The sequence below is a fragment of the Labrus mixtus genome, chromosome 2, assembly GCF_963584025.1.
Source record: "Labrus mixtus chromosome 2, fLabMix1.1, whole genome shotgun sequence".
NCBI classification, from domain to species: domain Eukaryota; kingdom Metazoa; phylum Chordata; class Actinopteri; order Labriformes; family Labridae; genus Labrus; species Labrus mixtus.
The window spans coordinates 31,087,901-31,159,989 of record NC_083613.1 but is presented as its reverse complement, the minus strand read 5'-3'; the positions used below and the strand labels follow the sequence as shown (position 1 = coordinate 31,159,989).

The 72,089-nt window shown below is 42.0% G+C and overlaps 2 protein-coding genes across 3 annotated transcripts; both read left to right on the top strand.

Annotated features, from left to right (window-relative positions):
- Window positions 1–50,217: 50,217 nt before the first annotated feature.
- On the top strand, window positions 50,218–59,522 carry si:dkeyp-118a3.2 (retinitis pigmentosa 1-like 1 protein). 2 transcript variants are annotated; one of them, XM_061061419.1, is made up of 6 exons: window positions 50,218–50,479; window positions 50,863–52,044; window positions 52,835–53,149; window positions 54,679–54,796; window positions 55,512–55,622; window positions 58,975–59,116. In XM_061061419.1, the coding sequence occupies exons 1-6, from the start codon at window positions 50,398–50,400 to the stop codon at window positions 58,982–58,984; spliced, it is 1,818 nt and encodes a 605-aa protein (XP_060917402.1). In that variant the 5' UTR covers window positions 50,218–50,397; the 3' UTR covers window positions 58,985–59,116. The 2 variants fall into 2 exon arrangements, with proteins under 2 accessions (XP_060917402.1, XP_060917393.1); XM_061061410.1 differs by having other exon boundaries at window positions 50,223–50,479; window positions 58,970–59,522.
- Window positions 59,523–60,963: 1,441 nt separating this feature from the next.
- tyrp1b (tyrosinase-related protein 1b) lies at window positions 60,964–67,798 on the top strand. Its single transcript, XM_061061398.1, has 9 exons — window positions 60,964–61,078; window positions 61,946–62,304; window positions 62,525–62,633; window positions 64,038–64,251; window positions 64,996–65,200; window positions 66,524–66,691; window positions 66,970–67,149; window positions 67,228–67,374; window positions 67,480–67,798. Exons 1-9 carry the CDS (start codon window positions 61,065–61,067, stop codon window positions 67,683–67,685), a joined length of 1,602 nt encoding a protein of 533 aa, XP_060917381.1. The 5' UTR covers window positions 60,964–61,064; the 3' UTR covers window positions 67,686–67,798.
- The last annotated feature ends 4,291 nt before the right edge of the window (window positions 67,799–72,089 follow it).

Genomic DNA, 72,089 nt, shown 5'->3' with positions numbered 1-72,089 from the left:
CAGGACATTATATTTAACTGAATATGTAAATGGTGATATTCTTATTTTTATGCAACATCAGAAATAACTGCGGCTCACACTAAAGCATGAAGCCTCTATAACTAGTTTGCACTTAACATTTGTCCTGCTTATGTAGACATGCTTTTTGAATGACTCAAGGAAAATAAAAACATCTATAGACAAACAATTTTCTGCTGTAATTTTAATGACAAGAAAAACTTGAAATTGAAACTGAATGAGTTACCAGAAATAGTAACATCAGCTGTTTTCTCAATTCGACAACCTGGCCCTGAAATCTTTCTGATACATATTCACATGTGGTCTTCACAGCGTTAACTTTTACCAACCCTGCCATTAACAGCATTAATAAATGATTGGATAAGAACATACTGGTAAGCAGTTTGATTACATGAACAATGATCACGACTGCCCGATCACTTGTGGTGAATTTTCCTAAATATTACCTGCACGTGTCTTCACCCTGACAGACAAACAAGGGAGCTGTCATAAAAGAGTCGGGGTAAAATATTCTACTGTTTGCTTTCACATATGATGCTCACCCCAAAAATGTGGTGAAATTTTCAGTTTTGTGCATGTGTGAATCCCCCATGAATCACAGCAATGCCACTGATTTCCCATATATGACATACTGGTATTTTGGCGATTTTTTTTATTCTTAGCCACAGGGGTAATTGTCTTCTGCTTCTTGTTCTTTTTTTTTTTTCTACCCATCCCAGACCAGTACCATTAAACATAGCCAAATCTCCGGACCTGTCATGTTGTCAAAACAGAGTGTATGTTCGCAACATATCGGGATAGGTGTGCAGATGAGGCTCTCCAAGCCCTGCCAAATTAGAGAAACGCAACATAAAACCGTCTGCTTCTGTATAAACAGCGAGTGGCTCAAACCCAGGAAGACTTTGCAGAGAGAAATGAATCATTCCCTCTCAGCAGAGGCAAACCAGCATGGAAGAAAAATAGGAAAGGGGTAGAAGAAAAGCAGAGGAGAGGGAGCGGATGAGCACACTGGAGCCTGTCCCTGTGGCTCTAGATGTTATGCATTAATTCTCTAAAGGGGCCTTGGGGTCCCAGTTTCCCATGTTAATTGATATCCCCATTAAAGAGATAAGTTGGCTCGGGGAGAAAGAGAGGGCAAGGGAGCAGAGAAGTTATGGCGAGGTAGAGACGGAGAGAGAAGGGAAAAGGAGGAGGAAGATGACAGGATGAGACGAGGAAAGGAGGAAAAGGGGCACAGAGAAGAACTCACAAATCAAACATCTCAAGATGACCTTAAATATTTTAGAGTTGTTTTTATATAGAAAATTGTCTCAGTGAAATATCCTATCATGTGTGGGAATGTCTTTTTCAGAGGATAGAGAGAGGAGACTAAAGTGAGAAAGAGAGAGTGTGCTTATTGGCTGACAGAGCTGCTCTCACCTAGTTTGGGGATGAGTCACAGTTCGCAGAGCCGTTAATTACGCCGACTGCTGAATCAAAACTCGGGAGAAAGAGAGCAGCTGTCTGCGCATTTACATATCACACAGCCTACATGGAGGGGAGAGGGAGGGAGGCACGAAAGATGGAGAGAGCAGAGAGAGATAGAGAGAGAGAGAGAGAGAGAGAGTTACAGAATGACAGGAGGGAGAGAGAAGGGAGAATTGCGACGATGGAAAGACACCTGAAGGGGGACGAAAAGAGGATCCAAAGAGAAACCGGCAAAGGGAAGGTATAGAATCAGGGCGCTAGGTGAAGAAGTGTGAGGTGCAAAGGCAGGGTGTCAGAACTGAAGTGATTAAAGGAAAACGCTGTGAAGTTTTCTGAAGCACCAGTCGTGGGATTCTGTCTATATTTTTTCTGCCTTGAATCTCTTGGTTTTGCATGATTAAGTCCCAGAATACAAGTTTTTTTTTTTTTTTACACTTTTCAAGACCCGGAAAAGTGTTTCCCTGACCTTATAAAAACAGGGGGAAAGGAAGCTTCTAGCATGTAGCTTCAAGCAAGTCACGTAGAATCTATTAGATTTTTTTTCATTAACAATAACTGGATATGTTTTCTTTATCTCCTTTCTTTCCCACTACATTCCTAAAAGTCTCAGCCTTAAGGCCAGCACGGGCCAGAATAAGCCTCGCTTTGATTTCAAAGTCACAAACAAGGCGAGCAATTAGCATACAGCTGCCAACAGGCCAGCCTGCAGCTGCACTTAAAGCCTTTACTTTCCTTCCAAAAATAAAGCAACAAAACAAAACAAGAAGCACCACACCAGACCGAGTGGCTGCTTTGAATCGGTGTACCATTTGAATACCAAACATACATATACATGTTTGAATGGTATCAGTTGTAACAGTGTGATTTGACTTACTACCACATGCTAATAATAAATAGTTGACATCACAAAGGGCAGTAACCCCTCCCCTTCACTTCCGCATTGTCTTCATTTTTCATTTGGAGGATATGTGATGGAGTTACTGAAGGAGCTATGTTTTGGTCTTAGAGACTGGTGCTTAAGAGCGATATCTACGGGATCGAAAGTCCTACATTATACCTTTTAAAGGTAACGTTTTATGCAAACGACTCTTCACCATGTTTCTCTAACAATGATGTGTCTTTAGTCTGTTAACAAACCCCCCAATGATGAGAAAAGTCCATCCTCTCCGTCTTTTGCCTGCTCAACCTTTCAGAAAATGTGTGCTCAAACAGGCCGTTTTGGAGATGATCCCTTTGTGGCATCACAAAGGGCAGTAGCCCCTCCCCCAGGTGGGTGACACTCCCACAGCTAGGTGTTTGTTCTGCCCTCTGAGTCTGTCTTCTCACCGTAAACAATAGGACATGGAGCGAGAAAACACGAGCCACCCGAGTCCTTCCAGAGAGGGGGCGTGGTCAGACACAGCTCATTTACATATTTAAAGGTACAGACACAGAAACAGCATGTTCTGAGCAGGGCTGAAATAGAGGGGTTTATAGGCATGATCAAATACAGGATCATAGTGGATTTAGAACAAGAAACTTCACAGACATGTTTTCGAGACCTCTGAGACTTATTTAAACTTTTTGAAAAGGAGTTTAATATGCAACCTTTACACAGATAATATTCATAAAATTGTACCACTGAAGCATTAAGAGATATTTATGTTGTTTGCAGTTTTCATTGGTCTACTCTTCTATGTTTACATGTTTTATATTGTTATGAATTTTTGATTTTTGACAGCTACATGTGTTGTTGTTTTATATCGTAAAAATCTGAACACACATTTTGTTTTAAGAGGCAAAAAAGCTTCATATAAAATAAGAGATTGAAAGAGGATGATAAAGGATGTGATGTTTAAATAAATCCTATTTTAAAGGAGAGCTGTGAGTGAGTGGTGACGGTTGATATTCGCCGTTCGGAACAAATTGAATCGACTTGACTTCCAACACCAAATATATTTACAGGCAGTCTCTGGGAACACTTATGATGAGCTCTCATCAAACAGACTAGGTCACCTCTCTTTGGCCGGGGTGTTTACTGGTCGTGAGGCGCAGGCTGATGAGATGCTAGTGTCAATCACAAAGACTCCGTTCATGACAAGCAGGTGGCTGCGGTGGTGGTGGTGCTGCTGCTGGGGTTTGTGTGTGTGTGTGTGTGTGTGTGTGTGTGTGTGTGGGGCCTCTAGTGAACGGCCTCACTCATTCTCAGTCCTCGCAGAAACTTCACTGGGCTGAGACAGAGAGAAAGAAAAGGACATGCATGTGGCCTTCAAGTCATATTTTTCATTCTGTCACCACTTGTTTAGTCTCACATATTTCCAAAAAACTTGCAACAAGATAAAAGCGAAGATTGAAATTCTAAAAACTCTGAAAAAACAACACCTCTGACTCTTATGTGTGTATAAAAATGATAATAAAGAAACACGGTGAAATAGTCCAAACCATGAAATGATGTGTTTCAGATCTGTCAGTCAGTCAGTCATCGCTACATGTGTTTGTATCTATTAAGAAACAAATGGACAGTGGTGTTGACAGCGTTTTGAATGTGTCGTCCGGCATTTGCATATTCAAATGATCAGTTGTCAAGTCATCGCTCAAACTGTTAACAAAACAGAAACATGATTCTTAAAGTCCTCAAACTCACAGATGCTCCTCCACTGTCCCTGAGGGAGAGAAAGACAAACATGTCTGAAAGCTGTGGAGCTCCAAAGCATTCAGGATGTGAAAAGATTCAAGAAAAATAAATATTATATGCAGTCTTGTGAAAAGAAAAAAAAAAGGTATCCTGCAGGTGTTTTCCTCAGTGCTGACATTTCACAGTTCAAGAGTAAATGTATTTTAATATATTTAACCATCTATAGTATTTACACAGTCCTGGTCAACTTTCATTTCATAATGACGTTAACCAAAAAGGAACCATCTCCCACACCATGTCACCCTCCCACACAACAGATCAGGCCTTAGAAAAAAAAAGAAGTTTGAATCACACATTTCTGTCAAGTTGTAAGTGGATTTTTGGATTTTATTGCATGAAAATTAGTCCGTCTTTTTTAAAAACTTTTGTGGAGTGTAACATCAGTAAAGCTCGATTAAAAAAGGGGGTACAGGGAGCCTAGCGTTTTGTTTGGGTGCCCCATGTACGCTGGCTGGGAAATGCAAAGCAAAATTACAAAGTGTGAAACACTTTTACAAAATTTGAGAAAAAATTTACATTTTGAAAAACATTTTCTAAAACAAAACTACAAAAACCGAAACACTTTTAACATGGACAAAACACGTTTACATTTTATCAAACACATTTACAAGATGTGAAACATTTTAATCAGCCCCCAAACAAATTTACAAACTACAGAATCTTGGCGGAAAGGGATTGTACCAAATGCCGGAAGTGACGCGGAAGTGATTGAGTGAGGGGTAATTTTGTCTGTTTTGGCGGGAAAACTGAGCAAAAGCAAAACTGACTAATCAGGCTCAAATGAGTTCCACAAAACGGGCAAAACCTCTTTCTGTCACCACAAACTCCCAGCACTCCGTATCACTGTCCTCCAAGTCTTTCCACAAGATAAGCACAGAGAAAGAGCTACGGCTTTGTCCACAAGGGGGCACCAAAAATCAACTCAAACCTAAAGTGTCTCACAGGAGCTTTTAGCGTTTAACTAGGACCTGATCTCTTTGAACTTACGCTTTCTGAAGGGCATTTTTTAAACCCTACGATGGCGATCGCCATATTAGGAGATGTTGAGCAGAGGCGTCCCACAAGGCTCCTGACAAACAGCTTCAACACGCCACCTGCTGTCAGATCAGTCACAACCCTAATTATGCAAAACTCTTAACCTATATGAAATCAAAACAGGTGAGTCTAAAAAATGTTTACCCCTAATGCGTGTACTAATGAAACATACATAAATATACATAATAATCTTGTCTACCATTTGCACATTTGTTTTTAATGTGTGTGTGTCTGTGACCTCTGGGGCTTTTGGAGCTAGCTTCAAGTGGACACTTGAGGAACTGCAGTTTTTTTTTGCTCTTCCACATTGACTTCATTTTTCAACCCCGGCAGTGAAGGAATCATTGATTCTCATGTCACTGTTAAACTGTTGCCAAACCTTTTAACCAACCGACGGTAACACACTACAATATATGTCATCTTGTATCTACGCTGTCTCTTGAGTACATTTTGAGAGCATGCCACCTCTCAGGACGAAGAGGAAGGGTGGGATAAATCCAGTAACGAAATTAGTGAAGAAAGACACACAGTAGAGATCTGAACGTTGTACAGAAAGTAGATGCAAAGTTATGAAAAGGATTAATGGTATATAGTTGACAACTGAAGATGTAAGGATGATTAACACAATTCTGAAAGCCTTCCGTTTTGCATTGTTCATCCGAGTGCTCGCCTGGTTCCCTTCTCCTGGTCCTGGTCGCATGAGGGCGCGAAGTGACTGCACACAAAAAAAGATCTGCACCGGAAACCAGGTGAAAGTCATGGCACAGGACACAGAGTTATAAGCTTGAAGTGGTACCAACAGAAGGATTGCGCAACACACAAGCACTGTCAGCCAAGAAATGAGCGCTCCAGCTAGTCTGCATCTCGAGAGCTTGTACTTTAGGAATGTCACTGGATGTACGACTGCCAAATAGCGCTCAAAACACACACAGCTCATGAACAGAGGGCGCCCTGAAAATACGAGTCCCGAAGTGAATTTAATGGTGTTCCAGAGGTATTTGATAACGTCGGATCCTGGCGCATTAAGTGCGATTACTGCCATGACATTTGCTACACAGAAGGAAACCTCACAGATGGCCTGGTTAAGAGAAAATATTTCTGCAGCCATTTCTCCAGAACCTGCCAATATAATCCACATGACACACATGTTGGCAGGGAGGCCGAGGATGATATTGATTATGAGAGGAGCCTTGGCATGTTCACAGTGGATCAGATAAGAAACAATAGCCGGCATACTGTGATTTCCATCCATCTTGCCGTCTAGCTGCCCTACAAAAAGAGGAGCATACTTAGAGAATATGGCAGGGAGGCAGAAGATCCTGTAAAAATGAAATCCCCATGGTGTCTCACAAAGCTGAGATGATAAAGTATCACATCTCTGGTAAGCAAAGCATTCGACAAATATCATTTTTTTTAAAAGTTGGGACATTGCGTTAAATGTAAAAAAACAAAAAAAAAACAGAATGTGATGATAAGCAAAACATTGAAACCCCATGTTTGATTTAAAATTGCACAAAAGCAACATATGAAATGTCATTGTTTTTGGCAATTATATGCCCAAAAGAGACGCTTTCAGCCAGAGGTGCAAATTACCAAATTACTAAATTTGAAGTTGCGTTGCTGTAATTCAGTCATTTTTTTGTGTAGTTGTACTGTAAAATCTGTTATTTCACTTTTACTTAAGTAGGTTTTTAAGTATTGTACTTCACTACATTTTAAAATACATCCGTCAATGAGTAAAAAAAAAAGGTAAGCATTAATAAAAAACAAAAGAGCCAAGCCCTCGGGTCACAGGACCCCCTCTCCCTCTTTTTCTAGATGAAGGTCTTGTGCGCAAACACCTGACTCCATCTGACCCAGGATATCGACTAGGGCCCAAGTATGCCGAACCCTCCCACCTGACTTTACTCTTCAATTTCTTGGCACCTTATCATCCATCATTCATAAGTGCAGATATGATGTGCTACTTTATACTAATTTATAACAATTATTTTTTCCTATAGATATCGTTTTAGCACTGGATTTTTGAAGAAACTTGAATTCAAACTATTCCTTCATACCTTCCCTTTTAATATGAAGATTTTACAGAATAATAGTATCCATCATCTGAGGACCATCTTCATTGAAAACCCCCAACAAGATGTTTAAGGCTTCAAATTTAAGATGTATTACCTGTTAAGTTGCTTTTTAGTTGCTGTAACTTTACAGAATATCTTCAATTGAAAAATTCTAGAGTACGAGTCAATTGTTGTTCTAAAAAATAGTTTCAAAAGTATTACATTATTAAAGGTAAAAAATGATTCACATGACTGATTCAATGTTGGAGTATGACATGATAGAAACAAGAACTTACCAGGGCGATAAATGGATTCTTGTTAAAACCACCCAGATGATGTTTGGGAAGGGAAACTGGGAAGTCTCTCGTCTAAACTGAGTTCTTTAATTTGCAGTGTGCTGCTTTGGTAGCAGCGCGACCCTAATGTTTTCTGAAAAGACGCTCCATCTGTTCCAGTGGGCTCATCAGCTACATGGAACTCGAGTGCTGATGTAAACCCTTTTATGCAAATGATATGCAAACGCAAAGTTCAGGAACTTCAGTCAGGATTTGATTGCTTGTCATGGAAGTTGTAGTTTTGCATGAACACCGAGGATGATATACTGCGATTTGTAACACCGTGTCCTAACAACACGCGAGCGTTATGTGTCGCGTTGCGCATCATCGCACACTCGCTGTCCACACTGCATACGTTAAATATTGAATTCTCTGCTCTGTAAATTTGATTACCCCTCCCTTGCTAAGAGAACAACATCTAGTGCTTTTGTACTGAAGGTGGACAAACGGATGTGTGGTGCTTTGCATCAACGAGCAGCTGACTCAAATCACAACACAGAGGCTCGTCGATAAACGGCTTGCCGTGAGCCGAAAAAAAAAAGTGTATTTTCGGGTGTTGAGGCAAACATTTCAATCACGGATGAGGATGCTATGAATGCACCTCTATCTCCACTTTGTAAGATGAGCTGCCAAGCTCTGTTGAGTGAGAAAAGTCGCGCTGCGTCGCTCACGGGCAGTTAGTGCACTCCAATAGGAAACAATAGAATTAGGCTGATTTTGTCACTCACTCGCGTCGCGTGCTGTTAGGACAGGCAGTGCGGTTTGACGCTCAATCATCCGTTTTACTGCGCCTTCGTAAAAGGCAGTTTACCCATCCTCTGGAGGAACAAGAAAGCCTGGACGTACCCAGAGAAGGTCGTGCAGATATAGCAGAATTTATAGATGCTAAACATAATTATGTTTGGAATTAAATCCTTGAGAAGAATGGCAACGATCAGAGGTAAATACATGATGACAACAGATACCGTATTGAGCATTATTATCCGAAAAGCCTTCAGTTTCACGTTGCTAACGCCGTCCCTCTGCCGGACCTTGTCTCCTGGCCCGGGCTGTTTTAGGACCCGAAGAGTCGCAACACAACAGTAAAGCTTCACCAGAGAACACACAGCTACCTGCACAACAATAGAGTACAGATCCACGGAAGTAGGGACAAATAATCTGCTACAGCAATACATGAGTGTGATCAGCCAGATTATCCCAGTGGAGGCTAGTTTGTACTTGAATGGCTTGAACCTCAGGTAAGCTACAGGTTTGACTACTGCCAGATAGCGCTCCACACAAATCAATGCCAGAAGACTTGGACGGCCTGTGACTACGAAACCCAGGAAAAAAATCTGGACATTTTTCAGATAAGTGTGGTGCAAGAACAACATGGGCAGTCTAAGGAGGTCATGGAGGCAGATTAAACTCTCAAAAACAGCCTGGTTGAGAGTCAAGAACTCCGACGTGATCAAGTGTCTGGAAACGATCAGCTGCAGGATGTAGATATTGACGGGAATTCGAATGGTCTGGCAGAACTGTAGCGCTGTACCAACAACGTCGACGAGCAGCAAGGAAGTGTTTCCAAAGGCAGTGTTATTCATCCTAGAGGTCTATGGAAAGATCACAACAACATTAACAAGCGTCATTTTGGTGATGAGAGCAGAAACAGAATGTTCATTATTTAGTCTCTTACAGGAAGTTGCCATGGCGCCATCGCAACTAAAGCACAAATTCAACCAATCCTCACAAATTATGTGTGGCCTTTTATGCAATCACCCCAAGTTAACACAAATTTGACCAAACATTTGATTATTTGTTATACATATCAGTCAGTACAAATAAATATCTCAGAGCTCTGGATGAAGACCAAAGATATGAAGTCAAGACCACACTAACCAAGACCAAGACATACCCGAGACCAGAGTGCTCAGAGATTAGACCAAGACATGTAGGGATCGAGACCGAGTCAAGACCGAGTCAAGACCAAGACCAAGGCAGGGCGAGACAGAGACAAGACCAAGACCAGAAAAATAATCATCTTGTGTGCAATGGGCGTCGTTCACTTGCGGCCGTAACCTGGGGGAATAAAAATCTAATTTAGAAAGAGGCGTTTTCCTTCTAATCACAGTAATGATGTAGAAAAATAGCCTTTCTGCTAATGGTGGTCGTATTTCCTGGTCTTGATTTAAAAGCTGATGTCCGCCCAGTCCAGAGAGACCGGTCTGGAGACCAAGACTGATTTTGAGTTGTACAACACTAAGAACAGGTTTGTCTTTGTGATTGACATTTATCACCATTCAGTGCATGCTAACCTGCCAATCAAGTATATTGTATTAAAACTGTTGTCGTCTATAGCTGTTTTGGTAAGGCTTCTTACAACCCTAAAACAGTTGCAACTTTATTTTGAAATTCTCTTTCTCCCGCAATGTCATTGGAAAGACAAAGCTTCAAAACATTGCACCTTTTTTTTTTTTTTTTAAAGAGCTGCCGCTACCACAATCACACAAGATTTGGCATATTCTAATTTGTTCTCCTGCTTTATATTCAATTGTGTCATGTTATAAGACATGTAGTTAAAGTTTGATATCTTGCTAAAACTGTAATGGGGCATTTGTATGTCATGGAGAAACAGTTTTGTAGTCAGATGCCTCTCATCCATTTAAATATAAATGTATATACATTACATATTTAAGACACTTTTTTATTCATTGAGTTTGATCAACTTTGAGATAAATCTATAATTATTCACAAGAGTCCGTGTCAAAGTGGATTTTTAGTAGTTATATCGTATTATTTAGAATCAGGAGAAACTTACAATATACAGAGTAAAAAAAAGAACATATAAAAATCCCTAAAGATACTAAAACAGAAAAATTGCAACTATTAAAGATATTATAATTAGTTACAAAAGACATTGCCAGACCTGTTTGTTGCCAATAATTTCTCAGTCCTCTCAGTTTGATTTTTTTCTTCTGTTGTCTTTTCTCAAATGAGACAGACACTTTAGCCTCTCCAGAACATCTGAAACCTGGATGCTCACGGATAAACCAATGCAAATACTTTCACGGTCCATCACAACATGACTGATCACACTTTGACCTGACAAAGCTCAGGAAGCAGCAGTGGTTTAGGTCTGGGGTTTGTACGTTTTAGAGAGAGATTTCACAATCTCAATGATGATCACTGGCTTTTGAAAAGAAATAGAATGCCACATTTAAGGACAATCAGCACCAGTTTTGATATCATTCTAAATTTCATCAACTGGTCCTACATCTTTTTCTGTATTTTTCCTGACCTTAAAATTTATTTCTCTTCCCTGTCAGGCCTGTCCAGAGATCTGGAGACAGTATCACATCACTTACCACTAAACCAACACTGTCAGAAAACTGTTGACTGTCATGTTGGATTTGAGATTTAAAGGTCACATATTTTACTCCTTTTCAACGACATTAAATAAGTCTCAGAGCTCCCCAAAACATGTCTGTAAAGTTTATTTTTCTAAATCCACTCTGATCCTGTATTTGATCATGCCTATAAACCCCTCTATTTCAGCCCTGCTGCAGAACGGGCTGTTTCTGTGTCTGTAACTTTAAATGTAAATTAGCTGTGCCTGACCACGCCCCCCTCTGGAAGGGCTTCTACAATTCTACAATTCACTTAGCAGACGCTTTTATCCAAAGCGACGTACATCATAAAGTACAAAACAAGCAAGGATCTAGAAAAAAGGGAACAATGTCAGTAAGAGCAAACGATCAGCTTTGAGTCTGATTGGACACACAGGTGCTGACAGGAAGTGACCAGAGGCAAAGCACAACATTGAGGGCAGTTCTTGAGAGCTCTAATCAGTATAGAAACCATCTTATAAGTCGTCGTTATCAAACAAAAAACATCGTCACAACCATCATCATCATCAATAATATGGAGACCATCATCATTAAGTTAGTAGGTATTCATGAAAGAGCTGGGTCTTTAGCTTTTTCTTAAAGGTACAGAGGGACTCTGCAGATCCAATGGAGTTTGGAAGTTCATTCCACCACCAGGGGGCGACAGAGGAGAAGAGTCTAGTCAGAGACTTAGGACCCTGTTGTGAAGGTTGGATCAGACGCCTTTCATTGGCAGAGCGTAGTGGGCGGGAGGGAGTGTAGACCTGGATGAGAGAGTTAAAGTAAGGAGGAGCCGCTTTTGTCGCTGTTTTGTAAGCGAGCAGCAGAGTTTTAAATTTGATGCGAGCAGTAACTGGGAGCCAGTGTAAGGAGATGAACAGCAGAGTGACATGTGCTCTTTTAGGAAGGTTGAAGACCAGTCATGCTGCTGCATTTTGTATAATTTGCAGGGGTTTGATAGTGCATGTAGGAAGACCTGCCAGTACAGAGTTGCAATAGTCGATGCGTGATATCACAAGAGCCTGTACCAGGAGCTGTGTAGCGTGTTCTGACAGGTTAGGTCTGATCTTCCTGATGTTGTACAGGGCAAATCGACATGACCGGGCAATCGAGGCTCCTTGAACCTTATAAGTTAGCTGGTCATCAATCATGACACCCAGGTTCCGGGCAGACTTTGTGGGCATGAGTTTGGTTCTTCCAAGCTGGATATTGATCTCTGGTTGCATAGAGGGACTGGCTGGGATGACAAGGAGCTCAGTCTTTGAAAGATTGAGTTGAAGGTGTCGTTCATTCATCCATTTAGAGATATCAGCAAGGCATGACGAGATTCTTGCAGAGACTGTAACATCGTCTGGCGGGAATGACAGGAAGAGCTGGGTATCGTCAGCATAGCAGTGGTATGAGAAGCCATGAGAGCGGATTATTGAACCAAGTGAGCTTGTGTATATGGAGAACCAAGCACTGACCCTTGAGGTACCCCTGTGGATAAGCTGTGCGCTTTGGACACTTCTCCCTTCCACGACACTCTAAAGGATCGCCCAGAGAGGCTTGGGGTGTACTCAGGCTTTCTCGCTTCATGCCCTATTGTTTACGGTGAGAAGGCAGACTCAGAGGGCAGAACAAACTCCCCCAGGTGTCAACCACCTGGGGGAGGGGCTACTGCCCTTTGTGATGTAATGAAGGGAAAATCTCCAAACGGCCTGTTTGAGAACACATTTTCTGAAAAGTGAAGCAGGCAAAAGACGGAGAGGATGAACTTTTCTCATAATTGTGGGCTTTGTTGACAGGCTATGGACACATGTAAGTTGTAGAAAAACAAAAAAGTTCACGTGAAGAAAACATGTATGAAACATGTTCATGCCCCGAGCACAACATAAACAACCTGAAGGAAACGCCGTCCTGTCAGTTTAAACACAGAGCTTAGAACAACAAACCCAGAAGGAGTTCGACGTCCCTCTTCTTTTTTTTAAAAGTCATTCCTCAATGACATATATTCATTAGGATGTATTTGATATTCGCTATAATAATTAGAGCCCGACTGATTAATTGCCTGGCCGATAATATCGAGGATATTAGCATATCTAGTGGCTATCGGTATCGGCTAATTTTAACGCAGACATGCGCCGATATTACTAGATTTATTTAGCAGTGAAATAGCATTTAATTTGAGTACTGTTGCAATACACTAACGATGTTCTATATGGATTATAAGAAGCATTATCGCCCTGCAGAGTGTCAAGTGGTGATGCACATACATGCACAGTTACTTTCCAGTTGAGTGGCCATCTTGTCTACGTTATACTGTTGATCTTTTCCACAAGAGTTTGATAACTGCATTTGAGGGATCAACACAATAAAAGGGGAAAATCTAAATCTATCTATCTCTACAGATTTAACATAGATTTATATCGGCCGATATATCAGTATCGGATATTTTCTCTCCCTAATATTGGTATCGGTATCGGCCCCAAAAACATATCAGTCGGGTCCTGATGATAATGTTTAAAATGTTACATATTAAACATTCAAAGGATAGGAAAAGTGCAGGGACATTTATACTCTCAGTGTTAAATGTGATACTGTTAACTCATGCAGAACTTAAAGCACTCACATTTCCAATTAACAATAACTATCACAGCTCTGTGAATACAAAACAAATCTGTCACAACTACAAATGAGACTGAGGCAGAAGCTTCAACAAGCAGCACTGAGTGGTTACACTGATTCCTTCCAATTACTGTCATTCACATGTCACTGAATGTGATTCTGGTTTGGTAGACACACATTTCATTGCTTGATAATCTTTTGTTTTTTAAACAGATCTTAAAATTACCTTAAAGTTGAAGTAAGAGATGTGCCTGTATTTTTTTTAAGGCAGTTTCAATACAGGGAGGATTTGAATTTGCATACCTGCGAAGGCTGGGGAAAAGAGAAACCCAACAAACACATCTCGGTGTAAATTGTCCAAAAATGATTTGCAAAAACAATGACCCATGACTCTTCGCTGTAGCGCCTCTGGTCTACAAAGAGAGAACTAAACAAACACTGTTGCTCCAAACCCTCCACAACAGAACTTCCACATAGTAATATATTTGCATACTTGACATTTGAGGGAAAGTTCATGCACAAACAGGTGGAGAGACTTCAGGAAACTAAACTTTAGATGAGCGGCGCAGTATTCAGCAACAATCACTAAGCAACCCCCCCCCCCCCCTCCCCCCTCCTTGTTTGGTTTAATGGATGAACAAAACCTTTGAGACTTTGAATAAGATAACTTTCTCTTTTCAGGCCTCAGTGATCACAGTTAAAGAAAAGAGTTTTCAATCCTTCTGGAGCCAGAGGAGAAAGTGGAAAAAGCACACGGTGATAATAAACGCAGGGGGGCTGAGTCTCTGGGGATTAATAACCCGTAAGCACGAGAATGAGTGATCACGACGTTAAGGGAAGCAATTAATCAGCAAAGCAAGGGTTATAGAAATAATGAAATTAATGAAACTATTGTTAATTATTCCTCTGTCCTCACTGTAAGACATGATGCATAGCTTCAGAGATATCAAGCCTTTTGTAAGCATACTAATAAAAACAACAATACAAGCATTTTTGACCCAATGATCTGGAGGCAATTACGTTTCCTTCACATTGCTGTCACAATAAAAATATTTTTGTTAGATGAGACCGGTTTGGAAGGAGAGAAAACAAGAATTGCACCAGCTTTCCCTATTAGATATCAGAAAAGGCAGCTGAATGTGTGAGTCCAAGACAAATTTCCCCAAGGGGACAATAAAGTGTATCGTATCGTATACTGGTTTATGTTACTTGTGGCCTAGTCTGTAGCCTGGTCTCTCTCTCTGCGCCCCCTCCTCCCTCTTCAAGGTGTTTGGTTTGGGCTGGAGATACTTGGTAGTCCTATTTTCAGGTGTCTTGTTTTCCAGTTGGTTTGTTTTCTTCTGTAGATCTAGGGGGAGGTGCCGAGACTGTCGACCCATGGTGAGGTTTGGCTCTGCGACTTCCCATCTTTTGCTCTTTCTGACCAGGGTCTCCGGTCCCTTTTTGTTTAATTTGTTTCATTATTTACCTTTGATTATTTCTTTGCGGGTATTCTCAAACAATTCTCTGGGTCAAAACCCTATATCTTCTATGTTCTGGTCTCCTTTGTTTTTGAGCCTTATTTATTTATTCTGGTTAAAGAAGCCGAACAGTTTAATTCCGACATTAATTGGGCAGCTGTGGATCAGTTGGTAGAGTCCGTCATCTCTCAACCGGAAGGTCAGGGGTTCAATCCCCAGTTCCTGCAGCTACATGTCTGATGTGTCCTAGGGCAAGACACTTAACCCCAAGCTGCTCCCACTGCTTCGTCTGCGGTGTATGAATGTGTGTGAATGGGATTAGTTACTTCTGATGGACTCTTTACACAGCAGCCTCTACCATCAGTGTGTGAATGTGTAGGTGTGACCTGCAGTGTAAAAGAGCTTTGAGTAGTCAGAAGACCAGAAAAGAAATATACAAGCTCAAGTCCATTTACCATTCACCAACAGAAGATTATAACTGTTTAACAATTATTAAATCATAAACCTTGTTGGAGGAGAAAAACTGATCTGGTACTGAATGATCTAGATGAATGAAGTGTAGTATTAGAAAATGACATCCCACTTAAAGAGATGTTTTAATTGATTGAACAGCTGTTGAGACATTGCTTTCAGCTCAGCCATGAGAAGCCCTTTACACAGAGCAGTGAGGCCACACAGTGTTTTCACCGACGACGATAAACTATGACTTTGTCTGTTACTAAAAGTACTAATTAGCAGACTGCCACATAAATCATCTCTGTCCCTTACTGGGTCTTCATAACGATGCTGCTCTTCTATTACTAACTGTCAAATTAAAGACAGCATCCCCACTGATGCAGAAAAAAAACTATACCTTACATCACTTGTTCTTCACATTAAAGATAACGCTTATCCGAGGGGTAAAAGCACTTAAAATAAACAGCAGGTTAAAGCAGTAACATTAAAGGACCAATATGATATCTACTGAAGTAAATGATAAAATGTCTTTACTATATGATCAAACATTAAGGAAACATGCTATGTTGAAGTGCTGGCTTCTCTGACAACAATACAGTAGTCAGTGTGTCCTCCTCCTAAGTTTAGATTCTGCTCCTGAATGCTCTGGATTTGTTTGGACCAGAGAAGGTTCAGTAGGCGGTTTGAAGGCACCCTAACAAGGCCGTTTTGGACGCCCCTTGATTTGCCAGGCGAACAGCAAACCAACAGGTGTTGCAGCAATGGAAGCGGGCAAGAGAACTGGTTCAGATAGAAGTGATTGTACCCGACCTAAAAAAGCCTCTGCATGTTTCTAATAAGCTCCACGAGCAGAAACGTGCTCAAACTAGGATCAATATTGGAGATGCTTTTTGAAAAATGGAGAGAGGTTAGAACGCAGAAAGGTTTACAGACCGATGCAGAGCTGGATAAACACTGAAGCTTCAGTGTCCACAACATGGCAACCTGTATGCACATCGAGAGAGGAGGGGGCGGGGGGAGACAGCTCCCTCCAATGTTTTTAATTTGGACTGCAGTACCCATTTTAAACGCTTGGGGTCAGTTACATACTGCTCCTTTAAGTAATAAGAAGTCTTTTCAGCTTTTCATAATAATAAAGCAATTCTAATATTAACAGCCAAAGGTCCTCATACCTCAAAAGGCTATTTAAAAAATCTCATATGGAAGTTCTTTTGTGAGAATCGTTCAGTGAAGCCAGTCAACATGGCAGACATCCATTGTAGCACCTACCTGAGGGGAGGAGCTTAAACCGTGTATTTCAGGGGTGTGAGGGATCTCTAGTGATGTTACCTGCCTGTTTCCTGACCCTGGAGCAGTATAAGTCTTAGACAGAGGGCAGGTCATCAGGTTACCAATGATCTTTTCCGTAGACCTAAGTGTTCATTGCAAACAGAAATATTTTGTAGTTGGGAAATGTTTGGCATGTGGTCATTATGTTATGGCTTTCTGGTATATGTCCTCTTTGAGGTAGACAGCAGTCATGGTTCAAAGAAACAAACCTCGACTTTGATGGCAAAATACAGAAGGTTAATGGCTGCCTTTGCCTGAGTCTGTGTTTGTGAGAATCTGTGGCTCACTGAAATCCCTCTGCTCCAAATAGCAACTGGAAGGTTTTGTTAGTTCGTATGTAAAAATATGTAGTTTAACCTCTTAGGACCTGGCATCCACATATGTGGACATCACATTTTGGGTTGTCTAGACCACAATTCTAAATTTTGCTCTACAAGGGCTTGGGGTCCACATACGAGGACTTTATACTGCCACATAGTGGTGGCAGAAGAGTATAACACATTATATGTTCAGATGGCAACTCCCGATCCAAACTTCGACCAGGGAAAAAAATCAATCAAATTTCATGGCTGATTCTTGTTCAGATCTGTATAAAAGTGTTCAATGTTTGTTATGGAAGTAAAATTTTACAAAAGTTAGTAACTGTAACGATTTACCATGCCGCTAAACATGATGTCCACATATGCTAAAGGTTAATAAATACTTTATTATGCACTTATTAACAGCTCAGTGGGAACAGCGGCCAACTTTTTTTGAAAAAAAAAAAAAATGCCACTAGAAATACAAGTTATCTTTAACATTAACTGTAAACAACATTATGAAAACATTTGGTGTGTCATAGCTACCAACATATCTGATCAAATTCAGGGAAAAAGCATAGTTGTTTTTAACCCATATTACTGTAAATAAAGTGTTGAAGGTGGACAAACATCAGAAGTCTAGGCCTTCTGGAGCCCAAGGTCTGAATACCAGTCAAGAGACGCACACAGGAATACATTTTTAAACTTTGTAAGGAACACAAATATTGCAGGTCACGATTACAGTATACAATTAACAACTAATTTAATAAAGTGTGCACATGAAATAAAACACACATTTGAAGTGTCTAAGCCCAGTCTTTTTCGTTGGGGTTCAATCAAGGTGTGTGTTTCTGTTTAATCTGTGCTTCTGCTCTATGAGGTAGCGAAGGAAGTTCTTCCTTAGAAGAAACAGTCTTCTTAATCCCACTTGAGGTCTCGAAGGTTGGGCTCACTATCCAGTTAGCTGCTCACAGTTCTATGGTGGATGCTCTGGTCGGTGGATGGGCTTCTGGATGAGCCCAAAATCCACCTTTTACCAAAACCTGACCTACAGACAGGTCACACCACCCCTATAAAGATAAACATGCACGTCAGCATCAACACAGGCTTCATCTCAATTTAAGCACTTAACATTTAACACCAAGTATTAAAATGACATCTGGTTTTATTCACAATTTTCCATTAGCTCTGTTGTACTACAAAAAAGGTTAAAGATTTTCTTTATCAATTTACTGTTTAGCTTTTTATTGATTAGACAACACAGGACACTTTACTGTAATAACTATACTATGAAACACTGAAGTTCTGTGTGAGAGACTCCACAAAGGAGAGTGAAATTAACAAAAGAGGAAAAACTTTCATCATAACTTGCATTAAACTATTCCTTACTCATTTACATACATACTGTGGCTAAGCTAAGATACTTTCACCCTTCATGGTGTCAAACTTTTGCTCTTACAGATCACAAAAAGCCTGAATAAATAAATAAATAAATTTTTCACAACACAAAAGCTAACTGATTAGCAGTGGCATATGACATTTTACATGTATCTTGTTAGCATCGCTAAGAGATCCAAGTTAAAATCCCCACAAATGAACACAACTTTGTGATCTTTCTTGGCAAACAATCTTTCCATACTATTCTTGAATGTTTCAATATTGGAACAGAGGTGCTCCTGCTCTGTATACACAGCTCACAATTACATTTTTTCTTTTTTCCCCAGGTAGATTTCTACAGTAATAATCTCCATCACATCATCAATATTAGTTGTCATATTTTCCACTATTTTATAATTTAATCTTTTATCTACATACAAAGCCACTCCTCCTCCTTTATTTTTCCTATTTATATAATTCAGTTCATACCCATTCAACTCAAAATCAACACCCTTTTCAGTGCTAAGCCAGGTCTCAGATATGGCCATCACATTTAATGGTTTGTTTAGATGACTCAAGTATTCTTTGATGTTGTGAAAATTTGCACATAAACTTCTGCTATTAAAATGAATAATTGACATTCCATGATCTGATTTCATGTTGAATTGATCTTCAGAGTAATAACGGCAGTTTTTGTTTATATTGTTAAGAAAATTATTTTCAGGGTCAGTATCTTGTTCAAAATCATGCACATTATGATCAGTGAATTTAAATGTTCCAAGTTCCAACCATCACAATCATTATTGTACCTTTCATTTCCAGCTGTTGTCAAGTTTAAACAGTCAAGCTCTTCACAAGAGTCCATAGTCATAATAGTTCAAGTCAGTCACACTGATAGACAAAGTCACTGTTCTGGAGTCACTGGTACTTGTCCAGCTCCTCGATGTATCTTATGGTCAGCACTTTAGCCTCCTCTGGTGACCCATTTAGCTTTATGAACACCTTACAGTTTGTTGTCCAGGTTGACTGGATTTTCTTCTGCTTCCTTACGAAGCGTGCACTTCTGGCGATGTCTGCATTTTTTTTGTAAGGCGCTCATTCACATAAACATCAGATCCCTTGAGCTTTTTCCCTTGTCTGAGCAATGCATTTTTGTGTTTTCTGTTCGTAAAAAAGGAATTATTATGGTCGGTTTGCCACTTTGTTTTTTTTCGAGGTAAAGGATGACATGCCTTGATGTCTGTATTGGATATGGATATGCCTTTGCTATGAAAGAAAGCAGTTACCTGTTGCTCCACGGAGTCCCTGTCTTGGTCGGTGGGCTCCCCATCGGCCGTTGCTGTTACCGCCCTGGCGTAGGACGGGGGCCTGGTCTCCAGTCCGCTGACAGTAATGTCCTTCATGCGGGTGTACTGCTCCAGGTCTGTTACGCGGCATTCTAGGCTGGCGATCTTCTTATCCTTCTCCTCATTTTGTTTTTTCAGTTCTTTTATTTCACTCATCAAATTAATTATAATTGTCTGCTGCTTAAGAGACAGTAGCAATCTCCTCAGGCAGAATATCAAGTGCCTTCTTTATATCCTCGATTTCCTCGTTCTTCTTTGGTGGCATTTTGAGTGCTGCTCAGAGCCTGGGCCTGGTGGAAGCTGGCTGCTGCTGGAGTCTGGGCCTGGTGGAAGCTGGCTGCTGCTGGAGCCTGGGCCTGGTGGCTGCAAGGCCTGGACTGGTAGCTGCTGCTGCTGTGAGGCCTGGTGGCTGCTGCTGCTGCTGTTGTGAGGCCTGGTGGCTGCTGCTGCTGCTGTTGTGAGGCCTGGTGGCTGCTGCTGCTGCTGTGAGGCCTGGTGGCTTTGGAAAATTAGCTTTTTCTAGAGGGTTTTGTTGGCCTGCTAGCTGGCTGGCCCCTCCCACATGGGTGGCTTACCCGCACTGGATGCTTCCCCCTGTTGAAACCCCCTGTTTATTTTCTCTGGTACCATAGCCATTGCTGTCCGTCTTTTCAATCTTTGACCTTACAAATTGGCACACTAGTGTTCACATTGATTGATTGGACTTTGTCAGAAAAAGTCTGAGTCCCTGCAGACCAAAGCTTGGAATTTTCCACATTGCTAGATACATGGAAAGAAATGTCAATCTCAATATTTGTAAAGTAGTTAGCGCAACTGTCTAGGAAGGTTGTAGAAAGGAAATTCAGCAGATGAAGATTTTCCAAGAGGTGAGTATTACAGTGATTAAACCAACACGTGTTAACTTAACAAAACAACAAAAGTTCAATGTAAATAAGGCAACTTACTTCATGATTAAATCAGACTAAGACCCATGTTAAAGGCAGCACGTCCTCACCTCTCCTCATGCAAGAGCACACGTCTCCTGGCTTTATAGATGGCCCCATTAACAAAATGGCCGCAGCTGGGTGCAGCACAACTCAAGTAGTGGGTTTACACTTTTCACTTAAAGCAAAGAAATCTACATAAACCCTTAAATTAACCTCAGATCATTTGCTCAACTAAATTAACTCAAATAATTAAATTACATTCTACCAGTAACTCAAACATGAAATAAATTATTAGAAAGAAAACATTTCTCAGAAATAAAACCCCTTCAAAATGGTCTGCCCCAGTGATGTCAGCGATGACATCATCAATCTGATAAATACCCAGGAAGTGCTGAGCTAGCTGCTTTTAGCTGCATGGAACCACATGGGAAACTGAACAAAAGAACAAACAGAGGTAAGTATGGATAAGACAATCAATGATATTTTCCAGTATGTTCCAGAAACTAAATAAAAATAACTGAACTAAGTCAAGACTGTGTGTTTGCTTTAAGTTAATTTATGCTTTGATGTGAACTGTAACTTATTGGTAACACAAACAAACCCGGGATAGTAGTAAGTGCTGCAATGTTACACAAGCAAAAATAAATTAAAGCTAAATACACAACTGTAATTAATGATGTGATTTGATATTAAATAAAGACTTAAGTGACAAGTGGTGATTAAGAGAAGCGCTTCTCACCCACTTTGTCACAATGTTATGTCAAGTTTTCTATGCGCTGATTCAGCTGACTGTAAACTCCCCTAAGTGTTACCACAGGGCTAGGGTTGCAGGAAGAGAGAAACCCTGAGGTCTTACTGGGCGCTGCCATATTTTGTGTCTGTGCTCAGTTCACTCACAGAGTGAAGGATTATAGGTGGATCTACTGGCTAAAAATTTTGTTTCTCAGAGTATTACAAACAATTTACAGCTATATCTATTTTTTCTGTCTTTAGTAAATCTACAGACAGTGAGGACGGCATAACAAAGCATATGAACGTCAGCATCCTCCTGGTGATAGAAGATGAGGTCGTCCTGGAGCATCAGATCAAGCAGCATGACTATTGGTAGCATATGGTAGGTATGCTCATGGGTCTGCTGTATGCAATTAACATTGACTATCAAAAGGAAGTACAGTATACATTTTAAGTCATACAGAAGAACCTATTGAATATCGGTGGTGACCACTGCCGCCTTCAAGGGTCCATGGACTGAGAAAAATAGTTTTCTGAAAGCTTCCAAGAAATATTTGGACATTGTCTCACAGATCTTTTCTGAAATGTTTGTGTTACCACAGTAAGATCACCTCCTTAAATGTGTAAATTACCTGATTTTATACATTTATTGCATCTGAAAATACTGAGAAAAGTGACAGATAAATGATAAATGCAGCAAAAGAAGGACAACTGATTTTTTTTGCACATTCTTGAGTGGAAATGTTTTTACCAACAAGTGGTAAAAACATTTGTAAATGTTTAGATGTGCTATTTGATCTGATCTGCTATCAAAGGTTGAAGAACTAAAGTTGGTTGGTTTCTGTGATAAAACGAATAACCTGTAGAGATTATACCTTTTTTTTTTAAATTTGTATTTGAAAGGAAGTTGAAAGTTTCCACAAAAGCAAAAAGAATCACTAAAAATTAGGGCTGGGCAACGATTAAAAGTTTTAATTGCGTTAATCGCATGAGTTCCTGTGATTAATCAATTCAAAAGTAGTGTATAGCGCACTTTTATTGTAAATGTACTTCTCAACTTAAACAATGTAATCAAATAAATACAAAACTAAAGCTTATTGCCACTGCAAGGGCATAATGTCATCCTGTTTGTTATATTTTAAAAAAACTGCCCAGAAAGGTTTTAGGCTAAGAGGTATAATGACGGGACTAATTTTTGTTGTACTTGTCATTTTGAAATTCTTTAGTTTAGAATCTTTTTGAATTCATCTTCAAAGTTGCTAATGTTAATGTATTTTTCTGAACTGCAACATTATTCAAGCAGTTGATGTTGACATGTTATTAATTAAATGCTCTGCATAATCTACACCACTAGGTGGAGTCTGTGATTGACAGTGACATGCAGGAGTTCAGAGAAGAAGAGTGTTGTTGTTGTGATGGTCCGGAGTTAGCAAGAAAGCTGTAGTGATTATTCAGCAGCTGAAGAGACTCGTAGGCAGAGTGAATGAAGGTACTGGGTCTTTGTTAAACGCTTAAATAAAGTGAAGACAAGTGAAACGACCTTTCAGCGTCCGCCTGAGTTTCTGGCTGCAACATATTTTGGAGTACTTACCAAGTACTCCGGTGATAAGAAAATTCAACTTAGCAGTGGTTACAAATAACTTTGGCTCTGTCGACTGCGTCGTCTGGAAGAACTTTAAATAAAAGCCAGTGAGCAACAGACTTTTACAATAAGAAAATAAATAATAAAAACTGCGTTAATGCGAGATAAAATAATTGTCGGCGATAATTCATTAATTAGTTAACGCGAAAATAACCCGTTAACTTTCCCAGCCCTACTAAAAATGTATACGCTGAACTGATTTAAGTTGACTAAAATATAAATATATATATTCAATTTAAATTGATTAATTCATTTAACTTAATATTTTAGATGGATTCAACTTTTGATAAAATATTTTAACTTTGGATTTCAAGTCAAAAGAAATTGAAAGAGCATTTTGCCTCAACTAGATAACGAGATAATTTCACAGGAACTGAGTTGTGTTCAAAAGTTTTGTGAACTTAAATATTTAAGTACAACTGACTTGATGTCAAGTTTATTTGACTATAGAACATTTTATTTCTTTGGAATAATCACAAATTTATCTCAACTTATCTTTTTTAAGTTCAGGTAACTTAACATTTTAAGGCAACCCAGACACTAACTTTTTTAAGTCATAACTAGTTTTTTTTTGTTTTTTTTACAGTGCTGTTTTATCTTTCCCAGTCCTTGTAATCAAAATCTGTAGATCACCTTCATCTTGTTGTGAACTTCTCATGCTGCAGAAAATGAAGTGTTCTACATTTCAACTGATTGTGTTTGAAGATGCACTCCAAGGTCTGTCCTTTTTGTATTTTTGGTATCCTCCTGTCAGCCCAAGAAAAGGGAGTGTTTTACTCACTGCATTTGTTAACTGTGCTTCAAGTTGTTGGAATGGCCCTTTTTAAGGATGGACTGCAGATTGTATTTAGAAGTGTTTCCGCTGGAGTGGAGAACAGCGAATGTTAAACAAAAAGTCAAACTTGCCTGAATAAATGAATTATTCCTTCTGCTCGGATAAAATTAGTTTTGTTTGTGCAAATATCGCGACAGCTAGTTTAGTTCAGTGATAGCAGCAGGAAACTTGCAGTTTCTGCACCTTTGGACCTCCGTCCACAGGAAAGAAGCTGAAAATAACTGTGCAAAGGGGTTGGTGTCATCCTTTAAGATACAGGTATATAGCTATCCGCTGTAACTGTCCAGTAAACAGGGATGCTGGGTAGAGCTGTGAGTCACCAATCAGCCAACTTTACCATTTAACACTTTGGTTTAAGGAATTTCTATCTTTTAAAGATGTGTCGACCAAACCATGACACCAAAAAAAAAAAGGCAAGACTGATTCTTTCAGTGGCTATACTGCAATCTGGCCTAATGCTGCGCTTTGACCTGAAAGTAAACAACAGGACAGTGGAAGAAGGGCATCCGATAGCGCTACGCAGTTTGGCAGTAGTTTGAGCTATAAAATGGAGAAAAAGGTGTGACCACATTTAGCACAGGCATGAATACTTTAACCTGACTTTGACATTTATCAAGGTAGAGGTGCACTCCTTGAGCAGGTTGAAGAACCAGGGGATCTGGGTTTGGGAGGCTTGGTGATAGAGCGCCTGTCTCAAACTCTGCATCCTAATACAAATGTTTACTGTGACCGGTTCTTCACATCCATCCAATGTGTGGAACACAGATGAAGAAGCAGATGTATGTAACTGGTACAGTTATGAAGAATCGGGTCGCTGCAGCAGTGCAGAAGCAACCAACTGACAAAACAATGAAAAAGGACGGAAGAGGTACCTCAGCACAAGTTACCACTGAGGATGGAAAGATTTGCGTGGTGAAGTGGTATGACAATAAACCGGTATTGATGATATCTGCTGTTCATGCTAGAGAGCCAGAAGACACCTGCCAGAGATGGGACAAAAAACTGAAACGATATGTGACCATCTCGCGACCAAGTATTATCCGTGAATACAACTCCAAGATGGGTGGAGTTGACCATGTCGATAGATTGATGAGTTACTATCGCATGAGTGGCCGTACAAAGAAATGGACACTGCGGATGCTAATGCACTTTATGGATCTGGCTTTAGCCAACAGCTGGCTACTATACCGCAAAGACCTCACTGTATGTGGCACACCAAAGAAGAACATCATGCAGTTCCTTGAATTTCGTATGGAAGTGGCCATGACCTTCTTGGCTCAGCGTGACAATGACAACTCTGACTTTTCAGAGCGGGAAGATGACCCAGACGTTTTGGTCCAAGGGAAAAAGCATCCAGTGAAGGCAGTGCCCCATGTCTCAGTCCGCAGGAGGGCTAATGCACATCTGCCAGAGGCAGTAAACGTGAAGAATGCAGCGCGCTGCAGAGCAAAAGGCTGCTCAGGGAAAACTCGAGTGCATTGTGTTACATGCAAGGTGTTCCTCTGCTTACAGGCAGATCGCAACTGTTACATAGCCTTTCACACATAGGTGTAAACAGGTTCCCACGGGACATTTTTTTTTTGAAGTAGCAGTTTTGGAGTGTAAATGAAATGTTTCATGTTTCATGCCATGTTCAGATATTGAAATGAACAGTTTAGAACAGTTACAATGCAAAATGTTTAGAATGTTTTTTACTTTGTTACAGACATATGTCTTCCTGCAACTGTTAGCAGCACTTCAAATGAGCCATATTTCTCAAAGGGGCACAATTGTTGTTTCTCATTTTGTTTTTCCACTCAGGAAAAATGCTGCTGTGTTCAGGCACCAAATAAAGAGTTGTGCATATCATTACTCAGTTGTGACTTTATTGTGTTCTATCGAAATTTAAAACGAATGTCCGCATATGTGGACATAATTTTTCTCAGAAACTACAGCATGTAAAAAGTTCTTTGTTTTTACACTCATCAGGTCCCAATCAGCTTAATTAGCAAAGAGAAATTAAAACTGCATGCCATGCAAGAGTTCAGGTCTTAGGAGGTTAAGGCCATTTGGTTTAAAAAATAAAATAAAAACACTGATGCTGTCATAACCCCTCAGAGAAAAGTTCTGTGTACTAACATTGGAGGAGGACAGTCATCCTTTGTTACACCACAATCAGCTATTTGTCATGAAGCAGAAACGTGGAGTTTTTGGCATTTGGAGAAGGAACCAAAGCGATCTTTTAAAAAACAAAATACATCTACTATCTCTCCACAACCTGATGATGTGCATCGATAATGACTGGTGTCATGCCTGGTGGTGAGTGAATGTATTTGTCGTGGACTCACCTGAGGCATTTTCATAAGCCAGTGTCTTTAGTCTTCCCAATTCTGTATTTTGGGGCTATTTTTGCATCTATAGAAACAGAACAGCTGAAGAGAGACAGGAAATATTGGGAGGAGAGAGAGTGGGAATGACATGCAGCAAAGGGTCGAGGCCAGATTTGAACCCACGGCTGCTGCGACGAGGACTAAAGCCTCTGTACATTGGGCGCATGCACAGACTGTAAATATTAATGGATGAAGTCTGAGTGACATCATCTGTTTCTGCAGGGGGCTCCGGAGGCTCATCGGCAGCAGCCCCCATGTTGGAAATCCTGTCTCACCCTAATTTTCAGTCAACCTAACGACAGGCTGAGAGCTGGAGCTGAGGCGGGTTTTAAGCCTCTTGACGAACTGTTACATCACGCACCTGTCAATCATGTCCGCTACTCGCCTAACTATGGATAACACGTATCGTTCATAAAATCAAAACGGAGATGTTAAACTCCCAACCCCCGTACAGTGTGGACCAGTGAACGATAATAACTAATCAGACCTATTTTGTTTTTTGTACCAGGCTGTAAACATGTTAATTCATGCTGTAAAAACAGTTTTTTTTTTGCCTGATGTGTGTGTGTGACTTCCTGTTTTCCTGGAGTCAGCCTCAGGCGGACACTCGATGAATTGCAGGATTTTGCACTTCCACAGTGGCTTCATTTTTCAATGAAGGAGGTTGGCGCCCACTAAAGATGTGTCTGAATGTGAAGGTTTCTTTTTCATATAAAGTAATGAAGTATTTTGGGAGAGAATAAACAGATTGTACCATAAAATATACCAAGGTCTCTAAACCAAGTGTTACAAAGGCAAACTCGGGGAACTGTCAAGCAGTAAATTAAAACGTGTTGCAAGTAAGAAAATTTCATTGTGTGAAACTGAAAATTAACGAAATATAAGGAAACTCAAACAATGGTGCATTTCAAGATTCGAGTTGTAACGTCACATCTGTATTACAACACACACTCATTTATGAATTCACATTTTTTTCTAGTGACCCAGAACTGTCCAATCATTACATTTGCATAGAGATTTCTTTCCAAAGCTCAGAACCAAGACTAATTCATCATGTCACACAGATGTACATCCTTAAGCCGTCCAATCGCAAGTTTTTATGTTTTGGACGGATCAGTATTTAGTCTTAACGTTTACAACCTCAGGGCTTTTTTTAAATTATAATAGTGCTCTGAATTCACCCCCAGATTACAAGAGACATATCATCTGAGCTGCCAATCCTGTCAGGGCGATATAGCCAAACCACATTACAGCGGTAGTGACAGATTTCAAGCACTGAAATCCAGAGCTGTTTACTTTATGCACTCAATACGCCTAACACAGATGGGCTCTTTTTGACTGGTGTTACTGTACAGCTGCCATACAGTCTCAGACTAGTTAAATGGTCTCACATTGCCAACAGTAAAGTTGCGCTAAAACATTCATTCCGTTGCACTTCAATGGGACAAAGACAGCGTTAGAAGTAATGCTTGTGTGACAAATTCTTTCATTTTCTCCACCGGGCTTAAACCTGGAAGGGATCCCGCATCCTGTCCTGTTTGAGTGTCTTTCTGTCCAAAGCTAGTGATGTTTGTTTTTTTTATTTATGCCTATATGCTAAACTACCTGCTTTGGTTGTGGGAGTCACACATTTCCAAACACACACATACACGCGAAAAAAAGGCATCAACTGTAATTCCTTTGACTCCTTCCTACCTTTAACTAACTGCCAGCTGTATTTTTGAAATCCTCCTTATATTTTGTACAATTTTCTCAACACTTGTGAAGACGTATGTGGCTGTCAAACTAGCATTGGTGGACTCTATAGTTGGCATATTCTCTAAAATGTGCATACCACAGAAAGATAGATCTTTCTTTTATGTGCATTCAATCAATCATAAGCACATTTATAAATGTAAGCCATGGTTATCTCAAGAGAGCTATATCCATCTATATTATAAAGGAAATAATCTTCAGAAAAGTTAAAAGGGGTAATAATGGATTTGAAGGGTCTAAAAATGTCAATTCTAGTTGGTGATTTTTATTTTGGATTTCGAAAAATTTCAAAAAATCTGAGAATCGAAAAAGACCAAGTACTTTGAGTTTTCTGTTGTATCTTCATCACTAGAAGTACACTGATTTACACAAGTAATGGGGGAGCTGTCTCCCCCACCGTCCCCTCCTCCCTAGAGTCGATGAGCACGCAGGTTGCTAAGTCGCAGACACTGTAGCTTCAGTGTTTAGCCAGCTCTGCATCGGTCTTGAAACTTTTATTCGCTCAAACCTCTCTCCATTTTTCAAAAGCATCTCCAACATTGATCCTAGTTTGAGCATGTTTCTGCTCGTGGAGCTTATTAGAAACATGATGGGGCTTTCTCTCTTTCCCACTTCTGTCGCTGCAACACCTGTTGGTTTGCCGTTTGCCTGGCAAAACGAGGGGCGTCCCAAAACGGCCGTGTGGGGCTGACGTAAAACTGCCTACTTTCTCTGGTAAAAACACAGAGCATTTAGGACCAGAATCAAACTTTACAAATTGGTCATGTGGCACAAAACCTTTCTGAAGGGATTTGAGAACTTTAAATATTACATAAAGTTAACTACTAAAAAAGTATCCTGCAACTACCTTCATAAAAATCTTGACTTTCCTACAGTTGTTTTTTTAACCACTACATCTAATTAAAGCTAAACACTGAAAGATTCAAAGTTAAGAAAACTCTCGCCTGAGAATGTGCTGTGTAATTGCCACGATGGGGAAACAAGTGAACACACACATGCTGAGTGGGAAGGCTGAGAAAGCATCTCTCTTGTGGGCAGCAAGTCTCCGGCTGAAAGTTTCACTACTCTCGTGATTATTATTATCATGTCAGGACTGTTAACACCTACGTTACTCTTTTCTTCAGATGCAGCTGGTAAGTAGCAGCTAAGATAAGTTACATTTCTGTCAAAGACAACTTCTTGTTGCTTTCTTCAACCTGCCATGTTGTCTTTCAATGGTTGTATCAGTAGTTATAAACCCCATCGGACCTGTTTTATATGACAAATGGATGCTGGAAACCAGAAAGTACTCGTTATGAACAACTTATGGTTTCTTATACCAACAGCAAAGGACTGCGGATGAAATGGAAAATCCACATTTGGGACAGATTCTTTGTAAAGCTAATACCAGGCAAACGTACCAATTTAAAGTGTCTGTCTCCTTCCATAGGAGGCCCAAGATGTCTTTACAATGGCTCTTTCAGTGGGTTAGATATGTGAGGCAGCGAGTGATCATTTTTTCCTCAAAGTTGATGTGTTGAAGTAGAAATAATGGGAAAGGGTGAGAAACTTTGACAAGGGGCCAAACTGTGATGGCTTGATGACTGGATCAGAGCATCTCCAAAACTGCACTTCTTTTGTTCAATGTTCCTGGTCTGCAGTGATCAGTACCAAAAGTGGTCCAAAGAAGAAAAAAAGGTAAACTGGGACAGGGTCCTGGTCATGGGGGGGGGGGGGGGGGGGGTGTAAGGCTCGTTGATGCCCTTTGAAAGTGAAGTGTGGTCTGATCCAACAGAAGAACATTGAGGATTCAAGTGTGGACAAAGAGACGAGCTGGAGCTGCTCAAGTGAACAGAACTTTTGATTTGTTTTTCGGGAAGATGAAGTGAGACAAGTGAGGACAGCACTGTTAGGAAGCTCTACGGACCACTCTGATTACGTGGGGGGGGGGGGGGGGGGGGGGGGTAAGGCTCGTTGATGCCCTTTGAAAGTGAAGTGTGGTCTGATCCAACAGAAGAACATTTCTGATAGAAAGTTGTGAGAACATACAGAGCATTAATGTTTTTGTGTTTGTAGCTTCAGACCAGTCAAGGTGCCCATGTTGACCCCTGTCCACCCCTGAAAGGGCCTGGACAACCAAGTCCAATCCATGGAGGCAAATCTCACAATTTACAGGGCTTACAGGATTTTAAGGAGAAATCCAGTGGGATTCCCTTTTTCTTTTGTTACAATAGTTGTTACTCGACAAACCAATTTGACATTGACACGCACAGACGCTGTGATCCCATGTTAAACTTGTTCACAATTTTGACTGTTTTCCGGGTGTCTTCTTAACATCAGACTAGTCGACTAGTCTGAAGTCAAACTTGTGTTTAATCAACAGGGAAATTAGTCACCTTCTTTAGGCTTGTGTTTTTTTGTTTTGTTTGACTTCTGCAGAGCTACAATATACACCACACTGAAGACTACTCCTTGTAACAATCCTTGTAATAAGATGATATGCTGACATGAATTTCCAAGCTGTTAAGCAAACAAGAGCATGAGACATAGAGCTGAAACCGGAGGATATGTACAACAGGTATCACTGTTGACAGGTGAAGCTCTGCAAGCTCTCGTCTGATGCTAATGAATATTGTGGAGGACAGCCAACATGTTGAAGGCTTCATTTAGGGTATAAAAACCCCACAGAACTCCCAGACGGCAATTAGGTTAGATGGCCTCCCAGGCAGTTTGAATGGGAAGAACTCCCCCTCTCTGCTCCACTCACTATCAGCCACAGGATGTAGGCAGTGGTGGGAGGACCCGGCATGAAGCAAGAGAGTAGGCAACAGTGAAGAAATGCTTGGTGGGTCGCATAGAATGCTCCAGGAAAAAGTTTTCTGAGTGGGAGAAAGTTAAGCTGTTGCCTGAAGAGATGCTCATTTCAGCAACCATTAAAATGATCCTCAGGTTCTGTGATCTTTAGATTTACAGGGCTCCTGGAGGCGAAGAAAGAGCGCAAGAAATCTACAGCGAGGGATTCCCAGAGGCAAGGCAACAAGCAGAAAACGCTGTAATTAGATGAAACCCATTAGATGAGGGTGTGTAACACTCAATGGCCAGAAAATCATTAATTATTGTAACTGTTAGCATAATACAGATATATTTTACAGCTGTTATCTGTCCGTCATGGATTTGTGGCTTTCCTATCTTTCCAGCGTCCGGCACTACTTGTATTTATGATCACATATATAGTACTTTGTGACCAAACAATATGCTTTAAACTTAAATAAAAAGACATATTGCACATTTCATGCTCCCTTCACATGAGTTGCTGATGCCTTGATGAAATGCCAATGAAACTGCCTCACTTGAGAGACAAGAGTCAAACGTGCTAACGCTAAAAAGTCAGCAAATCTCAGTAAAAAAAAAAAGGGCTTCATCTATTGATTCATGCTAATTTCCATATTTATCCATATTCTTGACTCGGCCGGGGAAGCTTAGCAGACTTCACAGCTCAATATCACAGTCCTTGTGTATCTTAAACTGGCCCTTTATTCAATTCAATTCAAACAACTTCATTAATCCCTCTCGGGGGAATTGGTTTGGAGCAGCTTGTTGTACACAGCGCGTCAGAATAAAACAAGACATTTTAGTGCCCGTCTGTTCAAAACAAACCCTCATGCAAAATGCTGCTTTCTTTCTGATTGGCCATCTTTCAGGATGTTTGTGAACATTAATCCGTCCTTTTACCATTTTAGCAAGAACACTGGAAAGTTACATCTACTTCCTTACTTAAAATGAACTACATGCTTAGTGGCAAATAAAGATGGTTTATAGACCTAAATCACAAGCCTTACATCAACATGTATATACAGTGTATGCCCCTTTCAATAGCTGCAGGTCCTAAAAACATCCCATTTAATCCTAAAGGTACTGTGCTGAATGGAAGTAAGGTACGCATTGTTTGGTTAAAATTATAGACCATATAAAACATGGACGTAGTTTCTGTGATGTCACCCCAGTTGGTTTCTGAAGAGGAGTTTTGAAGGCCTACATCCGTCTCAGACGAGCTTTTGGTCATCCTAAAAACAGGCAAAGAGCGAGTAAAGGGCTTAGAAAGGTGCTTTAGCGTCCAAGCAAACAACTGCTGTCAACTGCCTGTCAGTCAACTAAGCTTGGCCCTAATAAAGCAAATTCATGCATTACTCTCAGCCTACCTTTAATGAAATTGGATGAGTTGAGAACATTCACCTGTTGTACAGTGTTTACAATAAAGACATAAGCTATCCAGGCTCTAAACATGTGTATTTGTGCTGTTCAAAATGGGCATTTGATATGGGATCTCATAATGATTCCTTGGCTTTTTGCAGTCAGCCTCTAGTGGACACTCGAGGAACTGCTGTTCTTTTGCACTGCTGCCTTGGCTTCATTTTCCAACACCAGAGGTTACCTACCGCCTGACATTGATTCTCCTTTTTTTACCATTTCCAAAAGCGTACTTTAAGTACAGCTACTAAGGAACATGATTTCTTGTTTGACAGAAAGTGACAACTTCTCAAGTTCAAATGTATGAAAAGGCCTTAAATTCAGATTCAGAATATCAGAGTGGACAGCGAAAACAAAGCTGCTGAAAGCTACTTCACTACCTGCTCTGTGTGAAATAAAGTTGTTTTGTCATTCAAGCTACGGGGAGGAGTTCTCTATTTCTATTATTTTGGGGCCTTTACTTAGACATGCCAGTGGAAAGAGTTGGACACCTCGTGTAGAGAGAGAGAGAGAGAGAGAGGGGGGACAGACATGCAGGAAAGGAGCTGCAGGTGATTTTCTAACATTTGTGCAGGAAACACTGCCGATGTATTTATGCTATTTAGACAGTGTGCAGAATTTTTCCTGCATTTTTTGGTAATTAAAAACAAGAAATGACCCCCATACTTGGAGCCTCAGATCTTCTGATTTGTTGTCATGGTTTCTGAAATCTGTTTGATTTTTTTTTTTACAAGAATTGTATCAAAGTTTAAACATCTGGTACCGTGACTAAAATATCAGTAGTAGTGTAACTCATCTGCAACCTTCAATAAAGAGCGCTTCTTCAGTTACTCCTTTAGATATGAGTCACCGCAAAATGAGCAGATGAGGACAAACAACTGGCATGAACAATGATAATGATTGTTCTTTTTTATAATCTTACATCATCTGCGACTTGTCTCTTCATCAGTTTCAGAGAGAAACGGTGCAAAGAAAGAGTGCCATCTGCCAGACGATGCATTCCTCTTTGCTGTTTGTTCAATGGTCCCTCTGTTTTTTCCACCCTCTCGAGCATAACAGCGGAATTACCACTTTCATATTCACACCAGCATCTCTCAAAGAAGCGCTCATTTTGTCGGAGAGATATTATTCAAATGCTATTATACACATAATGTTCATGTCAGATTTGCAATTGTGCTTTTCTCAAAGTTCCATGTGCGATACGGCTTTCACTTGCTTCGAGTTGTCATCCGAGCCTGACAGCTAACTCATTCTGTACTTTTTTTTAAATGTCGCTCAGGCATCAGGGACCATAATCACACACACACACACACACACACACACACATGCTCATATTCAGCACACTGACACACACTGGTGCCAATTGCTGCACAATAGAGAATGCTGTAGGGAGGCAAGAAAATGACTGATTGCTTAATTCTTTTTATCAGAGGAAGTTTAGAGAGGGAGAGAAAAGCAGGGGGGGGGAACAGAGAGCTGTCATCTCTCTTCTGCCGGTGACGGGATATAAATAGCAAGTAGGTTCTCTTAAAAGTCGAGATGAAAACATATGCTTTGTTTCCAGTGCGTAGCTGTAACGCGGCTTTGAAACCTGAAGCAGGGAGAAGACGCTCCTTCATGTCTCCCCTCAGTAAGCCAGAGAATCACGAATAACATGAAGGCTCCTCTGAAAAACAGCCTGACCTAATATTTGACAGATAGTCAAGACTTATGTATCCAGGGAGCGGGAGCAGATTTAAGGAGACGATGAGCTCATGTTGTGTTTCGTTGTCTGAATTTCATTTCAGGTAGCTGTCTGAAGCGCAAATCCAAAAAGGGGAACTGTTTCCTTTCTTCTTCTGTTATCGGAGGAAACTCCAGCACACTATTATGATTACTGCTGTATTAAATCCCAAAAACCTTCGAATCATATTTATGTGTATACTGGACATTGAAGACACCCATCAGGGCCAATGACATGTCATTAAAGGCAACCCAAAGCTGTGAAAGAAATATCTCAAGTATGTATGATGGATGGGTCATGGTTTTTCAAATATTGGAGTAGTCATACATTCATATAGAATCTAATTGTTCATGCAAAACTTGAAACACACTGGTTTCAGGCGTCCAATGAACAGGGACAACACTCATCATTTCACTGGTCTCAGGTTTGACCCCTCCATCCTGACATTGTTTGGTGCATTTTACCCCCCCCCCCCCCCACTCTCTCTTCTCATTTCCTGTCACTCTATGGCCATCTTATCCAAATAAAGCCCAACCTCTAAAAAAAAATCTATCTCTGAAGCTGACAATAAATAACAAAAGAAGAAGAAAAGCATGAGATCCCGCCTGCTACGCTCTGCCAATAAAAAGCGTCTGATCCAACCTTCACATCCGGGCCCTAAACTCTCTAACTGGACTCTTCTCCTCTGTCGCCCCCTGGTGGTGGAATGAACTTCCAAACTCCATTCGATCTGCAGAGTCCCTTTGCACCTTTAAGAAAAAGCTAAAGACCCATGCAGCTTTTTCATGAACACCTACGACCTTAATGATGATGATGATGATGATGACGGTTTTGATGCTGATTAGTTCACTCAAGAACAGCAGTCGATGTTCTGCTTTGCCTCTGTGCACTGCCTGTAAGCACCTGTGGGTCTGATTGGACTTAAAGCTGTTAGTTCGCACTTACTCAACGTTGTTTTCTTCTTTTCTAGATCCTTGCTTGTGTTGTTCTTACTCTCTGATGTACCTCGCTTCGGATAAAAGCGCCTGCTAAGTGAATAGTAGATCCAAAGCTGGATAAACATGCAGAGACTTCTGCAGCTGTCAAAGAGTTCTTTGTGAAACTCCTTTGAGAAAATAAACAAAAATGAGGATCAGTGCACACTTTGCCAGGTAAAACGACCATCACAAGTGTACACACCTTGACATGAAAATCGACAGAGTTGTGAAATAAGTAAATGTCTCTCTCTCTCTCTCTTTCTCTGGACTGACAAAGGATGACAGTCGTACCGCGATCCACGGACAGTTTTAGAGAGTTTGAGAATTACACAGCGCAGTGATTCTCAGAGGAAAATGGAAGATATGTATCTGTCTGTCTATGTACTCATCCCTGACTGAATAAGGGACATGATCCCTCCTGTACTCTGGTGCACAGCACACATAGCATGATCCACGTCTCCATATGTTGAGAATGACAGGATAGTGAGATATGACCCGAGAGAGGTTAATCAGAGTTTATAGCGACACAGTAATGGATGTTTCAACATGTGGATCAGTGTTTTAATCTTGTAGATTTTATCCTAAGAAATATTCCTGAGTTCCTTCACTCACTGATAACTCACAGAACTGTCTAAAGGAACATCATGCTTTATGATCAAAGTTTTACATCACGTTACCACTTCAGTCAGTCATCATCCGCCCCTCTGTTCCACTTGTACAGACAAGAGCGTTTCCCACTCTGTGCTGCATCAGTCTGTTATCATCATTTGATGGTTTTTTTTAAAGGCTTATAAAGAGAATGAAGCTCCGTGATCATTTTCATAAAAAAGCGAGAAAGTGAGATCCGATCACAAGTGGCCCAATTGATCGCATTTGAAGACGCTTGATCCAACACGGTGTAAAAGGGGGGGGGGTTCTGTTACATTTGAGTAATTGCCAGTGACACTCAAATATCATGTCCTCCTTGATATATGTGATAGCTACTGCGTGATTTCAAAATTCAGTATCCAACAGCTGAGAACAGATTGTGCATAAGATCTGTCAAAAAAAGTAGGGGGAACCCTTTCAAAATAAAGCGTAGGTGTGTGACATAATGAGGCATTATATTCATGAGATCCACCTATTTTCTTATCAAACTCCCTGTTGTGTAATTGAATAATCAACATCATCCAAAGTACACAGTCTTTGTTCTGCAGCTAATGCATTCTGATGGGTTCAAAGGCATGGAAAACAGAGAAATGAGCGAGTGAGTGAGAGAGCGAGCATGTAAGCTAGTGAGAGTGTGTGCGTGTGTGTGCGTGTGTGTGTGTGTGTGTGTGTTTGCGATTGCATGTGTCAGGAGACCAATTACGTATCCAACTTGTGCTTCAAATGAGGCACAGCGAATCACTGCCCTTCCCTGATTTGGCTCCTGCAAAAACGAAAGCAAACCTTGGCTATAAACAGAAATGCAAGCCCATGCATAAACAAACAAACAAACACACACACACACAGTCACACACACAAACATGTCCTTTGTCTATAGTAACTCATCCCTTCGTTCTAGCGGGCTCCATGTTGAGTTACATAAGGTCTTTTTTCCCTGCTATGGCAGCTGCTTTGCTTAGCAGGTGAGGATGTAACAAAAATATTGATTCTGGACAAACAAATAGCTACCGACTCACTGACTGGGCAGAAGTTGCAAGTAAACAGAATAAAAAATACCAATATTGATTCTGACAAATAAATAGCCACCAACTGACTGACACGGGCACAACTTGTAAGTAAACAACCGAGCACGATTCAGATTAGAAAAACGGAGGAGGTGTATCACCGCAGTTTGTCATGTGTCGATTTAGATTTTGCTGACTAATCCCCCCCCCCCCCCCCAAGCACCTTCGGTTTGTGTGTTTGAGAGGCTCAAAGTGCGGCGACTCGGCGGAGGTAATCTCACTGCAAGTAATCTTTAAGATGCATGAACATGGGGGGAGAAAACTCTGATTTCAGGGCTTCTTTAAATGCATAAATATACATGGTCTCAGAGCATAAACCAACAGTGTATCCATGTGTCCATTAATCCCTGGTAGTGAGTAATCCCAGTGTGTTTACGTACTGGGTTTATCTCCACACCCCTCTCTCTTCTGCTGAGGGACTGAGGACTACGCTTCCACTCCCAGGTAAGCCTCGTTCCCATACTCCAACCAGAACCGCTAATCCCACTTCTAGATACACATGAGAAGAGCTGCAGGGAAACAGCGAGAGAGAGAGAGAGAGAGAGGGAGGGAGGGGGCGAGAGGCAGTTTATGTGTGTGGTTGTGTGTCTGTGAAGTAGACACCACATTACAAAGCATGATGTAATGGTTGCTCACTGACCTCATGACTCCCATCATTAGGTCCAGACCTCGGTGTTACCTCCACACATTTCATACCGCGTGTTTAAGTCATGTCTGGAACAATGTTAGGAATTAAAACTTTCAATGAATAACATTTTTAATGGCTTACCACAAGAGGTTTTGTACCCTAAAAAGTGACTGGTTTCCATTTCACAGTTGTTAAATGTGTTGAGAAAAATAAAAATTGTTCAGCCAGCATAATTACCTTTTACTGTCAAGGAAAGATTTTGTTTACTCCGTCACAGAAATATAGTCAAAGACGCTAACAAGCGCATATTTTTGGGGTTATTCTGAAGCAATCTTTCTAAATTCTAATTGAAGGAAAAGTATTCTGTCATAGTTAGCTGAGCTGATTTTTTACTGACTGGGGATTTAAGATAATAAACAGTGATTATATTTCTGCTAATCTGAAATTACATAAATTATGAGGTATAGTTTGGATTGTAATAGACATACATCCTTCCACTTCCACCAGGTTAATTGAAATTGATTGCCATATTATTATATTATTATTGCTTGTATTAGATAGGAATGCTGAAGAGAGAGGGAGGTGACATGCAGCAAAGGGTCAAGGCCAAATTTGAACCAATTGCAGCTGCGATGAGGACTACAGCCTCTGTACATGAGGCGATAGACAAAACCGCTAGGCTATCCGACGCCCTATTTTTTAAAAAGTGTGCATTTTTAATAGTGAATATTTCTCGTGCGCTTTTTGCAATGTGATTGATTATACTAACTTTTACCTTTGACAATGCTCTTCTACTTTTAATACTTTTTTCATACAGCATGCTCCGGGAGTAATGCTCAAAAATGTCCTCTCATCCAGGTCTACACTCCCTCCCGCCCTCTTACTACTCTCTGCCAATGAAAGGCTTCTGATCCAACCTTTACAACAGGGCCCTTAGTCTCTAGCTAGACTCTTCTCCTCTGTCGCCCCCCGGTGGTGGAAAGAGTCCCTTTACACCTTTAAGAAAAAGCTAAAGACCCAGCTCTTTCAAGAACACCTAAGCACTTCATGATATTAATGACAATGATATTCAGGATGGTATTGATGCTCATTTGAACTCTCAAGAACAGCTGTTGATGTAGCTATGATGAGTTTAATCATCAAAAGAAGATTTCTCAACCTCTGTCTGGCATCTGTTGTTTTGATCGTACTTAAAGCTGTTTTGCACTTACTGACGTTGCTCCCTCCTCTCTAGATCTTTACGTGTTGCACTTACTCGTCGCTTTGGATAAAAGTGTCTGCTTAATGATCTATGGAATTGTCAAACCTATTCTTTACTTGTCCATGTGCAAATAGAAATAAAAATGTGTTCTCTTTTATTCATGGTGTAACTGTTGTTGCAAAATGAGAAGTTCTTGTGTTCATAAATTTTGCCAAATCGTATTCTAATCCCCGGAAGTAAAGCACCATATGTGCTTGAATATTGTCGTCAAGTGTTTTTTTCCACAGATAATCTGTTTTTCTAATTCGTGCTGTTTTCGTTTTCCGTCATAATGAAGCCCCGATGTGGAATGCCAGCCGTAAAAAGTGGATGCTATGGATGGTTTGTGCTTTCCTAACTGCATGTTTGCATTGAATCTCTGGGCAGTTTGTAGTCCAATCACACATGTGCATGAAATTGATAGTCAGCTTGGAGGTGGATGTGCCATGTCTTATTATGTGCTTTAATTGAAATAAATCCAAAGACAATTCACGTCTCCTCTGATTCACATACTTAAAACTTGGCAGGGAGACGATTGCAAAGTGCTAGCATGACGGCTAAGAACAAATTAGTGTTCAGCGTTTTTGCAAAGGACACTTTGACGTGTGGACAGGGGGAGCTGGGGGTCCAACCATCAGCTCTATGAGGGATGGATTTCAAGCACACCGTTTGCCCTAAACCATCCCAAAGAACAGATTATTAAGAGAGATTTTAAAATGTTTCCCTGACTACGGTTGTCAAAATGTTTGACGCTTTAATACTTTTCAGTACTACTTGTTTTGAAACAGAAGAATCTGATCAACAGCATCAAAACATTCCAGAAGCTTTAAAAACAAATAATTAAGATCTTCGGTCATATTTGTAAGAAAAAGCTGCTCTGTGAGAGATTCACAGGTTGCCACATACCAATGACATGAGTGTTGTAGTACTCGAAATCAGTCTTGGTCTCAAGGAGAGTAAAAACAAATGTCTAAGTCTGGTCTCGGTCTCAGACTGGGCGGACTCAGGCGGATTTTAAATCAAGACCGGTAAAGACCACGACTGAAAGGCTATTTTGTTGCGGTGATTAGAAGGGAAACGCCTCTTTCTAAAAGAACAAGTAACTTCAGTTCATTTGTAGTTTGTTGTTTTATCCCCCGGTTACGTCTGCAACCTTCCTGGTGTTATGGTGTAAGTGATTTTTCATTGACATTTATGGTCGTGGTCTTGACTCGGTCTTGGTCCCTAAATGTCTCGGTCTCGGAGCACTCTGGTCCCGGGTATGTCTTGGTCTCGGTTAGTGTGGTCTTGACTACAACACTAAATGAGTCTCAAGCCCTTTTTGCCCCTTTGCTTAACAGGTGAGGATGTAACAAAAATACTGATTCTGGAGAAACAGGCCCTAGTTTTTTTGGTAAATAATACAACAATTTTTCCTGTTTTATTTTTAAAGATGGGGAACAACACGTGGGAAAGAAGCCACAGGATCAGATTCTAACCAGGGCCGGCTGCTACAAGGACCGCAGAGTCTGCACATGGGTGCACTCAAACCAACCGATAGGCCACAGGCGCCACAGTTTGTTCTTTATCAAAAATTGAAACAAACTCAAACCAGTTATTTAAGCTGTTGGTCCTAAAGATAAAAAAAAAACAAAAAAAAAACACTCCAACAAGATATTCTAATAAAAAAAAACTTTTTGTAGTTATACGTTTGTTCCTGCAACTTTTTGTACGTACATGGAGAACAGGAAAACCAGCAGGGACACATGATTCTCCTCTTTGTGTTTTTTTTTTCTATTGGTGTATAGCACACTGAAGCAAAGAAGAAAGACAATGGCTGAGCTTTTTACTTATACTGTATATATAGAAGGGTACAGTATATCGCTTTGGGAGTGAATGTTTTCGCCTCTCTCTGTGTGTGTGTGTGTGTGTGTGTGTGTGTGTGTGTGTGTGTGTGTGTGTGTGTGTGTGATGTAAAGAAGCGGAGGCCAGCCTACCATGAGGCCCTGAGGTCTCTGACCTATTTCTGCCTGGGAGGAGCTGCTTCATCACGAGCAGACACCAGCCTCTGCACCTGGATGGGGCATGTGTCTGCAACCGTGTGTGTGTGTGTGTGTGTGTGTGTGTGTGTGTGTGTGTGTGTGTGTATGTGTGTGTGTATGTGTGTGTGTGTGTGTGTGTGTGTGAGAGGGTGTGTGTACCTGTGAGACGTTGCACCCTGTGTCTCTCTCAGGTATTACAGTACGGCTCTTGTTTGTTGCTCGCTGATGTGAACGCACACTCCCTCCCCTCCTTTCGTCTTCTATACCCCACTCTCCACCTTTATCACAGAGCAGCACTTTCCCACCACACTCACAAACACACACACAAACACAAACACACACACACACACACACTCAAACACCTCTCCCTTTTCTCAGTCTCTCTCAGGTGCTGCCTGCTGCGATGTCCAGTGCTGAGTGTTGCTGTATCTGCGTTCACAGCAGGACATGCACACTCAGGCACACTCACACGGAACCCACACACACACACACACACACACACACACACACACACACACACACACACACCCACGCAGATCCTGTTACACTAAATGTGTTCACAGCAGGGTAAACCTGATTCAAACAGCTAGCGAGAAAGTCTAATGATTGATGATAAGAGTGGAATATCCGCAGCCGCAGCAAAAAAATCACACAAACAGGTTATCTGGGACCTCCAGGCTCTGAGCTGCTTTCACATGGCGGAGGGAAAGAAGGCCTGGGATCATTAGCGCACACACACACACACACATACAGACACACACGTAGCCCGCTACCCACATTCACATGCATGTGCCAACAGACCTGGGAACACAATATGCACAAATGGCACAGCAGATTCTAACACACCCATTCCAACTCACACTCGTGCGCACTCTGCCGCCGCCGCCACCGCCGCCTCTTTTTTTCCTCTCGTGTACTTTGAGACAAGTTTGTGGCTGAAGTGCTGAGGAGGCAGGCAGGTGAGCAGGCACATCAGCAGCGGGGCAGAGGTGCTGTTAGTCTGACGAGCAGTAAAGCTGTCGAGAAGAACACCAGAATAGCTATGAGGAGATGCATTTGCTTACAAATTGTAGCCAAAGCCGAAACACACCCTGCACCTTGCAGCTCCACACTGACTTCAGAACATGCAGTTTGACCTTTTGATGTCGTGTAATGAAGGAGTTTGTCCAAACTCTCACGTGTGCCGGGCGCAATCGCCCGCAGTGTCAGAACTGTATTTGTTGATGTGTGAGAGCATGATGAAGGTGTTGCTCCTGTACCAACAGTGTGATTGGAGTGTGTCCCACTGACGTAAGCCGAAGAGGAGTATTCTCAGAGAAAAACGGTGATGTAATGGACCGTGAAGGTACTAGTCAGGCTCCTTCTTTTTTCGCTTCCCTCCTCCTCGCTGTCTCACTGTTACACCCTCCTCTCCTCCCCTCCCCCTCCCTCTCTGTTCCCATATCTCTGTTTTTTTTTTTTCTTTCCCATCTTTCTTTTTTTTCTTGGCAGGCTATTCCTTCCACTCCTCTGGGATCACCGAATTGAAACCCAACAGCTCCCTCGCTCGGCGGGGAAAGGGAACTGCGCCGAGGGATGTCTAATGCTGCTTCTGCACTGCCTGCTTCATCTTCATCTTTCCATCATCACCCCTCCATCTTCAACCTTAAGTACGGTGCTGCACCCTCCTCCCTCCCTCCCTCGCTCGCTCCGTTCCCCCCTCTGATAATCTGCTCGCTGTGATACCCAGGTCGATTCTTGAATGGTTTGTCAGATACTTTCCAGACACAGACAGTTCTTTTGTCACATTTACTGTCAGATACGTGAAACATTTATTAGACCCAAGTTCCCGCTAAGGAATCCCACACTAGTGCTCCTCCTCCTCTTCTTCTTCTCCTCTTTTTTCTTGTTCGCTGTCTTCATCAAAGAAGATAAAACCACCATGCTCGGGCTGCCACCAGGGAGACACCACAATGAGGCAAACAAAACCTCCCAGATCTCGTCTCTCTTTCTTGACCATTCCATAAAAAAACTCAAAATATGCAACAATGGCTGCACTGTTTCATCTGCACACACTCGAGCAAGTCTTTGCTTTCTCCTGTGGGGGGCCCCGCATGACTTACAATGTCCAGTGTTACAAAGGGGGGGGGGGGGCGTTGAACTACCACACAAACACACACACACACCCACACACACACACACACAGCGGCTACACAGGGACTTTTTGAATGAATCCAACATCGAGACAATCGTGTCTTTCCAAGAAAACTGCAAAAGCACAAAGAAAAGAACCACAACATCTATTAATAAACACAATTTTTCAAAGATATGGGGGTCACATCTGCAACACACACATAGCGTATGCATGAATGCACTCACACACATCGCAGCTATATATATACACACACACACACATATATACACAAATACTGAAGTGCGACGAGGGGGGTTTTTGAGAGAGGAAGCCCACAACATAAATATCCAATTACCAAACACATCAAACGCACAGGGGATGAAATATTGATAACTTTGAGACATTTATGTAATCCACAATGGTGCCTTATATAAGTGTTCCATTTTACAAGGAGAAGCAGAAATGTGCAAGGAGGTATTGTTTTGTCTATTTTTTTTTTATCATCGCAGAAAAAGAGAGAAAGTGTTGCATGTTGGCAGACAATAAAGCGAGCACATGAGAGTATGGAGGTTGAAAGCAAGAGGACAAATGTGCCCTCTCTGTCTTTCACACACACACACACACACACTCACACACATTAAGAGAAAACACAAAAGACGTATATATGTGAAAACATGACTAGCATGTACTGCTGCATATTAGATCATGTGTTTGTCATGTCATCTAAACAAATGCACATGATTAAAAAGAAAATTGGGTGTGAGATGAGCGGTGACAGAGCCTCTCGTGCAGCTCTATTCTAGTGTTGGATGTACATTTATGAGGGGGATGTTTTATTTGGCAGTTCATACGCGGCTGTCAATCGTTCAATGATAAAGGCTGCTCTGAGCATATGGACCTGACGAGGGGTGGGGGGGGGGGGGGGGGGTAAGCTTTGGGCGTCTGTCTTCTCTGCTCCCGCTTTTGAGCTGCAAGATCATAGCGCCTTTGCAAAAGGCATAAACAAGCAAGGAAATATGGATCCTCTCTAATTAATTGTAAATTGTCACCGCTTGAAAGTGAGGATGCTGAGTGATGTGTGCATGTAGAGTGTGTGTTTGTGTTTTAATGTGTGAGAGGAAATGAGAAGGGGAGGGGGGGGGGGCGGGGGCAACAGAAGGAGAAGACTGAATAATTTGACTTAACTTTCGTGCCTTATCAACAAGCCACTCCTCGTGGTTTTTCCCTTTGAAAACTGCAGTTCCCCCCACTAAGGCCGAATAAATTAGAACTCTAAATAGGAATAATAATGAGAGCATACATTATTTCTGTTGTTGGTACTGGTTGATGTTGTTGTTGTTGTTTGTGTCGGCAGGAACGCTCAGATCTCCATATATGCAAAAAAAGGTAACTTCTCTGCATGTTTTATAAGTTTTGCAGGATCATTTTAATGGTGACCCAAAAAGATGTCCTAGATATTTGGGGAGCATCTTTTTTTTTTTTTTTGGTGTGAGTGTGTGAAAAATTCCTAAAACTACAGACAGAGCGCGAGAGAGATGATGATGATGATGATGAGGACAGAGCGAGGAAAGACGGAAAAATGAAACAGAATCTCTTTGTCTTCTGTAATTGACAAATCATTTCAAACATTTTTTCCCTCTTCCCTTGAGGATTTTCCTTTTCTAATAGTAAGTGCTCACTGTGTTTAGTGCCTTCATGGTTAAATGTTACATAACTATTAGCGCTCATGCCCTCAGACCCTGAAACAGTCACTACTGAGAGCGGATCAGTGGTGAATTGTGTTTAAGATTATGGACATTTTCAGCTTTAATGCCTATTTGAAATTGAAAAGCCCACTCTCCTGACCTCTGGAAATGGCCTTTAACTCAAGCGCCTCTTAACCCTCAGCAGGTTCCACCGGCGGTGAAACTATCACACATCCTCAGGGGAATCCCCACAGCCATTTTTTAAATGCTCCTCCATTACTCTGCGAAACTCAAGTGGCCTTTTGTGCCATTGGACCGTGACCTCGTATGACTAATGTAAAGTCAAGAGGCAACTCTTAAACCAGAATCCATGGAGAGCATTCAACACCAACCCTCGAAACAAAGCAGCAAACCTCTTGTGTTGAAAAATGAAGTGAATGAACAGATCCTCGAGTGTCGAGCTGACTCCAAAAGCTAAAGAATCCCCATTAACCCTGGTGGTAAAAAGCCCGTTTTTACAGCAGAAATACTATTCTGCCATTGATTACAACATGGTACAAAAAAAAGCTTTTAGTGTGGATAGCTGATTTCTTAATGTGTCCAGGGGGTTAATATGTTTTTATAACTCATCCGTTTTGATTCTCTCAAGCCGAAGAGTTATGCACATATTTGCATAACAAGGGTAGTGATTTCACTGACACATGGGATCATTGGAACTGTTCACCAGAAAACTTAAAGCACACCTTCACACTAACTCTTAACAGTTACAAGAATAATCCAAAATTGGCATTTCCAATATGACGACCGCCATCTTTGGGCTTCAAAATGACTCTTCATAGACCAATGGGTAATGTCAAAGAGACAACATTCATGTTTTTACTCTTTGCTTGAATTACAATTTGGGGTTATTACTAAATGACATACTCATTTATCTACCTGAAAATGTATCACACAAACCTCTGCACAGTAACCGTTTAATCTCGATTGGCTTGTTTTCATGATCTTGGGAAGCCAACATGGTCATCAAAAATTTGAAATTTGAATAACTGCCCAGCCCTCGACTCAAGCTAACTTTCCATCAGTCTAGTAACAACCAAAGAGGCGGAGCAGAGGTGGGACTTTAGACTCCTGGCAGACAGCTACAACACAATATCACAACAAAGGAGTTCAACCCCTGGACAGTGTGTTCTGATAAAGAAATGAACTATTCAGACTAAAACTGTCTTTTATTACCAGCCTGTTAACATGTTAATTTCTGTTGTCAAAATGGGCTTTTCAACATGGGTATGTATGTTTCTTTCGGGCTTTTGCAGCCAGCCTCATGTGGACACTGGAGGAACTGGATCAAGGACAAGAAAAAAAACTGCAAATGTCAAAAAAGAAAACGTCTGAACAAAACTGGTTGGGTCTGAGACTTTAAATATATTAACATGGACTAAATGACCTGCCTCTTGGTGATGCATCACATCAAAAATGACATAAAGGGACTTATTGTGTACATTTGGACATTTTAAACTCAATTTTGTCTCTAATATAAAAAAATATCCAGTTCAGTTACTCCAAAAGTGAAATATTGGATAAAGAAACTCCTGTGTCCAACATTTAACCCCGGTCCCATTGAACTTAGGGTAAAGTATACAAATGTCCAACATGACAATGTGAAGATGAAGTTTATTCTTCTACCGCTATTCAGCAGCAAGTGAGTATGAATTTGAAAGTGGACCGGGCCAGGGTCGAGGTTAGTGTTGATTACTCACCTCCAACCGCCCTCTTTTCATGGAGAGCACGTCTGAAATTCCAACATACACGTGTGAAATACAGACTGAAACTCCTACAGACTCACAGCAAAGGGTGCTGCTGGTCCAGGTTCTAAACATAGACCAGCTTTAGAGGCGACGCTGCCATGTACGAGCTTAGTTTTCATGATCTCTTTAGTTCATCAAATAAGTTGTATAAAGATGAGCTAAACTTTTAAGGCACTTTAGAGGAAACCAATGTGGTATTCCTAGTCCCCTCCCTCCCAAAAAAAACACTGTATTCAACCACAGAAACGTTGTACTTTTGCTTTATTTCAGAGTCTACAGTCTTTGTTTTAGCCAAAGGGTTTAGAGTAATTATGTAATTAAGCCAAAGAAAGATTTGTGGGAAGTGGTGAGTAGTAAAAGTATCTCAGATTATGTGAATTAAAAAGTGGCTATGTGTGTGTATGTGGACTATATACAGTATGCATCATAATAATAATAATCCCCCTCTGCAGCCCGGTCACAAGCCAAGAATGACGTGCTACTGGCTGGTAGCACAAAGCCCAGCGTGAAGCTCATGTGACTGTATTAACCTCACAGCCCTAATCTCCTGCAGTCACGAATGAAAGTGAAGCTGAGAGAGAGAGAGAGAGAGAGAGAGAGAGAGAGAGAGAGAGAGAGAGATCAGGAAAAAAGTTAGACAGATTTCAAAAAGAAGGCGACAAAAGTTATCACAGAAGAAAAAACAAATCCAGATATGATTTGTTTCTGCTCGAAAGCCCTCAAGTCTCCCCTCTCTATCTGCGGTTTCTTTTTGTGACAGAGAACAGGGACTCTTGATATGCGTGAGTACAGATTCGGCACAGAATTGTCAACTAAATTGAATCGAAGTACAGATAAGTGTGCAGACACCCCCATGTAGCTTCAAAGGAAGCGCACAGACCACAGAGGATAGCACTGACATGTTTGTATACCAACACTGACAGCCAAAAAAGTCTCTATTATTTCCGTCGTTAGTTTTTCATAGCTCGGAGCAGGCTGTCAGTGTTCCCGCTGAGGAGCCAGTTGGATATTAAGCTGCTGGGTCAAGATTTCTCATTGGTTCCATGACACAGTTTATAGTTTTGTCACGCTGGTCTGTTGGCATGAGAGTCAATGGAGCCTTTGGTCAGCATCAGCTGATTTCATTGAAAGGCAAGCCACATTAAAGCTTCCCAGAAGGGCTACTATTATTGGGCTGATCACAGGGCAAACATCTTCAGAAAGCGCTGCTTCTCTGCAGACGGATATCAGATGTATGCTTAGTGAATGGTGTATCCTTTACCATTGCAATGGCACTACATGAATATGCAATAGTCACATCACAGGGCGTGCAATGTCAGTCAAGTGACCTGAAGCATGTCAAGCTGCTATGTTTTTGTTGCTTGATGCAAATAAAAACCGCCAGTTTCTTTGTTCCCGTAAAAGTATTTTGTCTTTTTTGTCAAAATTGCAGCTCTCAGCTGATCTTTGTTTTTAAAATCTATTTTTTGTACATTTTGAATTTATCTTTTTTTATTTAAATTGTGTACTGTTCACTTTTTGTTTGCAATCTTTGCTCTTTGCTGCTGTAACACTGTAAATTTCCCAGTTGTGGGATAAATAAAGGATTATCTTATCTTATCTCAAGTATGTCTGATATCCCCATCATCAGTCAGAGAACTGGCCAATGAACATGCAGTCGGTACGTCCCCTGCATGTAAACATGTTCAGGCTGGAGGCGACTCTGCTGCCATCACAGACACACAACGCTCGAAACAGATACTCAATCACAGATTTGAAATGAGTGTTTTCCCACTATCAGCTGCACCTCATGTCTGTGCTTGTGAACGCTGTGGCCACATACATGAGGACTGCTAAGGGCACTCATGTGCGGTCGATTGCTTATTTTTAGCAGCTATACCTGAGGTGCACAGGGTAGGTGTTGTGTGTGTCACATGGAGCTCAAGGCGGTGAGCTTTCTTTTAGTTAGAAGTAACAATGATGTAGCTGGTCATGTACGGCTAAATGTTACTTTGAACGTTGTTAGAAAAGGTTGAGGATGTTGTGCATGACACAAGTTTATGAAGAAACGTGTGATTCCACTTGTTCTCTCCACTTTTCCTCCTTCTACTCCATGTGTGTGTCAGAATGTCAGAGAGCTGCGCCCAGTTTGTACTGACCAAAGCGGCAGCCTCCAAGGTGGAAGAGCTTAATCCTGCAGTCCGTCGAGTGTCCGCTTGAGGCTGGCTCCAGGAACACCGGAAGTCACATACACACAACAGCCAAAAAGCTGTTTTTACAGCATAAATTGAAATATTTACAGCGTGTTTCTAAAGCAATTTTGATCCTCTACTTAAGTCAACCAGACCTAAAAACTATATATAACTATTTTAAAGGCTTTATATGCATGAAACCAAAACAACTTGCGGTGCATTGTTGTGTTAGCATGCTAATGCTAGCGATCTTTATTACGCTCGTATCTTCACACTGCATGTAAATTTACCTGAAATGAGCGTGATCTAGAAACACAGTTAAGCAGTGAGTACAGTATGTTATTCTTCTTTTCTCTAGTCCCTCAATTCAACAACTTTTATACGCGAGGGGAGGAGTCAGCCGGCCGTCCTGGCGATGTAAACAAACTGAAGATAGGACTCTGAAAACTCTGAAAACATCACAGACAGTGGGACTCGGGTGTTACACCCATTGTAGACAGTCATGACTCACAGAGTTATTTTCAGAGGAGATACTTGATTTCTATTATATTTAAGTGTGAAAAATCACATATAAAGCCTTTAAACATACCTGACAGACATATACCAATCACCAACATGTTTCCTTTGAATCATGAACATTCATAAAAACAGTACAACCATTGAGTCATTTCAGCCGGGGCCGATGTGCTGGACTGAGACAGCCATTGCCTTCTCCACAGCCACAGAGCCAAGAGTGCATAACCTCCAATATGTGTGTGAGCTGCAATAACTTCTCATTCCATTCATTCATTTCTGAACTATCAAGCAAGAGTCTGAGTGTTTGCTTGCTTTCAGTCAAGCATCAATATCATCTCACTTCCAAAGTTAATAGACACATTTGTCATTACGAAACACAGATGCTCATTCTGTACCTGGCTGCCTCCACAGAGGAAATTTAAACACTTCAGTCCAAGTGTTTGTTGTGTACACCTGGGATGTCTCAATGATGCTAACCTGGATATGAATATAAATAAACTGCTGCAAAAAAACTCTTCAGGGAGCTTTTCATTGCCTCTGGCAATAGGCTGCAGATGACACAGTGGTTACAGATAGATCCCAATTAATGCCACAGCCAATTCCAATTGCCATGTATTCCTGCTCTAACCATGCTATTGTGAGACTGAACGGGCACAAGCTAGACATACATGTAACAGACATTATATATTACATAACATGATAGACAATGGACGTCTATATTAGATAACACAACAGTTCGAAACCATGAGGCCCCATCTTTCTGTTCTAACCCTAGCTATGCACACATGGCTGGTGACACAGAAGTGGTAGAATAGAATAAAGTAAGTAACATTTAAAAGACTGGACATATAAAGCATAGGATAAAAATGCCTGTAACACACACACGCAAGGAGCAATTTCATAACTTCTACATAAAACTCTAACTCCAGAGAATACTGCTGTGAAATTCTAACAAGCTGTTTTTTGTTTTTTTTTTACAGTATTTTGCTTACGCATTCAGATCTACTTTCTCCAGCTCTAGGTCGGGCCCTAATGGCAGCATCACTCACGCCCCAAACTCACATCCCACCTATAATTGCTCCTCCAGAGTTCATTGTGTGTGTGACATGCCGTCCACACTCCACCACAGCCCGTGTAAGGGTCACAAAAGCATTTAACAATGACATGCTACTTTACCGCCTCTCCCCTCCCCCCCCCCACCCCCCTTCCTCAACTCCCAAAAAGACACCTGGTGGTCTGAAGACACCTCAGGGTGGCAATATGTAACATGGCGATGTTCATTTTTTCACCCTCCCTCCTCTCAGCGTCACCTGCTAACATCACCCTCCCTTTTCCAATTTACCGTCCAACCGTCCAGAGTTGTCACACTCTGTGCACGTCCTGTGGTGGTGAACACACTCACTGGGGACTTTTTGAGACAGATTGAGGGGGCCCAAAGGGAGCAGAGTGAGTGTACCTGGGAGAGACCTGTATTGTTTTGGAGTGTATTTTTTTTATGTTTTCTGCGACAACAATGGAGTACTGCTTCTTGAAAGGATTGCTAGTGGTTTTGTTGATGCAACACAGCACAGCTGAAGGTAGGTTGGCATTACGCACACCGGTTCAATGTTCTCCTGTATGTATTTATTTGCACTTTTTCATATCCGATAGCTTTGCAACTGCAAGTAATGAAATATGCTCCTTGTTTGTATTTTCTAGAAATATACTCGTAAGAAAATGGAAGTAATGTCGGCGAACAAATTAAGAATGAATGCATGCATTATTTTACGATCAATCAACCATTGACTGATCATATTGAGATATTTCTCATGAAGTGATTTGCATGGATTTTTTTTCCTTGGACCTGTTCCTAGACCGATCAATTTCTTGATAATCAATCAAACACACAACACCACTGGTCACACATTCCAGGTGTTTAAATGTTTATACCACCAACAAATACCTGCTACTATCTCCTTAGATCTATCTACCTCCATCCAATCATCCACAGCCGTCACCCTCCAAGAAGGCCAGACCTTGCCTCAGGAACAAGAGCTGCCCCCTGCAGAGGTGGTACCCGTGGTGGCCCCCCCTAGCCTGAAGGAGGTGCAGCAGGCGGTGCAGGAGGCCTCGGAGCAGGTGGAGGGTCGCGGGGCGGAGGAAGTGCTGAAGGAGCTGCTGGAGAGGGTCGTGGAGGCAGCTCTGGGGCAGGTTGAGGGTGGAGGTGAAGCCAAGGCGGGCGAGGCACCAGAGCAGGAAGCAGTAGAGGAGGAAAAGCCTGAGGCTGCAAAGGGAGATGCTGAAACTGACACAGGGGCAGAGGTGTTGGAGCAGGGAGTCGTGGAAGAGGTGGAGGGTGAGGATGTGGGCGGCAAGGGGGGAGAAACTGGCGTTGAAGAAGTGCAGGAGGTAGCAGAGGTAGACTCGTTTAAGGATGAAGCTGAGGTGGCAAAAGGTGTTATCGAAGGAGAGGTTGAGACTGTGGCTGAATCTGTTGGGGAGGTAGCAGCAGGTGTACAAGCCGGAGACAGTGAAGGGCAGGGAGTGGAGGTTATTAATGAGACTCCAGACACCAAAGTCAGTCAGGACGTTGTGGAAGAAGCCTTGGCTGCTTCGGTAGAGACAGGTGGGAATTTTGTTGGAGATGCAGGGTTGGTAGAAAACGGAGCAGCTGAAACTGAAACACAGGAGGTGGAGGAACTTCCAGCTGCGGTGGAAGTGGCCGTTGAGGGAGAGCCAGAGCAGGAGACTTTGGTAGAGTCGGATCTGGGCCTGGCGGAGCAAACAGGGGAAGTAGAAACTCAGGAGGGAGAAACTCAGGCGGATGACATCGAAGGCGAGGGGAACGTCCCGTCGTCAGATAGTTCCGAGATGGAGACGACGCAAACCGTTGTAGGGGAGCCAGTAGAAGAGGAGGAAGGGGTAAACGTAGTAAAGGACACTGTGGAACCAGAGGTAGAGGACGGACAAGGACATGTGGCGGTGGAGGGAGCGGCCGAAGAGATGGAACCAGAGGGCGCAGGAGCGGTACAATCAGAGGGGGGTGAACAAGTTGTGATAAAGGAGGATTCTGTTTTGATAAATGAGGGGGTGGGTGACCAACTAACAGGAGAAGAGGAGATTGCTTTGGAGACCTCAGACGGCAGTCAAACAGAGGACAGAGGTGAGAAATGGACACAGTGGGTAAGGGAAAAGGGTAAAGCAACAGGAATAAATGTTGGGCATGAAGTATGTTTGTGCAGGAAGTGAAATGAAGCAACAATGTAAAACAAGCATCGTGTCCAAAAATCAAAATCTTCCTGTCAGCTTGTATCCCATGAGTGATGCAATCAGTACATGCCGTTTCTATTTACGCCCTAAAAATGGTTCAAACATGTTCCTAATCTGGGCCACAGAAACACAAACTACTACGGTATTTTTCTTCAAACATTCAGTTGCATTAGACTGAGCAGCTTTATTTAAGCTTACATGGTTTGCAACTTAACCTACTTTAAGACAGGAAAGCTCTTAAATGGCAATAATCGGCCCCTTAATTAGACTTGACAATAACGTCGCTAACAAGTTGCTGTGCTGGAAAACTAAGGTTAAAAACATTCAGCTGTTGTTGTTAGCTGTGCAGAATGTTTCCGAGCTCTTCGTAGAAAACTCTTGGGAAAAATATTTACTCCTCATCTCTTGACAAGGACATTAATCATTCATCAGTTGGAACTTCTAAAAATCTCTAAAAGCCTGATGATTACTGTGACACATGCAAAGGATAGCACTGTGAAGACACTGTGACGAGTTAGCTTGCAGACACTAACAAGGCATACAAATCATGATCCTCCTGCTACACTGAGCTGCAGCACATCCACGCATTCATCTACATTCCTATGGTCCACTCGACAAACCCTTAACCTTGGCCTCTTGGCTTCATTTTCACATGTGTGTCACATACCAAACCTCTCTTCTAGAAGCGCTGGTGATCTCTGCCCCAGAGCCTGAAAGTGGTGCTGACGTCTCCGTAGAGCAGAGACCTGAGGGCCAGGCTCCCACCCAGAGTCCATCACTTGGAGAGGTGGAGACCGGAGGAAATACCCTCGGCGATCAGAAATCTGACCATGGCAACAAGATTATCACCCCGACTGATGAAGCTCTGCCAAATGACCCCGAGGTGGCCCGGCCGACACTAGATCACTTTGTTAAGGATGTGGCTGAACCCGCTCAGGCAGAAGTCGAGGAACCAGGGCAGGCCAATGAACTCGTGGAAGATTCAGCTGGATCCACAGGTAAAGAGTTGAATAGACAAATATATTTAATTGTTTAAAATTGTACACTCTGTTGTTGAACATGCTACACATACATAGGTTGAAATACACAAACATGCACAAACAGGATCCTATGCACATGCACTAATGGAGAGATGTCCGAGTGAGGCGGCTGCCCACATCGAGTGCTCCTGAGCTGGTGGTGGGGGGGGGGGGGGGGGGGTTTGGTGCATTGCTCAAGGGCACCTCAGCAGTGCTCAGGAAGTGAACTGGCATCTCTCCAGCTACCAGACCAATTTCCAGACTTGGTCCACACAGGGACTTGAACCAGCGACCCTCCAGTTCCAAAACAAAATCACTATAGACTGAGCTAACTGCTGCCCCAAGTGCAGTTTCAGAACTGCCTTTCCTTATAAATATGGGCTTCGGGTATACATTTCAGCAGACTCTCTGCAGCTTAAAAACTTGGGTGGAGTTAAGAGACAGAAAACAGATCATCATCACGGTCCTGCCAACAAAATATGCAGATGGCCAACTTGATGTGGTTCCATTTGAATAAGCAGCAGAGCAGACTACGCGCTCTGTGATGACATGTTCCCAACTTTCTAGTCTTCCCAGCCAGTTGATGTAATGTGCTATTTTCTGGTTCAGTAAAATGGAGGATAAATATTTACTTTATGTTCCTTTTTTGCCACCATGCATCACACTTAAGGTTGTGAACATTTACAATACTTTTCAATATGATTTAAATTGAGCTTCAATAATTTAATAATTAAAAAGTATCAAAGCTTTAACAAAAACTTCAGATATTCAGAGAGAGAGAGGGAGAGAGAGAGAAAGAGAGAGAGAAAGAGAGAGAGAGAGAGCAGCAATGATTCATTCAAATTCACATGTCAGTTCAACAAAATGGGTCAGTACCTCATTCCTATGAAAGACTGAAGACCCAGTCCAAAATGAACATATTTGTTTCAGTAATAAAACATTGCCAATGTGTTCAATTTAGACAGTGTGCAGGAGTTTACTTGCAATTTATGATGATAAATTGCAAGTAAACTAGGACTTGTATTTTTGTTGTCATGGTAACGAAACAGGTACGGGTATCGTCAGAATCCTATCGAAGGTTAAAGTTCTGGTATTGTGACAACCTTACGCCACTAAACTCAACTTCAACTTTATTTGTCCCCGGAGGGTGATTGGTTTTGCAGCAAGGCGTTAAAAGATTACAAAAAGACAAAATACATTATAGCTGATAGCCTAGCCATCTTTAAAAAAGCCTATGAAGTAAAACATCACTCAACTTTTAAACTTTAAACTAAGGCAGATTTTGTAAAAAAAACAAAACAAATCTACAGCAGATAAAAGGTTATTGTGAAACCATAAAACTGTAAAAAGATAGGTTATCAAAGCTTCTCTATGCTATTTGTAGACACGGGATATAGTGCATCAGATTTCATACTATGGTTAAATCACTATATATTCACCTCTAAACCCAACATGTCCCTGATTCTCTGCCCTCCCTCTCTGTCTTGCTGTGTAATTTTTTTATTTAGAGACGACTGAGCTTGGCCTGGAGGCTTGGAAGATTGGGGCCATTTCTGCTGCAGTTTTCCTGGTTTTGGAGACTGTTATCATCATTATCTATATCCTGAAACGTCGAAACAAAAACAGGTAGGTGGGCATCGGATTTTGCACAAAGGGGAGCATTCAAAAAGTTACAGCCCAAAGATTTTTTTTCCGGTGGAATGAAAGAACAGTCGAAATGTTTTCTACACCCAAGCCAATACGTTTCCTGTAGCATGCCAATTGATTCATATAAATTGAGAGAGATTGAGCATTTATATATCCAACAGCCTCATGTGAAATTCGATTTCCATTACAAAACTAATGTGTTTTTCCATCACGACTTTCTGTTCTGGCTCTGTCTTTGTTAAACAAACGCTTTCCTGGTCTTTATTTCTCATGAATGAGTATCAAAATAATACTCAGCCCGCAGTCGCACAAGCACCAGCCGTATTACTGTGCTACTTCTCTAATAGCCGAAATAAGCCATCTGATTGCTAGCAGTAGTACCAACAGCGCTACAATCACAGATGGGACTTAAAGCACTGCTGGTACATGATTGCTTCTGATGTTGCCCAGGCAGCAGCTCACATTTCCGCCCTGACAGATGATGACAAGAGGAGACTTGCGCTCAGCATCGGTCCACTATTCCTCTCACAAAAACAGAATTGTGTTCCATCAGTTTGTGTGCTGGACTGATTTTTTTTTTTTTTTTTCATTATTTTTTTCCGCATTGCCCGATGCAACATGTAGTTAATTTGTAGAAGGGCAACAGTCAGCAGCAAAAGTAATATGTGAGATTTTTTGTGTCTGTTTGTTGCAGTGCCCTGGCCCTGCAGCGAGCATGTGAGGAGGGCTGCGTCGAGCCAGAGGCGGCTACAGGAGGCGACTGCAGTGACGACACGCTCCCCACGGGCAATGGGGACACTCAACAGTACGTCGCATACAAACATCTTTTTCCAACATCAATAGCAGTGTGTGCATAAATTCATACAGATGGGTTGTAAATTTCAAAAAAGGGGAAAAGCAAGGTGTAATGGCCCCACCACAGGCTGCCAGAACAGCTTCACTGCTCCTCGATATAAATTCTCCAAGTCTCAGAACTCTACTGGAGGGCTGAACATCATTCTTCAAAAATCTATTCGCTCATTTTGGCGTTTTGGATGACGCCGGTGGAGCTGTCTAACACATTAGTCTGAGATCTCCCATAGATCAAAGGACGTGACCGCGAAGGCCATGCAGTGGCATATGATTCACAAACCTATAGACAATCAGACAAAAACATCCAGATTTTGCTCCTGTTCTGGTAGTAATTGTCAGCCTTCATTACAGACTGAACTCAAGGACAAACATTTCTAAACATGTTGGATTTATTGGTAGCTATAAATACAGCAGGCAGGCCTCATTTAAACCATTTCAAGGATTCATTTCAAGGTTGACATGATCTCACTGAGCTTAGCGAGTTACTCTCCTCCAAGCTTTTCATTTTCTCTGATTCCCCTCCTAGAGTTTGATCATCCCATCCAAACAAACTGACACAGTACAGTGCAGAATGAACCTCCTTGTCACCAACACTAGCCAGACGTCAGACGTGTCCACCGCCTGACAAAATAAACGGGGTGCACTGACCTGAAAACGTGTGGTTCACAGGAACTACCCGTTTCTCCTCAGCTGATTCCCTCCTGCTCGTTTAGTAAGCTAGGCTGCTCATTGGGTCACATGCGAGTGTGAGTCGGGGCATTACTGGGTAATACTACTATTTGGGCTAATAAGACTAGCAGGCTTGGATCAATAAGTAAGCCAAAGATGTGTGTATGTGCTTGGGGAGTTACCATGTGGAAGAATGGAGCGAGGATGTGGGAACATTTTTGAAATACAACAAAACAGAAGTCAAGATAGTGACTAAGAGCATTTGAATATAGAAAAAAAAACTGTGCTGCTGCTTGTGAAAGTGAAAGTCGGCAAGACACAAAGAGAAATGTGATGCGTGCGGAGCACAGACGATAACAAAGCAACGCTGAATTATTTAACTGTCGTCGGAGTCATCTTGAAATGTGTCCTTGTTAAGAGATTTTATTGCAGCTGTGACAATCCAGTTGTCAAGTGGAAGAGGGAATCAGTAAAACACATTGCCAAGAAAGCAAGAAAGTCACTAGAATACTATCTCCAAGTTGAATTTTTTTGGCAGGAGCATCAGCTCAACAATAGAGGCTGAAACGACTGCTCCTGGTACGTACAGGGATGTCTGACATCACCGTGTAAAGCAAACAGATTCAGTCAGTGAAGATGAACTGTGGAAGATAGTTAAAAGTCCATGTTCATCTTGAAACCCTACAGTAGCTCTTTAGTTTATATGCGTCTGACAAACAGGTTCACGATATTAAGAGGACTGAGACACACCTCCAACCCCTCTCCACTCGCAATTAGAACGCTTCATAATTAATCACAAGCAGCGGACAAAATTGTCCTTTGCTGGAGCTGCAATCACCTGTGTCCTGCACTGTTGTGTTAGCATGCTCATGTTAGCGCTCTTCAGTTAGCTCGTCGCTTCATATTGCACACAAATTGACACAGAATGACCAAGACCTAAAGACACTTACTAACATCCAAATAATCAGTGAGTATGTTATTTTTCTTTTCTCTAGTCCTGAAACAGCTTTATACACAAGGCCGTCCCGTCCATGTAAACATGATGTAAACACGGCTCTGACAACAACACAGCCAGCGGGACTCCAGCTTCTCACTCACTGTAGACAGTCATGACTCAGAGAGATATTTACAGAGGATAGACTTAATTTCTGCTGTGTTTATGAGTAAAATGTTGCACAGTCTTCCTTTAAAAATCCTCCCTTCATTTCTCGTTTCAACTTGATTCATGTGGCAGTAAACATCACGGGTTGGGAAGCCGAAAGGCAAGGTACGTATGAGGGGGAAGTGAAGGATTTTGAAATGGAAAGTGCTGGTAATTAAGCAGGACTGACAACTGAAAATAAAGAACTCCACTAGAGCTCCACTAGATAATTAACCCAAAAAAAAAAAAGGGGATGAATCTCCTGAAATAATTTATTATACAAAATGCTTTACATAACAAAACAGCTCCAACCTGACCTAGAAAACATAGCACTCCAGTAAAGACACAAGGTAGCCGAATCCTTCTGTGCACCATTTCCGTTTGCAGCAGAGGAGGTAATGAATGACCGCGGTGCATTCTTGATAAGGAGAAGCCCTTTATACATCGGGAATGACACTTAGGGTTGCCGCTTTTGGATACCCTTGGGGGGTAAATCAACCAGGCCTTGTTATGACACACGCAGCACTTTCAGAGATTCTTTCATCCGGGACACCGTCACCTGCAATTAGTCAATAATGTCAAGTGACCTATTTATATCTGGCTGTGTCATTACGTCCCTCTACATCTTCTTCCAACGCAGTTTGTAAGCCTCTCCATCTGGTGTAAAAGTCGTTAAATAAACAGAGCCTGTTTGCTCTTACTCGCAACGCTGTATTCAACAGCAGCTCGACAGCCATTATGAAGACATTAAAATGAACTGTGTTTGAATTTTGCTGGTACTCTTTGTGTCCCATCAGAATAGGAAAATACGTGCTACCATGTAAAACAAAGACGATTATGTCAGCGTTTAACTTTCATTCAAACAAAAATGGTAAAACAAATTTAAAAATAACCACGGCACCCCAACAACATGTTTGTTTTGAGTACGAGTGCCCTGACCACAGACTTTATAAAGAAGCAGGAGAGAAGTGAAGGCCCTGCTGATTGGCTGGAGTATGGGTAATAAGCCCCGCCTCCTCCATGGTAACAGATGGAACAACGGGGAAAGTTCAAAGTTAAAATATAAGCTAAAAACATTTCTTGAAAACCCGGATTCTATCGTGATGGTTCGATATTATCGCACTGATTAATGTCCAGGTGTTCACCTTTCTGAGAAGTCTAGAATAACAAAAAAAAGAGGAGTCCTGGTAGCCTAGCGATTGGCCTTGTAAGGAGGCTATAGACCTCCAAGTGGGCGCTCCGGGTTCAAATCCTCCTTTCCCGCATGTTGTTCACCACTCTCTCTCTCCAGTTTCAAACTCTATCTACTGTCCCACCTCAAAATGAAGGCATAAAAGCCCCAAAAACAAAAGCAGATGTAACATCATTATTGGCAGCTCTACTGATAAATGCAGCTCCTTGCAGTAGTTCAACTTTCCGTATTCATAATCAATCGTTTTCATTATGACTGAAACATGGTCACTAACTGCCCTTACTGCCCTCTCCGCCAGGATAGCCGCACTTGACCCGTCTGATGTGGCTTCAACTCTGGCCCAAAACAAAGAGCAGCACAAAGAAGAGCATGCGATATCCATGTCCGATCTCCCGCCCAGCTCCACCGAGGAGTCGCCCGCCACCACTGGACCCGGTCCAGACTCCCCTCAAGACCTCAGGACTTCCACTCTCTAGGGGGTCCAAACTGTGGTCGCTTGTTCCTAATGTATCTAAATAAAACTGAAAAAAATGCCACTTTCCATGAACTACCCTTCATTTTCAAACTCTAACCAACCTGACACAACTTCTGACTTTAATAACAACTGTATAGGTAACACATCTGTTTGGAGGTGTTTGTTTGTCAGAGTGTATGTGTGACGGTGTGTGTATGTGTTGAAGAAGTGTTCATTAACTGCTGAGAACTCATGTGTGAATGAAGAACAGGAAGAGCATGTTTTAAAATACACTTTGCATGTACAGTATGTTAGTTTTTGTGTGAATGAGATAAAAAAAAAATAAAAAAAACATGTGATAAGAAACTTTTATGTCTACAAACTTTTTAAGGTTAAAACTGTTGTGAAATGTTTTGCATACAGACCACATGCTGGCAGGCTGAACAAATCCTCATTTTATCAGTAATTAAGTAAGATCGATCTCTAAAGTTTGTTTGAATGTAACACTACAAGAAACGTCCGAGAGGAAGTGTTGAATTTGATTTGATTTGTATTCGAAATAACTCCTGAAATTTGTATCATCCTTTGTGATTTAAGAATTCATGAAATAAAGTGATAAATGTTGAAGTTGTTCTTGAGAATGGATTTTTGTCCACATTTGTCTTCTCCATCCATCAATCCATTATCTATACCCCTTTTCCCGTTCAGGGTCTAGGGGTCTGGATCCGATCACAGCTGATATTGGGCGAGAGGCGGGGTTACACCCTGGACTGTCCGCCGGTCAATCACAGAGCTGAAATATCGAGACAGACAACCAGCCACACTCACATTCACACCTACAGTCAGTCACCAGTTAACCCAACCAGCATGTCTTTGGACTGTGGGAGGAAGCCGGAGTACCCGGAGAGAACCCAAACATGCACGGGGAGAACACGCAAACTCCACACAGAGAGGCTCCTGTCCAACAGTTTTGGTCCATATCTCCCAGTTCTACCGTGTGGCAAGATGAGCCCAATAATGCTTTAAAACTTTTGTTTATCCAAAGCAGCCTTCTTTATTCTGGGCCAGAAACGAGGGCAAGAAAAAACCATGGAGACCGTCTTTAAAAAAATAAAATAAAAAAAGTACCACGCTAAATAATTGAGATGCTGATTTAGACTGGATTACTATTATCAGAAGACCTCTGTGTGTTCTGAAATATGGTCGGTATGCACTGGATTTTTTTAACTTTACTGATTCCAGATGTGGTCGATTTGAAGAGGATTAAAAAACAGACGTCCTCCACAATAATCACAAATGATCAGAGGTCCCCAGGTCACACTTTGGCTACAGACTGTTTGGATTGACTCACTTCAGGGCAGCAATGGTTACAACTTTTTTTCAAGGATCAATAATGTTGATGGTGGTTGTCTTTGCTTTTGAAGGTCAAAGAAAAGCTTCAGTATGAATTTCAATCTTTCAAAAAAAAAAAAAAATCTGACACAATCTGTGAACTTAAAACTACAACAAAAAAAAAATGCACAATTGAAAACAAAAGACGCTCCAATAAAAATATGACAAACACTTCCCCCCCCCGAGACACCTGACTGCATCATCCATGTTGGTACTTGTTCTGAAATTGAATAAATAAACTGAGTATGACTCGAGCATGAATGCTACCTCACAGTCGGGTCTTTTTACTGTGGACCGAGACTGGCGTCACTGGGTTATGATCACAAGGCAAACGAATGGGTGTTGGAGAAAAAGCTTCAAGGCCCAACTGTTTCTATGTGTGTTGTGTGTCTACTGTTTTCATGCACGTGTGTCTTTGTGTGTGTGTGTGTGTGTGCTTACACAAGCTCCACAAGGGTCTGGTCATGTGCTTCATAGCTATTTAAGCCAGAAGAGGGGAGAGGGCCTTTCTCTTGGGGGGATACAGATCTGCAGACGGAGGAGCAGCATGCACAGTCAGAGGTAGGGGAAACACACCACACCGATGCTTTTTTCTCACAATGGACTGAAAAATAGAGCAAGTGCTTTGTTTAAAAAAAAAAGAAAGGACATGATGCTAATGCGTATAATTAAGCTATTGGAAGATTAAAATCCTGAAAAAGTTCAGATGGAGATGCACAGCACATGAAAGCTCATGTTGCATCATCTGAGGGTAAATGTGGAGTAAGAACATTTAGTCATTCAGAATATCTGAGGAAGATATGCAAAGCACTTTTGTTTTTTTTTTTCCCTGCGTGGTTATTATCACTGTTTTGTAGTAAGATAATTGCTCCTGCCAAATTATTACTCACTCCTTCATTCATTCCTCATCAACAAGCTTCAAAAGACAAGCACAATGTAGCCACACAGAAGAAAAAAAAAGACGGAGAAGAAGGTTGAAGAAAATCATCTCGAGCCGTCTATTGTTGAAAGCATTTCTGAGCTTGTGAGAGTTGAAAGCTAATGGCTTTGTGAATTATGAATAATGACTCAAAGTGCCTGCAGGGGCGTGTAAGAAGTGAAGTTTCAGAAAAAATGTTAAGACAATTGGCTTTAACAAGAGAACACAAGAGCGAGCGAGTTGTACTTGAGCTTTATTGAAGTGTGTGTCTGCAGTGTATTGACTCCGTCTTGCAAAAAAAAAACGTGTGCCGGGAAAGACGGAGGCCTCTTACAACTCCGAGCATGAGAAGTGGATTAGAAAAGATGGACGGATGGATGTAAAACAAGAGTTATTTTATGTTTCTCAAATCCCCAACGTACTTATTTTCTGACTTTGTTCTCACATCTAAAACACACCGCATGTACCTAAAATATTCCCCCTTCCATCTCTGCATTTTTTGTGTGCAGCATGTGGAGAGCGGGTCTCCTGGTGGTGACCCTGTGTGCACCGCTGACGCTGGCCCAGTTCCCCCGAGTGTGTATGAGCCCCGAGGTGCTGCGGAGCGGCCAGTGCTGCCCTTCTCCCACGGGGGTGGTCGAGGACGAGTGCGGCTTCATGTCAGGGAGAGGGCAGTGTGCGGCTATATCAGCTGACAACATGCGCTACGGACCCCAGTACCCCTACACCGGGCGCGACGACAGGGAGATGTGGCCGCTGAGGTTTTTCAACCGCACGTGCCAGTGCAACGGGAATTTCAGCGGCTTCGACTGCGGGAAGTGTAAACACGGGCTCACTGGACCGAACTGTGACCAGAGGGTCCCTGTGGGTAAGAGAACGGACCCCTGTCTATACCTAGCATTGGCAACCTGAACATTCTCAGTAGGCCTCAACAGAAAGGAAAAAAAAAACATCAGCCAGGAGAAAGAAGAAAGCAAAAAAAATGTCTATGTTAATTTTTTATACTGTTTTTCTTTCCCCTTCTTTTCCTTTTATTCTCCTACAACTTCCTTCCCCTCTTTTCTTCCACCCCGTTTCACCCGCACCAGTACGGAAAAATATCATGGACATGAGCCAAGTCGAGAAGCAGAATTTTTTGAATGCTTTGGACCAAGCTAAGAGGACGACCCACCCTGACCTGGTCATCCTAATAAGACGGTACACATGTCAGCTTCATACGTTTAATGCAGTGGTTCTCAACTCGTCTAGCCTCAGGACCCACCACTAACTCCTCCCTGAAAAACAGTGACCCAAATCTGCGATATTTTTTTCAACCAATCAGATTTATTTCATGCAAAATTGTGCAGTTTTTTTTGCAGTTTGCAGCTTCAATCGACTGTAGTTCAGACGATGCAAAACATCTGACGGAAGAAATGAACTGAACAAAAACAAACCTGTTTAAGAAAGCGTTTCAGATACTGTGCTCGCAACCCACTGAAAACATCGCCACGACCCACTTTTGGGTCCCGACCCACCAGTTGAGAATCCCTGGTTTAATGAAACCATCTCACATAAAGATCGATCTTTGCACAGCCAGTCTTTGGTCTTGTACAAATACGTTGGACAGGCAGCTGATTCTTTTGCTCTAAAACCTGCTTAGAAGTCTGGGAAGTATTGCACCTAGTGAACACATGAACTGTTTTTAAAATAGATAAACGTTTAAATATCGGTAGAATCATTACATTTCTCATGGCAGCTTTGTGTTAAAGCTGCCGGCGGAGGAGCAAATGATCAGTTTAGGTAGGAGTAAAGGGATTTATAATGTTCTAAGTAACAGAACATAAATCTGTGAATAACCTCCTTTCAAGTCAGCTGAGGATTACAGTAGATTAATTTTTGAAGCAATTCTCAGCTGCAGGTAGGAGAACCCTTTTAACCTCCTCAGAAAAAAAGAAAAATCCTCCTGTTTAAAGAGCAGAGCTAGAGGCCTTATACTTGAAGCCTCGCCCCCATAGGAAGCTGCGAGCAGATATAAAATGTACACAGCGTCTAGCAGATTGTAGGATATATTCTCACACATTAAACCGCCTGATATGAGTGTTAGGACGGCTGGTTCTGCTTTGAGAACAGGTAAAGATAAGCAGATAGAGATCTCGGTTTTTTTTTGTTGTTAACCTTTAACCAGGTCGGTCCCATTGAGATTAAAAACCTCTTTTTCAAGGGAGACCTGGCCGAGACAGGCAGCAGCAAAAACACAAAGTTACAGACGGCAATAACAAAGAGAGACCTGACAGTAGAATTTACAAAGCACAACATTTTGGATTAAAATAGAACCATCTATGAGTCATATCTGGGAATCAGTTGTTCAAACAGCCGAGCTAAAAACATCGACATCCGATAGAATCTGCTTCCATGTCTTTCATTTTAGATTTAAAAACATTTAAGGACACCGAGCTCCTTGAGCTTTAAGTCATTCTGCAACAGATTCCAGGATGAGGGTGCAGAATACCCAAAATCCCTTTTCCCCAATTTCTGTCCAAGCGTTTAGAGCATCTTAACACTGTGCAGGTAAATATCACAAGGTGACGTTCTCACCCCCCCCCACCCCTCCCTCACCTGTAGATACCCGGAGGTGTTTGGCCCCGATGGCAACACACCGCAGTTTGAGAACATCTCTATTTACAACTATTTCGTTTGGAGCCACTACTACTCAGTGAGCAACACTTACCTGGGGCCGGACCAGCCAACCTTCGAAAGCATAGACTTCTCCCACGAGGGCCCGGGCTTTGTCACCTGGCACCGTTTCCACCTGCTGCAACTGGAGAAAGACATGCAGGTGAGTGGAGGACAGGAGTGGGGAAGAAGAGGGGAAAAGCAGAGGAGGAAGTTTGAGGGAGGACGTTTGGTGCTATCTTAAATGACAAAAACTAGCGAGACCTTTGGACAGTGTCTGTGTGTTTTTGAATTGTTGTCCTGTGTAATGACTTCTGCACTTTATCAGCGAATCAATTTGCACATTTTTATTTTGAATTATGTAAACAGTTTCTAAATCGTGTAATGTTTATCACATCCTGCTGTGCTGCTGCCCTCTTGGCCCGGGATCTTGGTCTCCCTGGGTTTCATTACCAGGTTAAATGCAGGTTAAGAAGCGGAAGCAAAGTGTGTGGGGATTTGAGGAACCAGAGCAAAGCTATCATGGAGGAGGAAAATGGGGAAAAGATTAGATATATTTTTGGACTTTTTGTGCCTTTATTGGAGAGACAGGAAAGTGGATAGAGTCAGAAATCAGGGAGAGAGAGAAAGAGAGGGGAATGACATGCGGGAAAAAGGAGCCACAGTCCGGATTCGAACCCGGGCCGTCCGCTTTAAGGACTACATCCTCCATACATGGGGCGTGCACTAACCACTGAGCCACCAGAGTAAAACAATTTTAAAGAACTGGTGGAAAAAAAAAGTAGCGATGAGAAGATAGAATACTAGAGAGGAAGACAGAGATTATACTGCAACCCCTGATGTTTATATTTACATGCACATGTGTCCATCGCTCCGTCCCTGAACACCCCTCCTCTCATGTATTCAGAACATGCTGGGGAACCCCACCTTCGCCCTGCCTTACTGGAACTTCGCCATCGGGGGCAGCGAGTGCGACATCTGCACCGACGACCTGATGGGCGCCCGGAGCTCCTTCGACCTGAACTCCATCAGCTCCAACTCGCTGTTCTCCCAGTGGAGGGTGGTGTGCGAGAGCGTGGAGGACTACGACACTTTGGGCACCATCTGCAACAGTAAGGAGGAACAAACACGGCGGCACCGCGGCACTGTTGCACGGAGAGAGAGCGGCCGTTTTTTGATATACGGCGTTGTCTCAGCTGCAGCAGAAAAAAGAGGGCAAAGAGCTCATAAAGGGAGCATGTAGAACATAAGCTGCTATAAATAATACCTCACAGCTGTTGTGCTGCATTGGATATTGCTCGCTATTACTACAGTTTGTTTGAAACTACTCCACTTCTCGCTGTGTGCATCCAAACTATTGCACACGCTCCATTCTTCTTCTTTTTGTTTTTTTCATTCAGCTGCATAAACGAGCCGATCGCCGGCATCAGGACGTGCATTCGTGTTTCAAGTGTTAATTCCCAGCGAGGCCGAGCAGTTTAAAAGTAGAATAAGGCAACTTAGTGTAACCGTGATCTTTAAGCCGGACCTTACCAATCAGCTTTGCGGGGGGGATTGGATCTCGTTCCGCGCTGGCACAAGATTACGACCCCGCTAAATCGCTGCTTTTAGTCGCTCCCAAATTCACACAAGGTGAATTTTTTATCTCGTTTTGTTAGAATAATAGAAGAATGTCAATCCTCTTTTCTTGCGTTGTTACTATTAAAACATGAAGGCGGCAGGTGCTTTTTTAGAACAATCGCATTGAAGCGAGAACAAAGCTGGGGGGGGGGGGGAATTTGGGGGAACAGGTAGAACATGTGAGCAGCTAACGTGTGAGTGATCTGTCTCATTAATCCCCTTAGAGAGTCATGACAGGCCCGGTATTTCCTGCATCAACAAGCAACGTCTCCTTAAATGGGTTAGGGGCGGTGGGGGGGGGGTTGCCTCATTTTCTGCTTGTGCTTGTCGAAGACAGGAATCTAGCAGTCTACTGGTTCCTTTGATCTGAGGGTATAATCTTCAAACAGACAGGCAACTCTGATATGTAGCCCTTCTGTTTGTGCGCTGCGGCGCCTATGTGTGTGTTTGTGTACACGTGGGAGAATAAAGAACCAAAAAAAAAAAAAGAGAGAGAGAGAAAGAAAAGATCAGGCGAGTGAAAAGGGGGGAGAAAACGCAGAGCTCTCACTCACAACTGTTGACTTGTTGTGAATTATTGAAACAGGAATACTGCCAACCTGTCATGTTTTCGAGTGATCAAACTAGTCTAGGCCTCCATGTAGAATTGAAAAGTCGTTCAATAATACAACATTTCTAATCATCTTTTTTTTCTTTTTCCTGTGGAGTCTGAACTGTAATCTGTGTGTCTTTATGTCTGAGTTTTAGACGTATTTCTTCCAAATAAAAGATAATATCATCGTCTGACCCCTTGACCTTGTGTCTGCATCGCTCAGGCACAGAGACCGCTCCCATCAGGAGGAATCCGGCTGGAAACGTGGCGCGGCCCATGGTGCAGCGCCTGCCGGAGCCTAAGGACGTGTTGGACTGTCTGGAGCTCAAAAACTTTGACACGCCGCCTTTCTACTCCACCTCCTCAGAGAGCTTCAGGAACACTATTGAAGGTCCGCAGTGATGCGTCACGGGGGTCAGAATCAATGCAGCACTTAACATTTAACATCCTCCGAAAACAACGCGCTAGTATCACTCACATTCAGTGGGACGCAGCTTACACAGCAGAGCTGCTGAGAGTATACTGTGGAAATGCAAGAAACTAGACACTCCACCCACGTGCACATATGGTTTGCTCCCACGTCCCATTTGTTGTAGCTAATTTAAGTAAACCAATAGCTGTCATTAAATGGCCTTGAGTTTGTGTTTTTTTTTCCTTCATATTTTATAGGCTACAGCGCACCGCAGGGCGCATATGACCCGGTGATCCGCAGCCTCCACAACCTGGCCCACCTCTTCCTCAACGGGACAGGAGGACAGACTCACCTCTCGCCCAACGACCCCATCTTTGTCCTGCTGCACACGTTCACAGATGCAATCTTTGACGAGTGGCTCAGCAGGCACCAACCAGGTCCGCACACGTCGAGCTGAAACGCAAAACACAGAAAAGGTAGCTCAGACTGATATGTCTATTATTCTCATCCTGCAGGTCAAGTAGTTTATCCAGAGGAGAACGCTCCGATTGGGCACAATAGGAGATTCAACATGGTTCCCTTTTGGCCTCCTGTTACCAACGCTGAGATGTTTGTCGTTGCCCCAGCAAACTTGGGATACTCCTACGAGGTTGAATGGCCATGTGAGTATCAGAAAACATCCACAGAACCAAAAAAAAAACTAAAAACCACTGTTGACCTTCCTCTCTCTCTCTCTCTCTCTCTCTCTCTCTCTTCCAACCCCATAGCTCCTAGTTTCACTTTGTCTGAGATCATCACCATTGCCATTGTTGGGGCGGTGATCGTGGTGACGGTGGTGGGCGGCATCATCGCCTGCGCCTTGCGCGCCCGCTCCTACCGCTCGTCCGAGGCCCTGGAGCCACTGCTGGGGGAGACCTTCCGGCGCTACTCAGAGGACGACCGGAGGTTGGACAAATCGCAGTCTGTCGTCTGAATCCGCTCCGCTCTAGCCAGGCCTAAATATTACCCCTGCATTCTTTTTTTATTTTTTTTTCTAAATCCTTTTTATTCCCCTACTTCTTCTAATAAAGTTGAACTGGCTTTCAACTCCCCCGAGTTTGTTTTCTGATTTTTCCGTCTTTCAACACCGAAGGTAAAAGAGATCAGACAGAAGTCAAGAGGTAAGACCGCCTGGAGGAGCTCCTCTTATAACGAATGAGGAAATAGCTTTTAGCAGACAATATAGGGGAATTTTCCAGTACCACTTATTTAACTCCTGCAGTAAAAACATGTTGTGGATGCTTCTGTGCAGAGAGAGTATATTAGCCTGTAAGACGTACAGCTGGCCTGTTCAAGTGGCGGCCCAGGGGCCAACTCCGGCCCGCGGATGACATCAGACTGGCCTGCTAATCAGATCTATTTACAATTAAAAAATACATTCATAAACAGGGAGGAGCTTGTGAATTGATTGTCACCGTCGCCACAGTAAAGTTTTAAAAACAGCACTGCGCTCCTGTTTAATAGAACATCTTTGGTCCTGTGCTCGCAGCCTATCACAAGCTTGTGTTGTTGATGGACAAAAAAACTGCTGTGGTGGGCTTTCTTGTCTGACCCCCGGGTCCTTAGCTTTCTGAAAATGTGGCCCCCTGAACGATGTCGTTGAATAGCCGTGACGTACAGTTACCATCAAACAGTGTTGGATATTTTTTTGTTTCTTCTCACTCGTTTAATTTCCTGTCACAGGCTCGCTGTACTCCATAAACAGACCACAGACAAGTCTTAATACAAAATGCTTTTTTACTGCAGGGGCACATTCGCTCATCTAAAGCCTGAGGCTAAGTAACAAATCAAACAACTTGGATGTGATGCTGCTCCTCAGCCATTAGTCCCATCAAGTACATGCAAATGTCCAAGTGTTGATAACAGCACACACACCGCCCCCGTGTGGACGTAACACATTACTGCCACAGTGACACAGAAACAGGTTCATTTTACTCACAAAGATCGAAATATACTGCTGCAGAAAAGTCATCAATCATGTCAAAATGAGTGAGACATTGATAGTTGTGATGCATCAAAATAAAGACAACTAATACATGACCTGTGATTATGAGGACTGCTTAATCACTGAACCTTTTCACATGTCTTACAAGTAACAGCGCTCATTATTTATATCACCTTCATAATGATTTAATGCAATGTTAACCCACTAAATAAACAATGGCTTAGAAAATGTCAACACTTGGCTGAATTAATGAAAAACAAAAGAGGCAGTGTTGGATAAGCTGCCTAAAGCAATTAGTTAGGACTTTAGATCAAGGTCATGTACGTCCGTCCCCCGTCCCCCCACCGCCACCACCACCACCACCACCACCACCCTCACCCCTTTGTATCATAAGGTTGTTGTTGTTTTTGTACAAGTTTGATGTGAGTGTCCACCAAGTGTTTCTTTCAAAATGTGGTCAAATCATGCAATGCTTCTCTCAGTGGAAGTTACTCACCTTCAAAGATGAGTCCTTCTCCGGGTATTGGTGGCCCAGTGGTTGGTGTATGGAGGCGGTGGCCCAGGTTTGAGTCCAACCTGTGGCTTGCTTCCCGCATGTCGTTCCCCACTCTCTCTCTCTCTCTCTCTCTCTCTCTCCAATAAAGGCATAAAAAGCCCCCAAAAAATCTAGAAAGAAAAGAAAAGAAAGAAGATGGGTGTTATGTTTGAATTGGGTACCCCTTCAACTTGAAGCCCTCCAGAGATAACGTGGTAAAAAAACTAAGCAGCAACATTCAAAAGAAACACAGGAAATATATTTTTTAAATACTATAAAGTTTCACATACACTCACATCTTATACATTTTAGTCTGAGACTACAAGACTTTGTAAAAAGAGTATCATGCACAATGTTTTTCTTCCGACAATCAATGATTTTTTTTATTGATTTTTTTTTGGCATAGTGCCAATTCACAACAAATGTTATATCTATACACTTTACATGAAAGAGCAGGTTTAGGCTGTACTCCTTGAAATATAGGCTATTTTTTACAGAGACCCAACATTAGTCCACCATGAGCAAAACACTTTACACAAGTAATAGTTGCAAAGTGGTTTTCCGACCGAGCAACAACCAGCAAACATTTCTTCCCCCTCCCTCTTACTTCGGACTTCGCTCAGCGTGTGACGTCATGTCTGGACAGCAACAAAGCGCCTCACTGTTGCTTCTCATACAGTAATAGAGGGAGCAACAAGGGGAAATCCATTCCTGTGTGTACACCTTACGCTGCCTTACCAGAGTTTGTTTCTTCCTGTTTGGAGAACGCAAGAGACGTCATACGGTAAAAGCCACGCCCACCGGCGAAAAGAAAAAACGCTGGAAAGAGCTAAAATAAGCTAAAAACACAGATGCAGGACAAGACTGTAACTTGGAGAGGATTGTAGAGGATATTCTGAGTAACATAGGGATAAGAAAGGTTTGATTTAAGATGGCTTGAGATTTACATCAATATATGAGAGAAAGACAACCAAAGCAACTTTCTCACCATGTTAATTGGACAACAGTGAAATGGCTCATTAGGTGAAAGGCGTGGAAGGGAAAACACTCACCTGGGAAAATACATCATGTCATGTTGTGCGCTCCATTGAGCTCCATTTTTATGTTGCTATTTTTACTGTTCATTGTGCAGTTTTGTAAGCTTTTTTTTCATAACGATTCAAGACATTAAAAACCGGAAATCGCCCACCACATGGTCACCAACTACATGTCTAAGGATAGTTAAAGGGATACTCCACCCGTTGAAACATGAATCTGTATTGACATTGGGTCATATATGTAGTATAAATGTGAAATAAATTTTGAAGTTGGTGCCTTCTTGGCCGAGAAAAGGCAGAAATTGTCTTTTTGGCTCATGTGAATGAAAGACACCAAATCCCAGAATGCACAGCACCGCAGGCCACTCTCACTAAGGTCCTCTAGTTCAGAATCAGAAATACTTTTTTAATCCCAGAGGGAAATTCGATCGTTACAGTTTCTCCAAAATATTCAGTATAGCAGTAGAAATATAGTAATAAAAACATTTACAGACATGTTTACTTCAACACATGAGGCCATTTCCTCAACTGATTCTGACATTTCTTCCAGAATTGATCTTGGCAGAAAACAGGCTCTATGTCTGTGTCCATTAAGGGTTAAGTATCCCTTTAAGTTAAGTGATCTGAGCTGCACACAAAAGACACACCTAATGTTTCTGATTGCATTTTTACTTCAGTAGTGACTCCGGCCTAACAATGTATGAACTATGATACAGTACAAAACAAATTGCTTGCTTTAACATCACAAAAGTCAGAATTCTGCATCTGCCTTCATAGCAATGAAATATATTATGACCTGCAGGTTTTTGTGTTAAGAGTGGTTTAAAAACTCATAAGAAGATGATGTAGCGTCGACTGTGTCTAATTATTTCTTGCTCCAGGCTTTCACACGGAATAAGACGTATACTGTGAGCGCTGCTTTCTCCTCCTGCGCCTAAAAACCAATTTCAGTCCTGCTCATTTGCTCAGTGGTGGCGTTGGAATCGGCGGCATTTAAAATGACGTTTGTTACTCAAACCACAGTGTAGTGGCGGCTTTATCTCACTGCAGGAATATTTTTAACTTGCTTGAAGAAAAGCAAGATTTTATAAGACTCAGCACTGGACTGATTTACTTAGGATTGGCATTTTTTTGCATGGCAGGCTGGTACCTTGAAAAAGAATCTCAAGAGAGCGGATGGGGAGGAAGAAGGTTTTTTTTTTGGATCCACCATCAGATGACTGTTCTCCCTGTACCAGCAGGCTACACTGACAGCAGAGGGAAAGTCCTGCAGCTACATTAATATGGACAGAACAATCATTTGGCCATTGTTACGCTCCCTAGATAGAATAGTTTGTGCTTTTCATATCAAGTGTGCTCTAATAATCTTGCTTTCACCTGCAGAAAATGCAAGCCAGTGTTGCGTCCACAGTAAACTTAAATTCATTTTTTGAGCATTTTCTTTGCCTTTATTGGAGAGATAGGACCGTGGATAGAGCGAGAAAGTGAGCGCGCACTAACCACTGCACCACCAGCACCCCAGGGCCCTGCTTTTTACTTGAGAAGGAAAAAAGAACGGGCTGTGTGGACACAGAGAAGGTCAGGTTCTCTGAGGCTCGCTGGTTCTCTGATAGTTCTCATAAATGTTTGAGGGGAGGTTGTGAAAACCAGCAGATCAGTTTCCTCGCTTAAAGACAAGAGAGGGAAAAAAAAGGCACATCAATTTATCTACTCCCACAAGAGCTGTGCGGAAATCCAAGATCAAATAAAGCATAAAAAAACATGTCAAATGGTTCTGTTATTGTGAAGAATAAAACTCTAATGCTTGTTTGGAATGGACTA

Bases quoted from the DNA above. Each gene is read 5' to 3' on its own strand.
- si:dkeyp-118a3.2 (XM_061061410.1), top strand. From the start codon at position 50,398: ATGTTTTCTGCGACAACAATGGAGTACTGCTTCTTGAAAGGATTGCTA. The intron at 53,150-54,678 runs GTAAAGAGTTGA...TTTTTTATTTAG, and splicing joins AGATTCAGCTGGATCCACAG to AGACGACTGAGCTTGGCCTG. The intron at 54,797-55,511 runs GTAGGTGGGCAT...TGTTTGTTGCAG, and splicing joins AAACGTCGAAACAAAAACAG to TGCCCTGGCCCTGCAGCGAG.
- tyrp1b (XM_061061398.1), top strand. The intron at 64,252-64,995 runs GTGAGTGGAGGA...TCATGTATTCAG, and splicing joins AACTGGAGAAAGACATGCAG to AACATGCTGGGGAACCCCAC. The intron at 67,150-67,227 runs GTCCGCACACGT...CTCATCCTGCAG, and splicing joins GCTCAGCAGGCACCAACCAG to GTCAAGTAGTTTATCCAGAG.